The sequence below is a fragment of the Phyllopteryx taeniolatus genome, chromosome 13, assembly GCF_024500385.1.
Source record: "Phyllopteryx taeniolatus isolate TA_2022b chromosome 13, UOR_Ptae_1.2, whole genome shotgun sequence".
In the NCBI taxonomy this organism is placed as follows: domain Eukaryota; kingdom Metazoa; phylum Chordata; class Actinopteri; order Syngnathiformes; family Syngnathidae; genus Phyllopteryx; species Phyllopteryx taeniolatus.
This window is the reverse complement of record NC_084514.1, coordinates 9,774,942-9,842,684: the sequence shown is the minus strand read 5'-3', so window position 1 is coordinate 9,842,684 and position 67,743 is coordinate 9,774,942. Positions and strand designations below refer to the sequence as shown.

The 67,743-nt window shown below is 41.8% G+C and overlaps 9 protein-coding genes and 1 long non-coding RNA gene across 23 annotated transcripts in view; 3 read left to right on the top strand and 7 right to left on the bottom strand.

Moving 5' to 3' along the window:
- LOC133488043 (endophilin-B1-like) overlaps positions 1-3,535 on the bottom strand; it is an 8,624-nt gene extending 5,089 nt beyond the window's left edge. For 2 of the 5 annotated variants that reach the window (XM_061795451.1, XM_061795452.1), the window contains exons 1-5: positions 3,106-3,534; positions 2,432-2,573; positions 1,909-2,037; positions 1,703-1,836; positions 1,263-1,355 (exon numbers count right to left, since the gene is read on the bottom strand). In XM_061795451.1, the coding sequence (XP_061651435.1) occupies positions 1,263-1,355; positions 1,703-1,836; positions 1,909-2,037; positions 2,432-2,573; positions 3,106-3,162 (555 nt within the window). In that variant the 5' untranslated portion in view covers positions 3,163-3,534. Of the gene's footprint in view, positions 1-1,262; positions 1,356-1,702; positions 1,837-1,908; positions 2,038-2,137; positions 2,355-2,420; positions 2,574-3,079 lie in introns of all 5 variants that reach the window. The other 3 variants (XM_061795455.1, XM_061795454.1, XM_061795453.1) reach the window with 3 other exon arrangements.
- A 2,116-nt stretch (positions 3,536-5,651) lies between these two features.
- On the bottom strand, positions 5,652-12,212 carry LOC133488188 (SH2 domain-containing adapter protein F-like). 4 transcript variants are annotated; one of them, XM_061795767.1, is made up of 8 exons: positions 11,775-12,212; positions 10,721-10,973; positions 10,302-10,403; positions 10,068-10,257; positions 8,435-8,695; positions 7,578-7,752; positions 6,788-6,907; positions 5,652-6,239 (listed from the first exon to the last, which is right to left on the bottom strand). In XM_061795767.1, the coding sequence occupies exons 2-8, from the start codon at positions 10,967-10,969 to the stop codon at positions 6,053-6,055; spliced, it is 1,284 nt and encodes a 427-aa protein (XP_061651751.1). In that variant the 5' UTR covers positions 10,970-10,973; positions 11,775-12,212; the 3' UTR covers positions 5,652-6,052. The 4 variants fall into 4 exon arrangements, with proteins under 4 accessions (XP_061651751.1, XP_061651753.1, XP_061651754.1 ...); XM_061795769.1 differs by having other exon boundaries at positions 10,775-10,973; XM_061795770.1 differs by having other exon boundaries at positions 10,068-10,233; positions 10,775-10,973; positions 11,775-12,211.
- A 447-nt stretch (positions 12,213-12,659) lies between these two features.
- yju2 (YJU2 splicing factor homolog) lies at positions 12,660-19,723 on the bottom strand. Of its 2 annotated transcripts, none has more exons than XM_061795585.1 (8): positions 19,586-19,723; positions 15,986-16,086; positions 15,540-15,684; positions 15,320-15,454; positions 14,698-14,879; positions 14,069-14,228; positions 13,717-13,867; positions 12,660-12,873 (listed from the first exon to the last, which is right to left on the bottom strand). In XM_061795585.1, exons 1-8 carry the CDS (start codon positions 19,586-19,588, stop codon positions 12,743-12,745), a joined length of 1,008 nt encoding a protein of 335 aa, XP_061651569.1. In that variant the 5' UTR covers positions 19,589-19,723; the 3' UTR covers positions 12,660-12,742. The 2 variants fall into 2 exon arrangements, with proteins under 2 accessions (XP_061651569.1, XP_061651568.1); XM_061795584.1 differs by lacking the exon at positions 19,586-19,723 and adding an exon at positions 18,185-18,342.
- Positions 19,724-19,744: 21 nt separating this feature from the next.
- LOC133488107 (cocaine- and amphetamine-regulated transcript protein-like) lies at positions 19,745-21,212 on the top strand. Its single transcript, XM_061795586.1, has 3 exons — positions 19,745-19,879; positions 19,966-20,046; positions 20,279-21,212. The coding sequence occupies exons 1-3, from the start codon at positions 19,745-19,747 to the stop codon at positions 20,384-20,386; spliced, it is 324 nt and encodes a 107-aa protein (XP_061651570.1). The 3' UTR covers positions 20,387-21,212.
- A 353-nt stretch (positions 21,213-21,565) lies between these two features.
- Positions 21,566-28,887, top strand: LOC133488105 (microtubule-associated protein 1B-like). 2 transcript variants are annotated; one of them, XM_061795582.1, is made up of 6 exons: positions 21,566-21,690; positions 22,896-23,038; positions 24,037-24,633; positions 25,434-27,463; positions 27,549-27,896; positions 28,221-28,887. In XM_061795582.1, exons 3-6 carry the CDS (start codon positions 24,216-24,218, stop codon positions 28,374-28,376), a joined length of 2,952 nt encoding a protein of 983 aa, XP_061651566.1. In that variant the 5' UTR covers positions 21,566-21,690; positions 22,896-23,038; positions 24,037-24,215; the 3' UTR covers positions 28,377-28,887. The 2 variants fall into 2 exon arrangements, with proteins under 2 accessions (XP_061651566.1, XP_061651567.1); XM_061795583.1 differs by lacking the exon at positions 22,896-23,038 and having other exon boundaries at positions 21,568-21,690.
- On the bottom strand, positions 23,082-24,205 carry LOC133488108 (uncharacterized). The gene is made up of 3 exons (XR_009791559.1): positions 24,071-24,205; positions 23,899-23,966; positions 23,082-23,690 (listed from the first exon to the last, which is right to left on the bottom strand). It is a non-coding gene; the product is annotated as an uncharacterized LOC133488108 (long non-coding RNA).
- A 2,463-nt stretch (positions 28,888-31,350) lies between the features above and the next one.
- On the top strand, positions 31,351-33,950 carry gadd45bb (growth arrest and DNA-damage-inducible, beta b). Its single transcript, XM_061795705.1, has 4 exons — positions 31,351-31,446; positions 31,986-32,087; positions 33,126-33,327; positions 33,452-33,950. Exons 2-4 carry the CDS (start codon positions 31,987-31,989, stop codon positions 33,554-33,556), a joined length of 408 nt encoding a protein of 135 aa, XP_061651689.1. The 5' UTR covers positions 31,351-31,446; position 31,986; the 3' UTR covers positions 33,557-33,950.
- Positions 33,951-36,390: 2,440 nt separating this feature from the next.
- On the bottom strand, positions 36,391-43,092 carry gng7 (guanine nucleotide binding protein (G protein), gamma 7). 4 transcript variants are annotated; one of them, XM_061795708.1, is made up of 5 exons: positions 42,975-43,085; positions 42,674-42,810; positions 41,362-41,483; positions 39,178-39,293; positions 36,391-38,533 (listed from the first exon to the last, which is right to left on the bottom strand). In XM_061795708.1, exons 4-5 carry the CDS (start codon positions 39,256-39,258, stop codon positions 38,408-38,410), a joined length of 207 nt encoding a protein of 68 aa, XP_061651692.1. In that variant the 5' UTR covers positions 39,259-39,293; positions 41,362-41,483; positions 42,674-42,810; positions 42,975-43,085; the 3' UTR covers positions 36,391-38,407. The 4 variants fall into 4 exon arrangements, with proteins under 4 accessions (XP_061651692.1, XP_061651691.1, XP_061651693.1 ...); XM_061795707.1 differs by having other exon boundaries at positions 42,674-42,813; positions 42,975-43,084; XM_061795709.1 differs by lacking the exon at positions 42,674-42,810 and having other exon boundaries at positions 42,975-43,092.
- Positions 43,093-45,695: 2,603 nt separating this feature from the next.
- On the bottom strand, positions 45,696-61,943 carry diras1b (DIRAS family, GTP-binding RAS-like 1b). The gene is made up of 3 exons (XM_061795071.1): positions 59,471-61,943; positions 51,055-51,403; positions 45,696-50,443 (listed from the first exon to the last, which is right to left on the bottom strand). Exons 2-3 carry the CDS (start codon positions 51,361-51,363, stop codon positions 50,156-50,158), a joined length of 597 nt encoding a protein of 198 aa, XP_061651055.1. The 5' UTR covers positions 51,364-51,403; positions 59,471-61,943; the 3' UTR covers positions 45,696-50,155.
- Positions 61,944-62,076: 133 nt separating this feature from the next.
- LOC133487860 (receptor expression-enhancing protein 6-like) lies at positions 62,077-67,470 on the bottom strand. 2 transcript variants are annotated; one of them, XM_061795073.1, is made up of 6 exons: positions 67,331-67,470; positions 67,093-67,216; positions 65,265-65,358; positions 64,222-64,360; positions 63,671-63,861; positions 62,077-62,506 (listed from the first exon to the last, which is right to left on the bottom strand). In XM_061795073.1, the coding sequence occupies exons 2-6, from the start codon at positions 67,205-67,207 to the stop codon at positions 62,500-62,502; spliced, it is 546 nt and encodes a 181-aa protein (XP_061651057.1). In that variant the 5' UTR covers positions 67,208-67,216; positions 67,331-67,470; the 3' UTR covers positions 62,077-62,499. The 2 variants fall into 2 exon arrangements, with proteins under 2 accessions (XP_061651057.1, XP_061651056.1); XM_061795072.1 differs by having other exon boundaries at positions 63,693-63,861; positions 67,331-67,469.
- Positions 67,471-67,743: the final 273 nt, after the last annotated feature.

Sequence of the window (67,743 nt, the reverse complement as noted above, 5' to 3'; positions counted from 1 at the left end):
TCGTAAGGTGTTTTGTATTACATGAGAGAAATGCAGCAATGCAACTCACAAGCAATGAACCAAACAGCGAGAGGAAATGGTGAGAGAAATGGAGTTACACAGTGGCTGTACGCGTATAGAAGCTAACACGTTTTTTTTGGGGCAGACTCTGTACACTTTGAACTGGAGGTGTCAAGTTATTACATCTACCTATCAGAACACAGGCTGGAATTTCACAAGAAAATAATCTATCACACTAAAGCGCCAGTAGAGGGAGGCAAAGCAACACAATCGCAAGCCAACTCACAAAGGACGTGACCATAGTGAAAGACTCGCTTTGATTCCAATCCGAAAATTCAGATTTGGTGATTGATTTTTCAGGCCCAATCGAATCCCAATTCGAATCGACGACTCGTGCACAGCCGCTTTCCTCCTCTATGTGCATTTTGCTGCTTCTCCCATGTGGCTGATCTGTATGAATGACGTGGTTGTGTGTGTGTGTATTAGTATTTTATTTTTATTTTGTATTGTTTTTACAGCTTTAATGTTTTAAGCTAGCAAGTATTTTTTTTTTTACTGCAAAAAAATAGCACACACTCAAAAATCACACAATATGCCAAATTGTGAGTGATATGAATATTAAAAAACTCAATGCAGTGAATCCGCAATAGGTGAATGGCGATATAGCGAGGGAACACCGTAGTACAAAAACTAGATAGATAGATAAATAAAAAGAGCACCAGAGGAGAGCTGGGATCCTTTGCAGCGTTATTATGAATCCCACTGGAGTTCTAGGCAGGACGTGCCCCGCTACAATATGATTGGCCGCATCATTGTAAAGGCATGATGCAGATGGCGTGTCCTGCCTACAAATCAAGTGGGATTCATAACGCGCAGCTGCAACCATGACCTTGGCTAACTTGTTACTTTGCTCTGGGGTCTGGAACGTACACGCGCTGCTTCGCCTCATTTGGAAAAGAGGAAGAGAAAAAAACAAAAAAAAAATTAAAAAAAAAAAGAGTTCCACGTGTTCTGAACAGAACAGAACACGTGGACCGAACCGAAAGAGTCAAACCAAACCATTTGGACAGTTTTCGAAAACCGTTCCACGCTTACTTGGAACTCTGGCGTTTTGAAAATGGTGCATTTTTGTGTTGCTGACGTGACCAATTAATGGATTGCGGTGTAGTGTGTTGTCTATTTAGTACCTTTTGCATCTTTTGACAACAGAATGGTGAACAATGGTGTCGTAGTAAAGTGTCCTGTTTGGTGTCAAAACTCACCCTGGACTCTCGTTCGGCCTCGTGAGCTCTCCTCAGTCTGCTCTTAGCTATGTCCAAGTCCAGACGCTTGTTCAGCAACATCCTGCGCTCCTCCTAAACACAACTCATGGATTACGACCACACTTGTGATCCAAAGCGGGGTCCACACATACTGATTATCAGGACGAATTTCAGCATTTTCCCTCGCTTGCGATCAAAGTCTGCAAAGTCACTTTACTGTCCACATAAAGTGTTTTCATATCAAACAGCCAACCACTCCTTTTGAAGCCAATATCTCCTGCCACTCCCTTGAAGATACACGCCCATGGTGAATGTCTCCCTCTTGTGAGTCACCACTCGTGTGGGATCACTCTTATTTAAAAATGGATTCAAGATGTTAAAAGTGGGTATGTGTGGAACCCGCTTTAAAATAAACCCAAATGATGCCGCCCGAGTCTTACCTGCATAGTTCTATATTCACACTCGCCGAAGCGCCGCAAAGGGTTGAGGAAATGGATGTTGGCGCTTTGGGAAAACTTCCTCTGGGCCTCGCCGAGCTGCTTCTGAGCCTCGCCGCACCTCAGCAGTGACGTTCCTGAACACAACAATACATTCCTATCACGATGATGACAAAAGTGAATTATTAGGATGGTGACGGTGCTCTCACCATACGGGCTGCTGGTTCCCATCTCCAGCCCGGCCTGAATCATCTGGTCTCCCAGGAGCTCTTGAGCACGAGGTCGAGCCGGAGGTGGCCAGTCCAAACGCTCGTACAGTCGCTCCTCCAGCCGCGCCGCTGCTCGGTACGAAACAAAAAGTAGAGACGTCCCTCGCTATATCGCAGTTCACACCTGACAACATTTCGGGAGTCACTGAAGCAAATACGTTTCTCGTGCCTTCTTCAAGCGTTGCGAGACCCCGAGGCCTTCTTCCATAGACTTCGGAAAGGGCTCCTTGGTCACCTGATCTCACACCATGCGATTTTTTTTCCCCCTCACGGGGTGACATCATGTCGAAGGTCTATGGAACAAGGCCTTGAAGAATGCAAGTACAGAATGTGAGTACCCTGTGACCAGTCCAGCCTAAAATCAGCCGGGATAGACTCCAGCTGACCTGAGACCGAGAAAGAACAAGCGGAAGAGAAAATGGATGGATGGATGAATAGTCAGCGTTATAGACCTTCCATTCACCTGTGCTGGGCTGCAATATGGCCTCCGTCTCTGAGACGATAAGGTCCGTCCAGGTTTTGGTGGCGTCCACCTGGGTCAGGAGCTCCTCCAGGTCGGGGTCCAAGTTGGTCTTGTCCACCTGGCCAAGACTCTCCCCCGTGTACTGAAACGCAAAGGACCCCACACCAGCTACGTTAATATGCCATTACTAGCATACGCTTGCCATTTTGCATAATCCTTACATACTGTTGACATCCAATTTTACCCATTTTGACATTTGACAGCAAGAGAAATATTCTAAATGTCAATTCTTTCACCTTGAAATTTGATGACTTTTCATAAAGTCACCCAAAATACAGCAAAATAAAAATATTTAAAAATGTCATTCGTTTGTGTACACTGAGGCTGTTCCGGTTCGAATCTGTTCCATGTCTAGTATCTCATAAAACGGAAAAAACGCTTCCCAAGTTCCCACAGAAACAGGAACCTGTAGGTCTTGGAAGGAACTCGAAATAGAGTAAAACAGCGTATGAATGTATGATAGATGTTTTTATACAAAAAAAAAAAAAAGGTGTTTTCGACAATTATGACGATATTCTTGGTCGAGAACATACTATGTATGCATGGACAATGAACATCATTATATTGGGTTAAAATGAACAAACTGACATTAGCAACATTTTTTTAATTTTGACCTGGACAGCCCGGTTGATAAACTGGCCAGCGTCCACGGCCAACCGCGTCAAATCCATGTCGACGTCGTCAAGGTCGAGAGCAGTGTGGTACTCGGTGTTCCGAGCGGAGCCCAAGTGTCCTCTGTCCCCGGGAACCCAGCTAGGTGAGCCGGGAGAGAGACCGCCGCCCTCCCGCTGACCCCGCCATGTTTGTTTGGGTCAAGATTATCTAGTGTCCAAACGACAAAGATGACGTCGTCGTGTTGTTTTTGTCCATTAAACCTTCAGTTTCCTTTCGGTTAGGTCGCCATAGAAATGGTGACAAATAAACACATTTATGAAGGGAAATGTTTCATAATTAAATTTAAAGCGTTTTGTCCGTTTGATAGACGTTTCTAAGAGCAAAGAGATGATTGTTAAAATCGATGCGTGCAGTTTCCGGTATGGACTGCCAAAATAAAATAAACGTTTTCCTTGAACCACTTTAAGAGGATATGGAAAACTGACAGAAAAACAGACTTACCGCAAACTGTAAAGGCTGCCTTCATTGTTTAATAAGTCCTCTGTTTTTGTTTTATTATTATTATTATTATTCAATCGATATATCACACACACACTGAATCATATGGATAGGTTTTAAAAACTTTGTTGTGAAGCTAGGGGCAGCAAAGTGAACAAGAGGTATAGAACATCTGTCTCACAGTTCTGAGGCTTTGGAATTTTTTTGTTTGGAATGTATTATTATATTATACAATAACAGATGTAAACTTGAACATAAACTATAAAACACACGATTTTCAAATCAGAAACATCATAAGCAACTTGGCTCCAACATATTTGTCTCATACACATATTACAACTGGATATATATAACTTTGTAACTTAGGTGCCAAATATAAATGTCAATGTCGTTACAACAAGTTGTTGCCACTTATGCAAATAGTTGAGGCTGATTTTTTGTTGTTGTAAATTATTCTCTCTGTAATTCTGTGTGTCCCGTATTATGGGAAATAAAATAGTATACAATTGCTTTGAAGTGAGGTGTGTAAAGTTTTTAATTTATTTTTTAAACTTTGACATGAAAGATTCCATTCTACTCTATCAGAGAGTTTCAGAGAACTGTCCGCACACCATTGGCTTCAAGATGATCAACCAATCAAAAGAAGCAATCAGTCTTTTATTCATTGTCCTTAGTCGTGGTGAGATGGATTTAATTTTGTTCCTGTTTCATTAAATGTGACTTTCTCTTATAAAGTAAATGTAATTGTGTTAGATTACACCACTCCCTGGGTTAAGGTTAGTAGCTGTGGTCATGTTTGCGTAAGGACCGTTTGTTCCAGGTAATGGGGGGGATAAACAGCCTAACAACAGGAGCAACAGCAAGACGGGCGCGCACTGTACCGCGATGGTCAGCTCCAACGAGGGTCGCTGGTCGCAAAAGTGGCAACCCTGAGTCCGCCGTGAGTTGCATTCTTTCAAGAAAACATGAGCGATTAGACAAAGCATTGATCTTTAATGGGATTCAAATGAAAGAATTGCGCATCATTATACATTATTATAACAACACACAAATTGTGTTCGCTTGTTGTTGTTTCATTCTGAATTATGTGTGCTAGGGGAGCTGGTTGAACGTCTCAATGTGGGCCACAGCATCGCTGGCAGTGGGCGAGTCAATTGGAACCCAAAACGGTACTAGGCCACACACCCCACAAATAAGGCTGTTACCATGACAATGTTTGTGCTTTTTTTGTTGCAGTTTTGACATGGAGCTGTACATAAGCGACGTCGATCTTGTCGCACTGCACCCGAACCCTTGTTTTAATTGGTGCGGATTTGCGAATGCGTTTGTGTTGAACTCCCGCCTGTCTCGTTTATGAGGCTACTGGCCGGAGCACAGGCAGGGCTCCTCCCCCTTTGCCCCTGGACTATACTTTGAGGTTAGTACAATCACTACTTCACTCTTCACTCAAAATACACATTTCTTAAATCCTCCCTCCCCATTGAAATGATGGAAATGTCATTAATCAGCCTGCCTCCCAAAAAACGAATATTTTGTGCAATGTTTTTTTTTTTCTAAAACAAATAACTGAATGAACCAAAATGTCCTTCAATTATTATCGTTTACCATTTATCATTACTCTTTGTAAATACCTGGAGTCACTATCTTTAAAAACCAAAGACCAAGTCCAAAACCTTGGTGTGCTGATAAGATTCCGACCTAAATGTATCTATAGTAGATATCAAATTGAGCTCATGAGGGCTAGCAATAAGGTGGATACATTTAAAAAAATAAATAAATAAATAAAAAAATTTTTTACTCACAATACAAAAGGTTTATAATTACAAAATATATACAATAAACAGAAAATAAAGGCAGGGTAAGTTATCCTAAAAAAAAGTACTTCGGAAAATCTACACTTTTTTTCCCCCCAAAAAATAAGAACAAAAGCTTCTAATGCTGGCATTGGTTTTGCTCTTTTAATTGTTTGATTATTTTTTCTACACATGCAAGGAGGTCACATTGACCCGTGAATATTCATGGTGCACCAACAAAAAGTAAACAAAGGTCTAAAACAGAACTTTATTTTCAAATCTTATAAAACAGAACAAAGCTATATTTGAATGGCTAATGCACAATTTTAATATACTTCAACTGTCTCTAAAGCGGTCCTGGATTTGAGGAGACACTGGAGGCCTCGAAACACTCACCTGTGCCTTAAAGTCATCCACTGTATGGGTCACTAACACATAAAAATGCAGGGGGTGGGAAAGAATTTTCTACCATCTACATGTATATGCAAAAACAGTTCAAGATGATCCTTTAAAATGTCTTACTTCAGCGCTCATCTGTTGGCCTTCGAGGACATGTTCTTCAGGCACCGGGCTGAATTTGAGCTGCAATGTCCAGAAATGTAGAGCACGTAGTGTTTTCCGTTGGGCGGGCCCCGCACCCCCCCGCCCCCTCCCGTCAGAGCGTCTGCACGATGACGGGATACAGCAGGGACATGTGCTCGGCCCCGCGGATTGGCAGCTTGTGCGTGGTGTAGTAGTGGATGACCTCCGGAATGGTGGCGAAGGGCGGGCTGTTCTCGCCCAGCACGAAGCAGCTGTCGGCCGAGCGTGTGAACTTCATATGCATGAAGCCCTTGCAGCTCCTGGGAGACATAACCGACAAAACGGGTCAATTTGACAGGGTTGTTAACAACACTTTTGTGTGATGTGTCTGTTTTAAAAGACATTTATTTTTGCTTCACAGGTTCTTTAAGAGTTTAAGCTTATGTTGTGAAAATTCGCTGCCCCCAGTTGTCTTTCCTAGACGTGATTTTATTTTTTTATGGTGTAAATTACAGGCTACAAAAATAACTATTAGGAAGTTGTCTAATAAGATCTTGGTAATGGTAACTTGCAATTCATTGCTTCTTCTCCATTGGTGTTGTCTTTTCTTTAGCTTCTGTACTCTCAAGCGTCTTCGCCTAAAGTCGCTAAAAGTCGTTAGCGCAGTTGCCTTAAAGGATTATGGAACACCCTTTCGTAAAGGTAGGTCAGGAAAAAGCTATACTAAAGGTGGATTAAATGTTGCACCGAGTCACCTTTCCTAAACATTTTTAATATTCGAACAACCTTTCATTCGAGGGCTTCCGGGTCATCTCGCTCAGATGGAAATTTCCGAAGCAAAAAACAGAATCAGAATTTGTGAGTGTACCTTAGCGAGAGAGAAAAGTCGTTGCGGCAGCTCTGGCTGTTCCTCACCAGGTAGGAGCTTTCCTTGCACAGGGTCAGCAGAGTCTCGGCCTCAGATCGGCTCAGCGCCCCGTGGTACCACCTGCACGTAGACGTAGCGAGCGTTTCTTAAAAGCAAAACCAGTACCAAATTGATATTGAACCTCTTGTTATATTGCTGGCCAAACTCACGCGTTTGAAAAAATATAAAACAGAACGTAAAACAAAAAAATGATGGCCTTATTTTTGTCCAATTGGAAAAGTAATTGAAAAAAAAATATTTGCACCCAGGAGGTCACATTGGAACATTAACATTGCTGGCAATAAACGAGTACAACAGGAGGTTTATTTTTTTTTTGTGGTAATTAAATAATAAATAAAATGTATTAACAAAAATATACAAAAAATAAAACCAGCAGTAGATTTATCCTAAAAAGAAAATTTACTTTAATTTTGAGCAGGAATACAACAGAGGAGTTAGTCATCAAAAAATAAAAACGCCAATTCAAAAATAAATCCAAAAATGCATGACAAAAGCGATTTAAAAAAGCCAGCAGATTGATTAAAAAATACATTTACAAAAAAAAATAAAAAATGTATAGCCAGCAGAATATTTATCCTATTATTTTATTTAAATATCATTTTTTTACAGGTCAATATGACCCGCAATAAAAAAAAAAAAAAAAAAAGTACAAAATCTACGAGTCAATTAGAGTTGTGGCCCAACAGGAGGGTTATATACGTGATAGAAAGGTGTTGATGTGACGCCTCACACTTGTCTTTCTAGCGGCACGTAGGGGTCGACTCTCTCTCCCAGGAGGGGGAGGGCGTCACAAACCAGGCGCAGGGTATTGGAGTCCGCCACAGCCGGCGCGTTCGAGGCCTTGGCGAGCTTGCTCTGCTCCGTCTGGACACGCGAGCGCTCCCTCCCGGCGCCCTCGAACTGAACTACGGCCCAAAAGCAGTTAAGTGGCAAGAGGTTATCTATCACGTTTAAATCGGGGATACTTAAACCTTCTTAATCAGAGCCCAACTTGTCATGTACAAAGTTGCCCGGGGCCCATTCAAATACTTCATTGGTTCATTTCTTGAAACTGAGATTACATTCTCAAAACAACCTGAACAAATCTCCTAACCACCTCGCAATTGTTCACAACAGAATTTTTTTTTCTTCTCCATTCTTTTCATCAAATTTCTAATGTTGTACATTGTCTCTGTACATCGGTGTCAATACATTATTTTCTTCCACTGAGTTGCACTTCGTGATTGCACTTTGTAATAGCATATTTATTGACTTAGCCCTTAGGGTAAATTATTTTTTTTTTAATTCTTATCTATCATTTATTCTTATTTAAAGTTTAATTTTGTTTCGAAAACTGTTTACATGTTTGTTAAAAAGATAGTGTGCTGTAAATAGGTTTTCCCTAACATGAGGGAAAATTGTGATTAATAATTGCGATTACAATATTAACCCCCCAACATATTTTGATTTTCATTTTGACCATAATCGCGCGGCCTATTCCTAGCCATATATTCTTTATCCTCTGCAAAGAATGACATATTACTGCCGCACTGAGGAGCTGAGACTATCTCCATGTATGTCCTGTAACTTTAAGGTTTGGAAACATACCAGCAAGCGCTTTGGAGATGTCGTCCTTCTTCCACTCCCACGGCTGGTCGTACTCGTCGGCCGGCCTCTCGTCGTTCTGGGGCAGCCGGCTCCCCCGGTCGTCCGCGGGGGAAAGCGCACCGTCCATCTTGCGGGTCTGTTGAAGCTGCTGCTGCGTCGGCGCCGTCGGCGCCACGCGGGCCTGCTGTCGGGTCCTCTCCTCGTACGGGTTGTCGTACAACTGGCTGCCACTGGCGCTCGTGCACTTGTTATGCTGCATTTCTGCAGCGGCAAGGAGATCGCAATGTTTGTCACTGCTTCCGTATTCCGTCATCTTCATTGAAAACATGTCTCAACTACTGTACAAAACGTTAGCGATCGTATTGTAACGTGTGTGTGTGTGTATCTGTGTGCTAGCATTAGAGAGGAAGACTTTATTTATAAAAATGCTAACTTTTCGTTAGGTTTTTAAGACATATTTGCTATTTAGAAATCTGATTGGAGGTCCGCTTCACTTGTGCAAATAAATTTTTATAGTTCATATTTTTGCTAGAGGGGGGGCCTTTATTTGTACAAATGCATGCATAATAAAAACAATATTAGAGATGAGGCCTTAATAAGTACTAATACATTTTGATTTCTTTTTTTAAAGAAAGACTATGGAGAACATTTTTTATATTATTATTATGTGTATTATGTACACTTTACAGTCTTGGTACGGCCACAGAGGGCTCAGAACTTCTTCTTATGGCGCATAAACATCACTGGCTTACTCCAGGTAACATTGTTTTGGCCGCCACATCCCACAATGAAATGCAAAAGCTGCACTGCATTGTGGGAGGTGGTGGCCATTTAGGGATAGCAGTAACCTCAGTGAATATACAGTAAACTGTACCCGAAAAGGCGCAGGCACTGCACAGTGATCTGCAAGCGAACCCACAGTTACTTCATGATCAGAGATTGGGTTTTCACCTATTTCTATATTCCACAGTATTTATTTTGGACTAAACAACGATCAAAATAAGGTACATACAACACCGATCTGCGGCTGGAAGAGATTAATTGTATTTTAATGGGAAACATAACCTTGGTTTACAAACGTTTCGGGTTACAAACTTTGACTACTATGATGAAGTTCATAACCCGTAGTTCCATTGTATTTACATTATTATTTTTTTTAAATAGAGGAAGACGATTTGTAGAAACACATTTTATATTTTAAAACAAAGTGATTTATACAATGTATTTTTTTATAGAGAAAGCTGGTATTTGTGAAAAAAATAACATTTATAATAGGTCTTTATTTGTTCAAATAAATGTCTATAATTTTTTTCAATATTTACCAGAATAGATAATTGTAGAATGCAATTTTTATATCTAGCATTTTTTAGAGAGGTTTAATAAAATCTAACAACACAACATGTACAATAATACATATTCACATTAGTGCTTGCATTACTGTTTTTTTATCGAGCACATTTTGTGATATTGTTCTGATGCCACGAAATCATATTTGTAGTAAAGGGTCCAAATGAATAAAAGTATAAACTACTCTTAAACTATATGAAGCTAATGAGCTTACACTGTGCGGTATTTTGACCTCCTTTGCCAAGAACATCCATGAACTGAGAGTGATAAATCGCGACTAATTAACCTGAAATGATCTGCTGAGCCTCGAACGGCTCCATGTAGCTGCAGCAGTCCGACTGGGCTGATTTGGGCTCCCAGTTGGCCCGCGTCCTCGGGGCTGCCGGGCGGGCGTCGAACGGGTCCGAGTAGTCTGTGTCGGCGTCCGGCGCTACAGGGGCGGAGGGCACCACCTGGGACAAATGAATGGACAGACACTAGATGGATAACAGGTGCAATGTTGGAAAGGAGGTGGTCTTACAGGCTCCTCTTGATCTGTTACGGGACTCGGGGGAATGTTACAATGGCCAAACTCCTGAGAGTCCACTTTAATCAGTCTGTGTTTGGGGGACAGCACCTTCACCTGCAAACAACACATCATACACATTTTGATGCAATTTATCTATCTTGGCAATCATACTGTTATATTTGTACGATATTATTTAAAGACACACACACACACGCAGGATCGAGACCAGGCAAAATGGAAAATATTGAAAATCTGAGAATATCGATGCTTATTATAATTGCCATGGAGAAAAATGAAATTATTTTCTTTCTCCCAAAAAAAAAGAAAAACATAAGCAGGGGATCGTGTCAAAAAATTTAAATAAATGTGAGAGTGGGGGGGAAAAAAAAATACCATGACTGAGTAGGGATAGAGAAGACTGCACGCCGTACCTCTGCACCATTAGACAAGCTGAGACCGAAGGCAGGGAAGGGAAGCAGGCTTACATCCACGCTACCGTAGCCGGCACCACCGCCATTTTGGTGCTCCTTGTCCGCGCACTGGTACGGATCCTCGAAGTCCAGCTCCTTCTGGGCTCTGTAAGCCCGCAGGATCTCACTCTCGCTGTAGTCTGGCCTCGGGGGGTGGGGGGGGTCACGCCGGTTGCCAAAGTTTAGGTAGTCCTTTAGCCACTTTGCCATGGATCTGGGAATAACAATGCATGATTTATTAATGTGGTTTGCATGCGTTTTGGTTCGAGAAGCGAATGATGAGAAAATTGTTTAAACATCTTTTGTAGGGCCAGGCGATATATATATATATATATATATATTATTAATTCAGATTTAGTTGCCATGACAATTACTTTCTTAATAATTCTTTGGGGAATATTCTGTCGTTCTAAACACATGCCCACAACATGGCTGTGAAAAGAAAAAGATCTGTCTGGTAATGCTGGTCTGATGTAAATCAATCAATCTTAAAAAATATATACATATATATATTGAGGTGAAAGTTGATGCATTTATGTTTTAAAGCTTGTTTAAATAAAGAGGGGGGAACCAAAAGCAAATCCTTGATTTGAATAATTTTCTTCGCCCAGCACAAAGGTGTCTACGCTCACACATAGGACATTTTACAACGATATCCTTTGATTTTCACTCATAATGAAGTCTAACAGTCTTAATATTTACTCCCTGAAAGAAAATGAGTTTGGTCCAAAAACACGTCCGAAAACTTGTGGTAACGACTCAGAAGAGAAAGCAAAATGAGCTAGCTTAAGTTAGCAAACATTTCTGCTTTTTACCATTAAACCACGTTAAATGTATCGACTGACGGATTCGGTGGAGGTAGGGTTTTATAAAAAAAAAAATGTAAAAAAAATTTAAAAAAAGGACGTGATTAAGGACTGATAATATAGTTCCCAAACTCGAAGTCGAGCGAGGAATTTAACAAGTTGTCAACTCTTAGCTTAGCTTTAGCGGAGCTTAGTATGGAAAAGCTCACCCTCTTTCGTCACATTGACGGCTGCTCTCCGATTATTTTAAACGTCCCACCTCTTCTTCTTTTTTTAAAATGACCATTCGGGCGCTTTTAAGTCAGAAATACCAAGGTTGGGTTCAGGGAGTCAGCTCTGCTGCTGGCTGGAGGCTTAGCCTGCTGGCTAACGTTAGCCTGGCAACAGACCGACAACCTACCACAGTAGCACTATAGATACACCAACGCACTGTAGCAGCCCGGCTATTCGACGTGCCTACGTGGCGGCCATGTTGGGTAGGTCGACAGTGAGAGTTTCATTTAATTCATGAAACTCTCACTGTGGCATGTCGGTCACGTTCACACTGTATTAGTAAGCAACTTGGTAACTTATCAAAGTAGATGGCACTTGCTACCACAGACTGGAAGAACATCTCCAAAATCTCGCTGCACACATTGAAGGATCTGAGCTTCCTTGGGAAATAATCTGCTAATTCCCTTCTTGTAAATCGCATGCATGTAGAGCAGGGCTCCCCATTGGCCCAGCACTATGTGGGGGCGGGATGAGGATTGGCTCGCTCCATGATAGAGCCGCCCCTAAAACGAGCTAATTTCACCATGATTAGAATGTTTGTAATTCTTGACCCTTGAGGTATTTTGACAAAAGCATGCCACAGACCCATTATTAAGAAATCTGGAATTTGTTTGAAATTATGAAAAAAAAAAAAAAAAAAAAATGCTGTGTCCTTCAAAATGACATTGTCACAATTTAAAGCACAGTGAGCTGCACTTGTCTCCACTTATTGTATTTATTAACTCCCATTTTAATTCCAAAAAAGAAAATGTCCTGTATGCACTAAGAAACATTCAATAATAAATATTGAGAGTACGGTCATAGAATTCACAAAAATTCGGTTACATTCAAACAGAATTTATTAAAACACAAATATATTTACTGAATGGCATGGTTTCATACATGTACATGTGAAAATTGATCCTCATTCGCTGTCATTGCTCTCACTGTCTGAATAAGCACCCAGCAGACTGAGCGAGGAAGACCCGTTTGGGGTGGCTGCACAAGGAGTTGACAAGCTAGCCGTGCTGCTGGCACACGGCGATGACTTTGTGTCTGTACGGGGGGGGAGAGAGAAAAACAATCGTATTTTGTTTCATGACAAAATAATTTGTTCACATGAACACATTTTTATGGAAAAATGTAGCAGTATTGTGACAATACAGTGGAGCCTTGAGATAAGAGTTTAATTTGTTCTGTGCTCGTAACATCACAACTCCTGAGCACTAATATTAGTCATTCTTCGCAGAGGATAAACAGGGTACACGAATATACTGTATTGTTATATTATCTGTCTAAATGCATTGGTCCACTGTTTGGGTTAAAATATTTATTGCTTAAAAAGGTTTTAACACCGCCATAGATCTGCTCAATGTGATGGGCGAAACTTCCTATTTGAAATGTACTTTTTTGAGAAAGGAAAAAAGAAAAAAAATTGCTTATTTGTCAACGTGAAATCTGCAGATGAGAATATCTTGCATATAGGAGGTTTTCCATTTCGGCCATCGATTATAGAAATTTATGGTTGAATAGAGCCAGTTTCTTAAAAAAAAAAAAAACAAAGAGTATATTTTTAATAGCAAAATAAAGCCGTTTTGCGACAAAACATTTTTATGACATAATGGCTGTTTTCTGACAAGATATAGCAATTCTTGTGGAAAAATGCACCTGTTTTGTGACAAAAAAAAAAAAAGATTGTTTTAGGGTCAAATAATATTTTTGTGGCAAAATAGTCCATTTTTAGCAAACTATATCATTTTGTAACTACAAGTAATGGTTTTATGACAAAATGACATTGGTTAGCCTCTAGGTTTTATGGCAGTTTTGTGACAATATGTGGATTTTCATGGTCAATAAAGCAGTTTTGTGATATATTATCCATAAAGTCTGGACTGTTACCCATTAGCGAGCTAGCGGTGGCAGTCTTCAATTGACTCGTCACCGCCGATTTCTTGCGCACGACGAGTGATCCAAGAGCGCCAGCGGCACCCAGCGTGCCCACACTTTTCTCCCAGCTCTCCACCTTGGCCTTCTTCACTGTGATGGCCCCCTGCGATGCAACAAGCACAAGAATTTTTGTGACAGTGGCCAAAAATAGCAGCTTCTACAGGGATGTGTGAAGGAGCTATCCCCTTATCCAATATAGCTATATATGCCATCAAATGAAGAGCTTTTTCTTAAAATGACAAAATTCATGACAAAATTTTTAATTCAATTTTTGCCATGGACGCACGTGAGTGGTCGTACGTACGTTTGTTTCTGTGGGTTTGTCAGCTGTGAGGATGTCTGTCGGCTTGTCCGTGTTGGAGGTTTCCTGTGACTGGACGTCTCTGCTGCTGCTGTTGCTCTCCTCTTCATTCTCAGAGTCCGAGTCTCGCAGTCTCTTCACCAGCGCTCGCTCCAGCATGTCTCTGCGCAACACATTTGGTTCACAATGAGCAACTAAAGAACTTCTGAAGTTTAGTATAACCTGAGGTATATTTTTCCTTAATTTGACGCACTTTTACAGCCTAGGGCTGGGCGATTACAATTTTATCGAATAATTTGAGTTTATTTGTCAGATCGATTTCTTTAGCAGCTTCCGTAGTTCAAAGAGTGTCCTCACTGATGTGCACTGCTTACACTAACAACATGGCTGTGAACAGAAAGGAGCTTGTTTACTTAGTGCTTCGTGCAAACTTAGTGCTACTAAGCCAAGTGGAGCGCCAGTTAGTTCGGGAACTAGCTGGTGGCTAGAGTCTCTCGTGGCGTGGAAAGCCCTGCAACGACCAGGTGGCACAAATTTGAGTCACCGGAGGCTTTAAGCGGATGTATTTTTTAGTGTGCGTAGCCTTTTTTTTGGGGGGGGGGAGATATCTACTTTATGTAATGTCCAATTACTTGGTCTCCCGCTCGTCCTCTTCTATCTCGCGCTCCCTCTCTCTCTTCTCCAGCTCCCTGTACTGGCCGAGCATCCCCTCAAAGTCCACCTGGGCCTGCCTCTGGTTCAGCTCCTTCAGTTCCTGGAGGTTCTCCAGCACCTCCATCTCCATCTTGGAATCCCGCGTGCGGTTCTCTAGCACCTGTTAGACGGGGCCAGCAAGCGATGCTATGTTAGCTGCTTGTGCCATCTGGCGACTGGCTCGCTGCCGTGCGCTTGCCACTTGCGTCAAAAGGTAGTGCTGCGTGTGTCGGCAAAGTATTGCATTTTATAAGGCAGAATGTAGTTGTTTTATGACAGAATATTGCATTTTTATGGAAAAAGAACTAATGATGCACAATAACTATCAGGACCGATAATTATCCGCCGATATTGGGGGGAAAAAAAAAAAAACATCACACTGATCGGTCCAATATCGAAAAAAACTGTACCGATATCAAGAGCCGCCGCATTCAGTAGCATTAATGTCTGACACTTGCATGACCGTTGAGCTTTTAAAATCTTAACTTCAAACGGTGCCCGTGCAGTTAGTTAATAAATTAATACATTTAGAATAATGATTGTGGTTTCACATCCGCTGACCTTCATAGGGTTGTTGAGCTCCTCATCCTCTCGCTCCTGCTGGATTCGCTTCTCCTCCTCTTCGATGAGTTTCTCCGCCTGGAAGTTTCGGGTGGCGCCGTGCTCCATGGCATAGTCCGTGTTCTCCGGGTCGGTCTGGAATCATGCGTGAACCATTCTCAACGTCACACAGCGCCGTTTTTTTTTTTTTTTAAATGGCCACGTTCTTGCTTAAACCCACCTTGAAGGTAATCTCCGCTAGGCAGCGAGTGCATTTGATGTAAAAGCGGAAGATGGGGAGACCCATGTATAGTTGATTCTGGACGGTCTCTTTACGTGCATTGAACTTCTTTCCCTTGTAGATGTACTCGCCACATGTTTTACACCTGTACACAATCAAACAATGACTTATAACCATAAGGCAATAAGCATTTCACTCAATCGTTTCACAAACTAGTGATGGCATTTATAGTACAGATGCATCGGTGCTTGTCGGGAACACCAAGAAGTACAGTAAGTCACCATTCGCAAACTAAATAAAGTGGTGTGGGATCATAGTTTGGGGTGAATGTAGGGTTTCAACTATCAGCCATTAGGCAATTATAAAATTCTTGGGGGGGGGGGGGGGGGGGGGGGCATCCATATGATCCATTACTTGCGAATAGTTGTTGATTGTGGTACACTTACCTCATGTTGAATGGTGCCATCAATCTGACCACATACTGTCGATCTTTGGGCAGTTTAAGTTTAGGGATTTTGGCCGGATCAAAGTCCGGAGGGTAGTATTTCTGTAAAAAAAAAAAAAAAAAAAGACAAAAAAATAAAATGTCTCAATCAAATTTGCAACAACATTTTATTCAAATTAATAGATTATTTAATATCTTGGCTCTAGGAGCCTCCCTTTCAAATGTTTGTTTGTTGGTGTACATTAGATCGGTTTATCCACCAGTGACTGGTTGTGCAAAGTGGTCACCCAACGCTGCACATTCCCGATTTTAAGTGGCGTAGAACTGATGTTTTCCGTGTTTCACGGCGTTTGCGTATTTCACCTTCCCACTAACCCGAGACAACACTACTGATGCCCTAGTTTTAATCACGACTTGGAAAATTTCTCGAAAGAGCAAGTACACACGTTATAATACTCGGACAACGTGTCACAAATTTCCAGTTGACAAACTTCCCTCAAAAACGTCTAGGTGAGTAAGGCTATTTTTCCAAATCCATAAGTGCAACTTTAATATACATTTGTCTATGCTTCTGCCAAATTTTGAATTATAATCATCATAATATGTAACATGATCGACAGGCACACACATTTTTGGAAGCTTCCGCTGGCCAGGTCTCTTATGATGTTACTGATATTCTCCTGTCCTTCGCTTCCAAGGCTAATTTCATTAATTTAATCAACTACAAATTCCTATAAACTGTGCTACATTTCTTCCTCACTATATATTTAACAATCTACAGAGTGTTTGTGCATTCTCAACTCTTACTTTGTTTTTTTGCATGCTTGACTGCCAAATTAAACCACACATCACGTGAATGCCATCGGCAAACTCTGTTTGACTTTTGAACATTGTTTTGTAAACCTGGATTAGATTTCATCAGTTTGATGGCTTTCTTTCAACTGTTCAATAGCAAAATATAAGTACAAATATACAGCATGTACAGTCCATATACTACGGAGCCCCCTTGGTGCCAAGGTATGAGAAAAATAAAATTCATTGATAATCTGTTCCCTCAGTTTAGTAAACTGTTCCCTCAGTTTAGTAATCCGTACCCTCAATTTAGTAATCCGTACCCTCAGTTTAGTAAACTGTACCCTCAGTTTAGTAATCCGTACCCTCAATTTAGTAATCCGTACCCTCAGTTTAGTAATCCGTACCCTCAATTTAGTACTGTGTTTAGGAAACACGCAGGCTAATTGTAGCCAGTCCTGCTAGTACTGCTATATAATGATCAACCCCCTCGAACTACAGCAATATTGCCTTTCAGTTGAAAAAATGGGATGTAGGATATATCACGACATGACAATTTATACACAGAATTCACACGAGTAAGAATATAACATACAAATAGAATTTACTTCACTTGACAGATATACGTAGGTATACGGAGCCCCAGACATTTACTAAACTGAGGGAACGGATTGCTAAACTGAGGGTACAGTTTACTAAACTGAGGGTACAGTTTACTAAATTGAGGGAACAGATTATCAATTAATTTTATTTTTCTCATACCTTGGCACCAGGGGGGCTCCGTAATATACAAACTTCATTACAAAACAACAAAAACATGTACAGCAACCATGATCATTAAATAGCCTTATTTGCTGTATTTTACTACATTTATATTACATTTGTATTACGTTATAAGAGGTCTTTCGATTATTCTGTGTTGAAATTTTCATCTTAATATTCATTGTAGTTTTCAAATTGTGAAGTCATCTTGAGATTTACCTATATTGGTTCACGTAGTGACTGAAATTAATTAACTAGAATCGTCTGTTTCTGTGTTTAGCGAGCTTTACAATGATGCCAGCCATTTAAAAGTAGGATAGAAATTAAGAATGTTAGGTAGGTTAGGAACGCTTATTCTTCAACAACAAATCACTGGTTTGAAAGAATCATAACTTTTTCAATATTTGTCACAGGAGAATGATACTTGTATTACTGGAAGAGCCTTTAAAGGAGCTTTCAGATCATGCTGATCTCACGTGAATCAATTCATCTTTGGAATTTTACACAAATACAGCACCGACATCCAAATACATTAACTGCGGCCGCATGAGCTAACGCGAGCCTAGCTTGTTACTGATCCCCTGTTCATCACAATCGCACACTATATAAACGAATTATTAGTTATATGTTTGTTCTTTATACTTACATTTAAAACTTTTCTTTCTGACATTCTTGCAGTTGCTAGACAGCTAAACGTGAGAGGTAGAAGAACTAGTTAGAGATGTACGCTGTACAGTAGTTAGCAGGCCGACAGTACACTTCCGGTTCTTCTTCTTCGTTTTGTTTTTGTGAGTGGAAGGCGGGATGGAAGCTTCTGTGCTCTTTGCTGCCCTCCACAGACCATTCTTCTCATTGCAAGTTTTTAAATTCAGTTTACGCTATGAATTTTTACTGTTCATTCCTTATAATACACAAATTAATGTAATTGATGTAAGCCAAATGCAGTATCTAATTATTTTACTCTGAACTATAAAAAAAATTGGGTAACTCAGTAAAGATGATAAGGGGCGGGGAGGGGGGGGGGGAGAAAGCCTCCCACATTCTGGGCAACGTTGTAAAAACAATTTCCATCAAATACAAAGTGTATGAGGCTTTCTTTTTTCTAACATTTTCCCCTGTCATTCAAAGTTTTGTCCCTCCCACATATTTCTATATTTATTACATAATACTTCATGTTGTTGTTGTTTTTATCCCGTATGGATAGTAACATTAGTCTTACAAAGATTGATGCTATATGTTTTTGTTCACATTGCTACTGTTCTGTTAGACTGTATTCTTGATAACTATTTGTTTTACACATTTCTGTCCTATTTTGTTACTGAAATGAAAATAATAATTAAAAAAAAAAACGTTTGTGTTATTAAAACTGTGGGGGATGCATAAATTGTCTCCTATTAATATATAACATTTTGTTGTTGTTGTTGTTTCTGGGGGTGGTCAATACAAAGCACACTGCATTACGATCATACGGATCATTTTGTTTTAATGTGGCATTTCTTGTGGCTAATTGCCGTGCGTGTGTGTGTGTGTGTGTGTTTGTGTGTGTGTGTGTGTGCGTGTGCGTGTGCTCTACTGCTTTTAGGTTATTCCAACAAGAGGAAATGGGATGGTGATTACAGATTGGTGTCATCCAGGGTTAACCCGCATGGCCCGCTTTCTGCTTTAAAGGTTCTATTGAACATTAGTGGCACGCAAAGATTGAATGCAATTCTAACAGTAGCGTAGTCAAAATCTTTTTTGAGTTCTATTTAATTACGTCCGGTGAATATTCTCATTCACCCAGGTCACTTCATTGTCAGCGCGTTGAATCGATCGCTGGGCTGCCCTGGTTGTTTTCGAAAGACAACCTGAGACCAACCCTAAGACAACCAGAGCAGTCTCATTGTAAATTGTAAGATTATAGAGTGCTATGTAAAAAAACAACAACACTTTTTTTGGGGGGGGGTGGAGGAGGCGGCTGTGTAAAATGGTATGCAGTTCCATTCATTTGACTGGAGAAAACATTGAAATGCTGCTTTATCAAACATGTCTAACGGAGGCTATTTACCATCCATCGTCTCTTGGGCGAACGGCCGGTGATGGGGTTCACCAAAGGTCATCACCTCCATCAATATTTCAGCGGGCTGCTGATGTCAGAGGCCCCGATAAAGCGAGGGGGACAGGGGCGTGCACCTCCAGAATTGAGCGTCACTTGACTGCCGCCGCCATGGTTTGCACCCGGGCCTTCTTCCACCTCCTCCTCGCCACCGCTGTCTTCCTGTACGCGTCCGCTACCGACGAGGCCTCCGTGGAGACGCGCTCGCTAGATTTCACGTTGAAAAGCCAACAGGAGAAAGCGCTGGTGAGAGCACGTGCGGATGAGTTTGTGCGTATGTGTGTTTGAAATAACGCCTCGTTCCATAATGTGTTTTGATGGCTTCAATGCAGATTGATGCTTTACAAGAAGTCTTGGAGAAGCTGAGGAGCAAAGAAATACCCTCTGAGAAAAAACTGGGCTGGCTGCCCTCTGTAAGTCTCAAATTTATGGTGTTGTACTTGATTTTGCACCTTTATTATGTTATCTTATATATATTATTTTTTACAAAGTTGTATTTAGTCCATTTATAAAATACTTTTTTGGGGGTCATTTTTTTTTACTTAAAAAAAAACAAAACAGTATGTGTGATGTTCAAGGCTAGTATAGTAATGAATTTATTTTATTGTACGTTGTTGTATTTTATGAATGCAATAATGTTTTCAGTGTGACGCGGGGGAGCCATGCGCCGTGCGTAAAGGATCCCGTATCGGCACACTGTGCAGCTGTCCCCGGGGGACTTCCTGTAACTTTTACGTCCTCAAGTGCTTGTGAGAGGAAACAAATGCATTGGTGTGCATACTGTATACCGCAAGTGTTTGTTGTTTTTGTGACAAGGCGGAATGTTGATGGATTGAAATGATGTGTGTCATTAAACTGTAGGAGTGTCTTGTTTTTTTTTTTTTTTTGTACAACTCAATAGTGTATTGTTTTGAAAATGTGTCAATACTTTTCCTCGGGGGCAACTTGTGTTATTTTAGCAATGTGATCCAATCAAATCTAAGATAAATGCACGTTTTGTCTTAAGTTGTTGTCATAAAAGTGAAGGGAAAAAAAACCCAATTGCATTTACATCCTTGACATTGAAGTATGCAAGTGACCTCGCGGCATAATATTTGATAAAAAAAGAAAAAAAACTATTTGTAATATTCTATCAACACCCAAATGATAATGGAAAGCACATTTTCATTTGCGATATAGAAAACAAATAAATACATAGCAATAATGAGCAATATATTAGTAAAAGGCGGCACGGTGGCCGACTGGTTAGAGCGTCAGCCTCACAGTTCTGAGGACCCGGGTTCAATCCCCGGCCCCGCCTGTGTGGAGTTTGCATGTTCTCCCCGTGCCTGCGTGGGTTTTCTCCGGGCACTCCCTTTTCCTCCCACATCCCAAAAACATGCATTAATTGGAGACTCTAAATTGCCCATAGGCATGACTGTGAGTGCGAGTGGTTGTTTGTTCCTATGTGCCCTGCGATTGGCTGGCAACCAGTTCAGGGTGTACCCCGCCTCCTGCCCGATGACAGCTGGGATAGGCTCCAGCACGCCCGCGACCCTAGTGAGGAGAAGCGGCTCAGAAAATGGATGGATGGATATTAGTAAAAAATGTAGACATAATTTTAAAACATTTACATTTAGAATAAATTATTTAAAAAAATAAATACAGCATGTGAATTGGTTTATGGTATGTTGCTTCATCTTAATATATACAAAAATAAGAATTGTTTTCAAATATTAAAAAAAATAGAATTAGAATTATATTTAAATTACAGCAATATAAAATTATTTTTAAAATACTTATTTTTTATACTATGTTTCATATTCATCTGTTTCTGCTTTTACATACATAATTTGTACGTCATTTCTTTGCATTATTTTCTATATACATAATAATCAAATGAGAAAGTATAAAAGCTGGGTTGACGTCACGGGCGGCATCCAACATGGCGTCCAACAGCCGGCTGGAGGAGGAGGAGGAACAGGAGGAAGGCTGAGGGAGAGGAGGAGGAGGAAGAGTGAGCAAGAGGCCGAACGCACGCACGCTCGCTGCTCGTCCTCGTCGGGCGCAAAACATAGGTACGTCTTTCATATTTCTGTATTATTCATTTTCCTAATCATAATAACAGAGGGAGGCTAAAAAAACAACAACAAAAACCAGGCTTGACTGCGACACGGGAGGATGTATGCCAGTCAGTCATATGGCCAGCATCCGACATTAAAATCATATTTTTATCATGAGAACTCACAGCAGTTATATGCATAGAAATCATATATGAAGATTACAAAACTAAATAATTAATTAACCGATGTGTGTGTGTGTGTGTGTGTGTGTGTGTGTGTGTGTGCGCGTGCGATGATAATTACTCACCGTGTACATCATGTTCAATGTGCACGACGCAGGCGGCTGTATAAATAGGACCATAATATTAGCGACACACAATCTAAGAATGCAGCGGTGCCCTGAGATACGAGGAACATTTCTTCCGTGACCACGCTCGGAACTCAAAGCACTCTTCTCTTTTTTTTTTTTTTTTTTTTAAACATGAAAAAATAGCACTCTGTAATATTATACTTTTAAGAGAAAACAAAGCCTAGTGACAATTAAATTGAATGAGAAAAATAATTTTAAAAAAAATTGGCCCTCAATTGTGTTGCCCATTCTGGTGTGCACGCTTTGGCCACCTGGGGGCAGTATAAGACAGACATATTGATATACAGTACTGGGTGGAGGCACTGCTCCTCTTTTGGCTTCTCAGTACGGCAGTAATATTAGTCATCGTTCGCAGCGGATAAAGAATATATGCCTGAGTGAGGATTGTTTTATGGTTTGTCTACATGTCTTGCAGCACTCTTTGTGTTCGGATATCCGTTGCCTGAACGGTAACAACACCGCCACATACGTCCACATGCTAATTGTTAGCCCGCGTGTACTTGTGTTTTTATTTTATACATAAATCAACGCATCAATTGACTCAATTTCACATACTGTAATTATTTTGTACTATTTTTTTATTTCATGTCTACATTCAGATTTACAAAATTGTTATTCAGCTACGTTTAAAAAAAATATATATTTTTTTTTTACATGATTTAAATACGAGCCGTGCATATTGTGAACGTAAAACGAAATGTTCGCATTGCTTTGAAGCGACTGGTGAAAGGGAGCGTGGGTCTCTGCTGTCAAAAGCATTTTTTTCCAGCGACGCATCAACTTTTAATGAGTTCGAGGCCAACGTTTCAGCTTAAGTGCACACACAGTGAAGTGTCTTTGGTGATTGCAGGTATTCTCTCCCGGCATGCCAACTAGAAGCACGTCGACCTGCAGGGAATTTCTCTCCCATCACGCAATGCAGCGACCCGAGCCCTGCCGCGAATAACGAAAATCTGCAAATAATGGACTCAGTGCAAGCACCACTTTATACTTGTAAGATTACAAATATATTTTAGTAAAATTGTACTTTATTCATTTAACTCATTCACTGCCAGCCTTCCCAGTTAACATGGATATTTGACTTCTAAAGCCGTCAATGGCAGTGAATGTGTTAAAATTCTTGCTTTTAATCTGTTTACAGCTTGATTTCCATATGGTGACCTTTTTACCTGTAAAAATTCCAACTTTTTTTCCAACATCCATATATACATACTGGACGCCGTACTGGAACAGTGCAGCCAAGAGAAATGCTACGAAATGAAAAAAAATTCATTGCTGGGAATAAATTAAAATAATTTAATGGACCAAAAAATGTGATTTCGGTCGTAAATGTACATCATTGCTTCAGATAGTGTCGAGGCCGGCGGAGAACGCCTCGAGGGCCCTGACGCCTCACGACTGGCTGTCGCTATGGTAACCCGCCAGCTTAGGAAGGAAGGAAGGAAAGTGAAGGACAGCAACATTGTGGCAGCAAAACAATAGCGAGCCCCACACCCACCCACAAGCTTTGGCTGACTTTTACATCAGGACAAAAGTATTGGGTCACCAGACAGGAAGTACAAAAATTGGAAGAATTAGGCAATTGGTTCCACCCTACGTGTACGTCTGTGGAAAACTTTTTGTCCATTCATCATGCGTCTGTGACCTAAAAAAAAACAAAAAAAACCCTCAAAAACACTCGTATCTCAAATCATCTTTCCCAACTGAAATGAATGGAACTGCCATTAATCCGTTAAAGCCTTGCCCAAAATATATATGTATTTTTTTTAATGAAAACAACAGCACTGCACAGTATTATATTTTATATAACATACAGTAATGACATTATTAAATAGAATTAAAAAGCATCAAACCGTTTTTGTCACACTTTCTCCCTCCATGCACATCGTGTTGCTCATTCTTGTGTGCGCACCTTGGCCACCTGGGGGCAGTGTTAGACAGACATTCAGATAGTATGGATGAAGCTGACTTTAAGGATCCTTATCTTTCAGTTTCCAGATGAAGACCATTGCCCGTCTTCCTCACCTTCCTCCTCACATCCTCCGTCCAAGCTCAGTCTGACGGTGTGCAGCAACAACAGCGCCCCCTGGAGGAAGGCCCTCCGGTCCATCAGGGTCTGAGAGTCCCTTTGCGTGGACCCCACCCGTAAAAGAAGGAGGTGGTGAATGCGATGTCGGCCCCGGGGGATTTCACTTCCCTCAGCCCAGCGTCTCCGTTCGCGCTCCTGCCTCCGCCCCCCACGGTGGGCTTCCTCAAGTTGTCTCGTCCGTGCTGCTACGCCTTCCCCGCGGGCCGCGGCGACTGCGCCTTCTTCGCCGTCAACGGCTTCACGGTGCTGCTGGACGGCGGCTCGGATCCGCGGGCTTGCTTCTGGAAGCTGGTGCGCCACCTGGACCGCGTGGACGCCCTGCTGCTGACCCACGCCGGCGCAGACAACCTGGGCGGCATCAACGGTTTCCTGGAGAGGAAGGTGGCCGAGACGGAGTTAGACACGCTAAGGGAGGACGGGTCCGAGAGGCTCATCTCCCCGGAGCTCGGGGTGGTCTTCTTTAACCCCCCTGGCAGGCTTCAGGTGGAACGGCAGCCTTGTGAGTCCAAATTTTCCAAATATGAGGGGAAACTCTGAATTACCGTAAATCCCCGCATATTTGCGGTTCGGCATTAGCAAATTTGCCTATTGGCAGAAGCAGCAAAAATATTACTTTGGCACCATCTTGTGGCATGCTGGTGCCAAGGAACTATGTTGAAGTGAATTGAAGTGCTTCATTTATACTAAAGTAGTCCTTTGCCACCATCTTGTGGCGTCTATAGGCTATTACAATAGAGTGTAAACCTGCTTGGCTTGGTCCCTATCACTGTACCAGATTTAGTTCTCCTTTCTTGAAATAATAAATACTCTGACTTTATTCTCGTAATTTTTGTTTTCCCGCATAATTTACATTTAAATAACATAATTCTGTTTCCCCTCATAACATTACAACTTTATTCTCGTAGTGTTACGGTTTCATTGTCATAAAAAATTTAGGACTACAAAGCTCAACAAAACTTCATTCTCAGAAAAAAAATATAACTTTATAGACATAAAATGGCTTTTTTTCTCATAAAAGTATGACTTTTGTTTTATAAACAAAGATTTCTTTCTTGTAATATTCTGACTTTTTTCTTGAAAATTGTAGGATTTTTTGTCTAAAAATGGTTGTTTTCTACATACTATTAAAACAAATTTCTTACCTTATTTTTTTTCACATATTCCGACTTTATCCTCAAAGATTTACAACTTTATTCTTGTATTATTATGACTTCATTTTCATAATATTATTACAACATTTTTGCTTGTTTTTATTGTTGAATTAAAATCAAGTAATATTGGCCTTCCGTGTCCCGTCAGGTGTGGACAATGTAGTGAGGGATACAGACCAGGCTGCTCTAACTGTACGCTTGTTAAAGAAGTTAAACATCCAACCCCAGCCAATGTTTCGACCGTCGATGGTCCCCCCCGAGCCAATCACCTTGTTCCAAAAGATGGGCGTGGGACAGCTGGACTTTTACATCCTCAGCCCAGCCAAAAACAGCCAGGAGTACCAGACGTTCATGCGAGAATTGCCCGACGCCGCGTCCCCACAAGGACCCTCCCTCGCCGCGCTGGCCTCGGCGTCCGCGCTCCTCGTGTGGCACCCGGCGTGCCCCCGGGAAAAGGTGGTCCGGGTTCTGTTCCCCGGCGTCACTCCGCAGGCCAAGCTGCTGCAGGGCCTGGAGAAGCTCAAGAGCCTGGCCTTCCTCCGGAAACCCACAGTGACCACCGGGGACCTAGAGAGGATGGAGGTAGGCGGGACCAAAAGAGCCGAGAGCCAGGACAGCGTTCGCGCTCAAGGGAAGGAGGTGCCCACCAAATCGGGGAAAGAGGCAAAGGACAAGGGTAAACTATTAGTCATAGACAAGAATGGCTCCAAGAAAGCTAGCCTGAAGGATGCTAAAAAGAACGGAAAGCCGGGTTGCAAGGAGGAAGATGTCCTATTGAGGAAGAAGGAGAGCCCCGTGTCCAGACCAAAGAACGACAACAGAATTAAGCTCAAAAAAGACACCAAAAAGGACTCCAAAACATGGCCCAAAAAGACAAAGAAGACACCCGGTAAGGACGGCAAGAACGTAGACTTGCAACTTAGCAACGCCACAAGGCCGGACAATGAGGCCACACTCAAGCCGGAGGAGAAAGAGCCCCCCTGTGCCTCCAAAACATCTACCCCCGAGGATATGACTGCTGATTTCCTCCAACTTCAGGAGGAGATGGAAAAAGAAGAGGCAGATGCAGCAGATGATGGAAAAAAGACAGGTGCCGACCCAGAGAAGGGGGCCACGGAAAGGCCGGGAGAAGGTGCAGACTCTGCAGACCAGCTCGGAGTTACTAGGAAACCAGCAAAAGCGGTAGGCTTCCCGTCCCCGTTGAAGCAGACGCCCAAGAACGAGGCGAGCGTTGAGTCGGACTTGACCCCAACTGAGTACACCCTCCTGGACGGGGCTTTGAGAAGCAGTCCACCCTCGCGATCGTCCCCGGATAACCAGGCCACGTCGGAGGAGAGGACCTCCCCGGATTCCAGGCCCAACAGCGCAGGCCACACTCCTTACTGTCTGTCTCCGGATGACGTGTGGCGCAACAGAGACGCCCTCAGCAGGCTGCAGTCGCGGGAACCGGCAGAAGTCGCCCAACTCGATGTTTCATCCGGGCCGGCCCAAACCGACCCCAGAGAGAAACACCTGACTTTCCTCTCTCTGGGCACCTCGAAGGACAGGGCCTCTGACATGTCCCCCTCCGTGGCCAACACCACCACCTCAACGCACTCCTTGCCGGCAGAGGTGAGCTCGCCTCAATCCACCGAAGTGGATGAGTCGCTGTCCATGTCGTTGGAGCACGGGCCCGCCTCGGGGAGTCAGCGGGAGGCGGACGACGACGGCCGTCATCCCAACGGAGGCCATTTGGCCGGGTTGTCCAAGAAGCCCTTCAGGTCTGTGGCGTCAGAAACGGGGCGGCCTCCGGTGCCCGGCACCCTGCACTTTGAGACGCCGACTCACGACGTGGACCTATGTCTGGTTTCCCCTTGCGAGTTCAAGCATTTCAAGCCGCCAGACTTCGGCAACCACAAGGCCGCGACACCCAGCGACTCAAACGCCCCCGTCTTCACGGAGGAGTGCCCGTCCACCACGGCCGACGGAGTCCTGGACTCCGACGAGGACGGGTCCTGCGGCATTCCGACACACCTCCACGGCAGTCAGGCTCTACCCCGGGACCCGCTTCCCACCCGACTCAGGGATAGCCCGCCGCTGCCTCCGCATCCCGACACGACCATGCCCGTACCGCAGTCGGACGCTGGTGCTCATGGAAAGAAAGTAAAAACGAGCGGTGTGCGAGGGAAAATATCTGGGGTGTGTTTGTTGTTTTACCAAAGATCCTAGAAGGTCCGTACAGTAAACGGCCCTCCACATACTGAATTCCTGAATTTGTTTTCAGGTGACGGCTGCGTCCCCGAAGCTGAGCCCGGGGAAAATCCGGACGGGAAGCGCAGTCGCGAAAGCTAAAAAGGACGCGTCGTCGTCACGTCTGTCCAATACTCACCCGGCAAAATCGGCACCGAGCGAGTCCCGTTGTCCCTCCTCCTCCGAGGACGCCAGCGTCTTCGTGGACCTGGCCTACGTCCCCTCCGGAGCGTCGTCGTCCACCGTGGGCGTGGATTTCTTCAAGAGCGTCCGCTCGTCCTGCTACGTTGTCAGCGGCGACTGCCCCGAGAGGGAGAAGCTCATGCGGCAGACGCTGGACGCGCTGCTCCGCGCCAAGACGGGCTGGGAGCACGCCACGCAGGTGACCACGCCCCCGTGTCGTCCCTCAAAACCGTCCTTCACACCACCGGTTCTACAATTAATTCATTTATATTATTATTGTTTTCTGTTTTTTTTTTAAATAAACAATTGTACATAAAACACAAACATATTACTAAACCATTTACATTTGTATTTAACTTGATTAAATAATTGGTTGATTATGTATATTTCAGTGAACTATTCCATACAATAATTGGCACTTTTTGTTTTTATGAAACAATGGATGATTGATCATCAATAAAGAAATGATATGCGCGTGTATTATGACGGCGACTCTTTGTAATCTTCGCACGTCAACGCGCAGGTGACGCTGATCCCCACCTTCGAGTCGCCGTCCATGCAGGACTGGTACCAGCAGACGGCGGAGCGCCAGAAGGAGCTGGGCGTCCTGGTCCTGGGCTCCAACAGCACCGTGGCCATGCAGGACGACACCTTCCCGGCCTGCAAGATCCAGTTCTGAATGGACAACAGCCGCCACACGGAAAGACGCGCAAAAAGCTCTCGTCTTTGTGATGCCGCACTCACACGACGCACGTACGAGCGTTGCATGATGTTCTCGAGCCGCCAAAACACAAAAGGAACATGTATCAACACGAAAATCCATCCTTGATGGCATCAAATGGTCACCGTGGAAGTGGTTTGTAATGAGCTGACGTGCGTTGGAACCGGGGCCCGACCAATTGATCAGCTGCACACTTTAAATCGATTTTTGTACTTTTTTTTTTTTTTTGGAACACATTAACGCATCGCAACCCACGACAAAGATAATGACATTCAAACAAACAATGATACCAAGTTTTTGGTACGTTTTAGCGTTTGCATGACTGCGGACAAAAAAAGATGGGGTTGCTGTTTGAGTTGAACGTCCTCTCTGTACATCATATATTTCAAATGCAACGGTTGGACATCTGAGAAAGGCATCTCTGGTGTTTTGTTTTTGTTTTTTAGTCTCTATTTCACAGCAAATAAAATAATGGCGTCGAAGAAATGTGACTTGATGTTCAAGGGCATCATGTATGTGCATGTTTTGCCAGTAACTTGACTCATGATGTTGCTTATAAACTGCGTACATTTGTGGCCTAAATCTGTAGATAAATGAATCAGTTCACGCTTCTTCGCAGGTTAGTGTACTTGAAAATGGCACTCTGTTGTAAAATTAAACAAATATTAAAGAACAAAAGTATTGTAAAAGAGTCAAATGTTCTGGTTGTAATTTATATCTTTGTTGTCAGCATTAATGGACCAAAAATAAAAGTTATTCTATCCATTATATTTAATCTAAAATTAGTCGGCCGATTAATCGGTTATCAGTTTTTTTTTGTTTGTTTTTTGCCGAGGATCAGAATCGGCGTCTTCCTAAAAAAAATCCATATCAGTTGAGCCCTAGTTATAACTAATATTAATGTAAAATTTGACTTGCAGGGCTTTCCAAAGAGGGGGGCGGGGGACTGTCCTTGGGAGTTCAAGGGAATTTACAGTGGATAGAAAAAGTCTACACACCCCACTTCCTGACCACACTCACCATTGCTCTGGACGGTTGACCCCAAGCATTTCAAGTCCTCCACCCTTGCTATCTCTTCTCCCTGTAGCCTCACTCTTCCCCCACCACCCCTCTCATTCATGCACGTATATTCTGTCCTACTTCGGCTAATCTTCATTCTTCTGCTTTACAGTGCATGCCTCCGTCTTTCTCACTGTTCCTCCCTGCTTTCACTGCAGATCACAATGTCATCTGCAAACATCACGGTCCACGGGGATTCCAGTCTAACCTCATCTGTCAGCCTATCCATCACCGCTGCAAACGGGAAGGGGCTCAGGGCTGATCCCTGATGCAGTCCCACCTCCACCTTAAATTCGTCTGTCACACCGACAGCACACCTCACCGCTGTTCTGCTGCCCTCGTACATCCATCCATCCATTATCTGAGCCGCTTCTCCTCACTAGGGTCGCGGGCATGCTGGAGCCTATCACAGCTGTCATCGAGCAGGAGGCGGGGTACACCCTGAACTGGTTGCCAGCCAATCGCAGGGCACATAGAAACAAACAACCATTCGCACTCACAGTCATGCCTACGGGCAATTTAGAGTCTCCAATTAATGCATGTTTTTGGGATGTGGGAGGAAACCGGAGTGCCCGGAGAAAACCCACGCAGGCACGGGGAGAACATGCAAACTCCACACAGGCGGGGCCGGGGATTGAACCCCGTACCTCAGAACTGTGAGGCTGACGCTCTAACCAGTCGACCAACGTGCCGCGCCCTCGTACATGTCCTGTATTATTCTAACATACTTCTCTGCCACGCCAGACTTCCACATGCAGTACCACAGTTCTTCTCTGGCATAGCCACAAATCACATTATACATATGGAATGAAAATGACTTTTCAGTTCTTTCAAAACTTTAAAAGGTCTTACAACGCTGTTGTGCGTAGCAAAATACAACAGCGCATACAATATTATTTTTTTTTTTTCAAATCAAAATCATTGGGAGGTGTGTATAAAATTTTTTATTAAATTGTGATGGTTTATGACTTTAAAATTTTGTCGGCTGTCATGTGTATGAACTATTCAGGAAAATAAGTGGAACATATCATTTACATAAAAATTTGAAATACAGTGCAACAACAATTATTTATATAATTGTATTGTATTTTAAGAAATGTAAGATCTTCTTTAATTTCTTCTTCCAAAAAATAAATTGTTTTAGCGTTAAAAACATTTATTTAATTTTGCATTTTGTTTTGGCTTTCAATGAGACAAAGTGACCTTTCCTTTTTTGCATCTAAGTTTCTTAATCATATATAATTTATAAAGCAGTACTAGTTCATTAGTATGAAGTAAGTTATACACTTTTTCTATAATGAATGTTTTTTTTTAAAATGTTTCGTCTATTGAAATAATGTATCTTATTACTAAAAAAGTAGTTATTATTCAGTTCGGTATTGTAAATAATAGTATTTTTTTTCATCATCACAATCCAAAAATACTTAATGAGATTTATTTCCTTTTAAAATGATAACAAATAATAGAATTATTTCATGCTTTATTCTAGTCGACTCAATATAGTTTTGAGATTTTTTTTGTTTTTTTTTTACCCCTTGAGCAAAATTGTTGTTTTTGCACGTTAGTTTGTTCCACGAGAGGTCACAGTGGCGCGATTCTCAAAGCCTGCTTTTATAATCCCTTACGAAAACCAAGTTGACGTTATAAAACGTCTCAAGGAGTCAGCTGTTGCACAATCGTTGAAAGGCAGAATGTTTTTTTTTTGTTTTGTTTTTTTTCTTACGTCGGGTGACATAAGGGTGGCAAAACAAGGGGGGGGGGGGGGGGGGGGAGATGAAAAGAAGCAAATCAAGAGAGAGACGGCTCAGCCAATCACAACACAGCTGTGGTTTCGGTCCCGTCCCCCCTCTCCTCCCGTGGAAAAAAAAAAAAAAAGTAGCCACATTACAGCCAACTAACACGAAGTGCACTCGTTCTGCACATTTCGTTCTCCAGAGGGGAGCTTGACTTCCAGCGTCAGGGACAACAGGTGAGCTCCCGAGCCGACTTTCACTCGCTCTCATCGGGTTCAAGTGTTGCGGAGGAGTCGGTGGTGGAGGTGCAAGTGGAGACAGTGACACGTGCTTTTATCTCTTATTTTATTTTTTTTTAATTTGAAAAGCCCAAAAATGATACTTTACTCAATTCTGAAATTTTATTGACTATTTATACCCGCTTGGTATTATTTAAAGTTTGTAATAGCGCGATATTGCTGGTAAATTATTTACTTCGTGATTTCTAAGCTGGTTGGCTGGGAGAAGTCACATGACCCCAAAGCAAGTGTGGCCAACCGGCGGTTCGTGGGCCACAGGCGGCCATTTTGCTGCACAGCAGTAGTGCAAAGAGCTAACGTGTTTTTGGTCCCCTTCTTAAGATGCAATTGCTTGCTACAACAAATGGCGAACACGTGTTTCTTTTGCCGCACGATAGAAACAGATGTTTTCGCCCCCCCTTTCCCCTGCATCCTAAAATGACATTTTCTGCACAAAGCCAAAAAATGCTAACAGGTATTAATGTTTCCTTTTTCAGGATGCAGTCGGTAGGTGTGGCCCTGGAGGAGCTGCTGGTTACGGCACAGAAACAAGAGTGCCTGACGGTCGGCATCTACGAGTCAGCTCAACTTCTCAACAAGTGAGTCGAGCCGGCCTACTTGCGTGACGTTATGCACAACAAAATGGAAAAAATCTATTTCCATGGTTAGTTAGGCTGGAGAATTTTGGACATTCTCCAAATTGGAAGCTTTCAATGGGAATTAACTGGGGAATTGAGGATAGTTTCATGGAGAGGCATCGTATTCTAAATATTATAAACATTTTTATAGTCCTAAGCATACGTCCATGCAATATAGACAGCTCTCCTTGCCCGCATGCGAGGGCATTACAGTAACTTGTAAATTTAACAACAGCAGCATTGCTAATTGCGACAATATATACAAATAGTATAAAGTTTTTCAAATAATAATGAGGAGGAACCAATGGTTTTCAACAATGTATTTTAGCAAACTTTCCGTTGTGTTATGACAGCGGTGTCCAAACTATGGCCCGCCCGGGCCATTTGCGGCCTGCCATCCATTTTTAGCGGCACACGGCATGTACTTAAAATAGCATTTGACTCGTTCTGTGTCGTTTTATCTAAAAGAAAAGAAAAAAGGGGGCAGTGTGACAATCGTAGATTTCAAAACAGTGTTGGGGTTACGACACCCATGTCGACATTATGCCTACAAGAATAATATTAAAATGTACTGTACTGGATTAAAAAAAAAAGTTTAAACGACTTTAACATACATTATGCACAGTTGAAACATTTAATTCAGTGATTTTTTTTTTTTTTTAGCGTAGCAGAAGAGGGAACCCGCATACCACTAGTACAGGATAAAGGACATAGCGAAAATCCGCGGGTAATTTAATGGACATTATGATTGCAGTGGGGGATTTTTAAAAATTTGTAAAAAAAAAAATTTAAACACAAAAAAAGCTTGAATAAGTGGGGTTAAACCACCAATGAGTGTTTTTTTCAAGTTGGTTCCTCCCCAAAAAAATAAGAAAAAAGAAAATGAAAAAAGTACAAATTGGGAAAAAGACCATTTCCAAAATTGCAAAAACATCGGCGGATAGGTGAATCTGCAGGTGCCGAAGCATGAGTATGTGACCTCACCTTCCTCTTCCTCAGGGACCCGGACAGCGTGGTCCTGTGCGTGCTGGCCGCCGACGGCGACGAGGCGGATGTGGCTCTTCAGATCCACTTCACGCTGCTGAAGTCGTTCTGCTGCGACAGCGGCATCACCATCCTGCGCGTATCCGGCGTGCCGCGACTCCGCCGGCTGCTCGGCGGCACCGACCGGAACGGAGACATTCACTGCATGCTAGTCACGGTACGAACACACGGCCTTTTGTTTTGTTTTTTTTGCTTGCGATAAAAATGATATCTTTCCTCCTGACATGTAATATTTGGTACAAACTGCTGTTTTTCTTTTCTTTTTGTCCTCTCTCTTACAGAACCCCCAGGCCGACCACTGCCGACTGCAGGAAGTTGGCATCTACTGCCAGGAGAGCCTGCGCGTGGACCAGTGGGTACCTGAGCTGGCCCTGCAGGAGCGTTGAAACCAAACACAAACAAAAGTGGATGTTTGCTCCCAGTTGAACTTTCAACAGCTGTGAAAAGGGCAACTGCATCCTCCTCCCACGTAAACGAATAAAATGAGGCTGGAACTCAGGACACATGACAAAGCTGGACTCCGGGAAATCGGTTTATGGAGGAGCCCGGCGCAGGGCAGCGCAGCCCAGCGTGTATTTCGAAGAATGAGACAGCAACGTGGCAAAGGTGAAAGAAACTATGCATGGCATTCCCATGGTTTGCATTGACGCACGCAAAAACTTGAATTGTTTTTCTATTTATGTCTGTGCTTTAACATCCATGAGTGTTCAGTCGAAATGTACTGTATGTGTTGGCTGCCTGTGGTTATTTAACTTCATTAAATTATTTTTTTTCATGTCAGCTTGACGGTTTCAAATTCAGCAGGAAATAGTTAAAAAAAACAAAAACAAAAAAAGTCCCTTTGCACCTGCATACATATAAACCACACTTAACACATTCCATGTAGGAACATTTTATTTTCCCATTAAAATGCTATATTGTCTCAAGTGGATAAAAATGGCTGTATTTACATTAAAAATGCTATGTGTCACAGAAATGCAAAATTTGGCCAGTAAACTGCTATAGTTTGTCACAAATGGCTTTATTATACCCCCCAAATGCTGTACAGTATTTTGTCATAAAAATGCTAGGTTTTGCCACCTGCTATAATTTTCAATTAAAACGCCATACTTTGACAAATGGTTTTATTTTACTATGAATAGACTATATTTGACCACATTTTATAATGCTAAAATTTCCACAAAACAATACTTTTTTTTTTCACAGATAATGCTATATTGTCCCAAATTGCATTTTCCAATAAAATGATATATTTTGCTGCTATAGCTTGCTGGTAAGGGCAAACATTTTCACAAAACGGGGGGAAAAAAATTCCCTTAAAAATGCTATATGGCGACAGAAAGCCACGCTGTTGTAACACGTGCAGAATGTGGTTTGGAATTGTCTTGCTGAAATAAGCAGGGGCGTCCATGAAAAAGACGTCGCTTGGATGGCAGCATATGTTTCTCCAAAACCTGTATGTACCTTTCAGTATTAATGGTGCCTTCACAGATGTGTAAGTTACCCATGCCATTGGCACTAACACAGCCCCATACCATCACAGATGCTGGCTTTTGAACTTTGCGTCCATAACAGTCCGGATGGTTCTTTTCCACTTTGGCCCGGAAGATACGACGTCCACAATTTCCCCCAAAAATTTGAAATGTGGACTTGTCCGACCACTGAACACGTTTCCACTTTGCATCAGTCCATCTTAGATGAGCTCGGGCCCAGAGAAGCCGGTGGCGTTTCTGGGCCTGTTGTTGATAAATGGCGTTTGCTTTGCATAGTAGAGTTTCAAGTTGCACTTACGGATGTAGCGCAGAACTGTATTAACTGACATTGGTTTTCTGAAGTGTTCCTGAGCCCACGTGGTGATATCCCTTACACATTGATGTCAGTTTTTGATGCAGTGCCGCCTGAGGGCTCGAAGGTCACGGGCATTCAATGTTGGTTTTCGGCCTTGCCGCTTACATGCAGCGATTTCTCCAGATGCTCCGAACCATTTGATGATATTATGGACTGTAGATGATGAAATCCCTAAATTCCTTGCAATTGTACGTTGAGATCATCTTTGCTTGTGAATGACTGAGCAATTCAGGGAAGCGCCTTTTCTACCCAATCATGGCACCCACCTGTTCCCAATGAGCCTGTTCACCTGTGAGATGTTCCAAACACTTGTTTGATGAGCATTTCTCAACTTTCTCAGTCTTTTTTTGCCACTTGTCCCAGCTTTTTTGGAACGGGTTGCAGCCATAAAATTCTAAGTTCATGATTATTTGCTCAAAACAATAAAGTTTGAACATTAAATATCTTGTCGTCGTAGTGTACTCAATTAAATATAGGTTGAACATGATTTGCAAATCATTGTATTCTGTTTTTATTTATGTTTAACACAACGTCCCAACTTCATTGGAATTGGGGTTGTAAATTGGGCAGAGACTGAAACTCCCAAACAGGCAAAGCGAGCCCATGCGGATCCGCCCCATCGACTACATCCATTCACAGCTTAGCTTGTGTGTTTTTTTCATGACGCCTAAAAGATGCATTGTGCTTAATGACTCAGACCACCGCGAAAACAAATCCTAATATTTTGCCGCCAAAGTGCCACATTTTACAATTACAATGCGACATTTATCATTGATTTACAGCATTTTCCCCAATTTGAATATATTCTAACCTATACTAGTCAATAGACTGCTACATTTTACCATTAAAATGGTATATTTTCCATTACAATGCCACATTTTCCAATAAAATGCTATATTTGCCCACTAAAATGCTTCATTTACCATTACCATACTACAGTTTTCATTAAAATTCTAAATTTTTTCCAATAAACCGCTATATCTTACCACTAAAATGCTACATTCTCTATTACAATGCTATATGCATTGTAAAATTCCTGCTATATTTTGGCACAAAAAAATGAAAAATAATAATCTGTGGCAAGATTTGAAATTTGATGAAAACAAATAGACCTCTGATGACAAAATTTACTATAGCATTTGGGGGGGAAAATGGAAGAATATGGTAGAATAATGCTGTTTCATAGCAGAATATGTATAGCCATTTTGTGACACAATATGCCATTTTTGTAGAAAAATATAACACTGTGGAACAATAGACCTTTAAAATATATCCATTCATTGTCGAGCTCTGTGATTGGAGGAAAAACAACACTAAAACCAAAACCAAAGCCGAAAAGAGCCCTAAAAATAATTGACAAAAGAAAAGCACGTCTGTAATATCTTTTTATTAACGTTATCTACTTGTCAATATCTTTTTTTCTTTGACAACAAATATCCACAAAATATTAACAGTGTGCGAGAAAAAAAAAAAAAAATAAGACTTATGTATGTATGGCACGTAAGAGAAACTTTTACCGAAAAAATAGAATTTTCTCACAATCATCAATCAAGGCAATAGAAATAAACAAAACGAATTTCAAGGCGGTGATCCTGGCGGATTTCATCATGTTTTGATATGAAAAGTAAGAAAAATGTTGTTTTTTCCGCACAGACGACACGACGAGAAGGCGGACTGACAATGGACCAATCAGAACGCTCGGCAGGTAAGATGGCCGCCACTGCTGTCGCATCGAATGGTTTGAATAAAAAAATACGGGGCGACGTCATACCTTCATTGCATCGCTACCTTTCACACATTACAACGACCAGGGAAAAAGCCGTTGCTGACCGCTAGTGTGAAATGGGGTTCACACTACGTACCTCCAAAGCCGGAAAAAAAAGCTGACTCAACTCTACGCCTCTTCTGTCGCTACCTTTCACACAGGACAGCGACTCAGGGAGGGGGGGGTGAAGGTACGGAAAAAGAGGTTTGATGGACAGTGTGAAAGGGACTTCTGATGCTACCCTATGAACTTTGAAAATTGCCGGGTTGACTTTTTACTCTTATTCCGTCATTGCCTTTCTCACAAGACAGCAATCAGGCAAAAAGCCGGCTTTGACAGGTACTGCGAAAGGGGCTTCTGTTACAACCTCCAAAGCCGGAAAATTACCGGGTTGACTTCATATACCCATGCCGTCGCTACCTTTCTCACAAAACAATGACATCGGAAAAAGCAATGAAGAAGCCGGTTTTGACTGATCGTGTGAAAGGGGCTTCTGGTACTACCTTTAAAGCTGGAAAATTGCCGGGTCGACTTTGTACCCCTGTTCCATCGCTACGTTTCTCACAGGACAGTGACCAGGGAAAATGCTGGCTTTGTTGGATAGTGTTAGAGGGGCTCTTAAGACCTCTTAAGCAGGAAAATGACCAGGTCGCCTGAAAGGTTTTAAGGGTTGACTTTATACCCCTGCTCACTTGCTGCCTTTATCACAGCACAAAGACCCGGTCGCTACCTTTTCACACTGGAAAGAGACCAGGTAAAAAGCTGACTTTGATGGGTACTGTAAATGACGCTTCTGATAACAACTCTTAAGATGGAAAATTACTCGGTCGCCTTCATACCCTCATTCCGTCGCTACCTTTCACATATACCCTTACGGCTAGTTCACACCCCCAGCATCTGTTATTGCTGTAACCCTTTTCCACACTTTTTGACGCATCAGATCCATAAAAGTCCATCCGACATCATGAACTGCTCAAGATGCCAAAGTCTACCTCTGATATGCCGTCAAATTTGCAGCTCAACTTCAACCGCTCCATTGCGTCGCTACCTTTGTCCCATAACCGAAGAAGCTGTGAAAAAGCCAGTGACGGGTAGTGTGGAAGGGGCTTCTTATACGACCTCACTAAGCTAGAAAATGATCAGGTCAACTTTGTACCCACATTCTGTTGCTACTTTTTACACCGGACAGCATTACAGAAACGAATCAGAAAATGCCAGCTTGTACCGTGGACTCTGAAAACAAATCATCGACATTGCACATAAAGTCAAAACATTTTGAGACACTTCCTCCCCCCCCCCAATTATTACTTCCTGTATGCTCCACCCGCCTCCACATCCCCCCGGCTTGACTGTCAAAATAAATGCTGCACATCGCTTCCCTTTCAAGTTAAGATAGTTGACCAGCATTTGTGTGACTATTGGACCGAAGCACCTCGGCTCATACTGATCTCAATCACTGTAATTTGAAAGACGGGCACCAGAACAGGAAACCCATCCCCCCCCCACCTCCATCCTTACTCCGACTGCAGATTATGGCGCTTTTCCAGAGAGGCTATTTCAGGGGTGTGTGTGTGTGTGTGTGTGTGTGTGTGTGTGCGCGTGCGTCCGTGTATGTGGAGTGCAGCTATAGGATGATGCAGGGCTTCTTGTCCTTAAAAGGGTTTTCAGAGGTGGGAACGCCGACCAGCAGCGGGTCGCTACGAGCGTGCTGCTCGCAGTAACCCATCAGCTCGGTGGCCGCTTTGGACACCTGACAGGTGGGGAGGGTGGGCGGCGGTGGGGATGGAGGGATGGGTTGTGTGATGGGTGGGAGACGAGAACAGATGGCGGAAGAGAAATATAGGAAAGAGGCAGCATTAGGGTATCTTGTCAATAATATAGCAAAAACAGCGATAGCTGTGATAATCAATATATTGGGCAAAAAACAACAACAACCAAAAACAGCACTCTTGCCACTATCCCGATGAGTGGCCGTCCTGTAAACACGAGTGCAGCGTGCTCAATAAGGTGAAGAAAAATAAAAAATAATGCTGTGGCTCAGTTGAAGATCAGATCACATTTTACGATGAATTTATGCAGAAATCGCCTTAATTCCAGAGGCTTCACATAGTTTTTCTTTCAACTGCATTTGGGATCGCGATCACACATTCCAGTAACAAATACGATATCCCAATATTTTGCCCATGATATCGATAAAAACGCAACACAGTGATTCTGCAATAGAGTGAGCTACATCTCCGATATCTACGTGACCACTGATAACATTTTGTCATTCTAACTCCCAATCAATTAGGGGTGGGAATCACTCAGTATCTTGCGATATACAGCATTGGTTCACTGTATTTAGGGGGGAAAAAAACGACAATATTTTCTCTGATCTTATCTATGCGCTACCTTAATCCGCTCAATCCCCGCCTCGATCCTCAGCTGCTCCACCAGTTTCCGGGCCTGGGCGATATTATTAGTGGTGGACATTCTTATCCATCTGAATGCACAAACACTGCAGAAAGCTTCATAAAAGAAAGAGAAAGAACAACACAAAACTGTCATATACACTCACGGGCCACACAAATAGGTACACCTGCACCGTCTAATGACACCCAATACAACAGGTGCTTCAAAAATTCCGCCTCATGAAAGCTCGTGTCATTGGATGGCGCAGGTGTACTTTGTGTTGTGGCCCTTCTTTGCGACTAGGCCACTGTTGTTGAGTTTTAGCGCCTCTGTGAGGTGAATAAAGTTAGCACCTCAAAAATCAAATATGTAAAAAAGTGAGAATGTACGTTTTGAAAGCATATTCTTTAATTGGACACTTGTCACTGGGCAGAGTTCAGAGGGCTGGATCTTAACTGCCCCAGAGAAGGTGGACGTCAAGTTCGCTACAGCCAGAGCTCACTACCTATAATTATTTAAGTAATTTTATTTTGTTAAAAGGTATGTCTATCTTAGTGTAGTTAATTTTTATTTGTTAATTAATTGTAAAACTAATATAGTCTATTTTTATTAATTAAATATAAAGCGATCCCTTCATATTTACTATTTGGCATTCGTGAATTTGCCCATTCTCAGATTTTTTTTTTTGTAATTTATCATTGATGCCATCTGGTGGCATCTCGGTGCCAAGGAAACAATTTGAAGTGAATTGAGGAGCTTCATTTAGACAAAAGTGCTGCATACCCTTGGTTCACTGCATTACTATTTTAGTGTATTTATTTGTATTTGTATTAATTAACTATATTACTATTTGCATTTAATTATATTTTATTAATTATTTTTGTATTAGATTTTTTTTTTTCTGGTTACCCATTTGCATGGTCACCTGTTGCTTGGCAGAGTTCAGACAGCAGATGGGGGTGAACCAAGTGCTAATTGCTACAATTTTTAAAGTATAATTTTTGCTATCTTTTTTATGTGTTTTTGTGTATATTTACTTTTTAATTTAAGCATACTGGATGCTTGAATTTCCCGTGGCATTACTTAAGTTCAAATTGAGGCAAGAAATGTATTTATACGCTTCATTTGCGCAATTGAATCACTGCTCTGTATTCAATATAAACCTGCCTCGATGCATGCTGCGAGTCAATGGTGGTTACCATTGACCAGGCAGGCGGCTGAGGCGGAGTTGAATGAAGACGGGGTAGAAGATCAGCTAGAAGGAGACACGATACGGCTGGTCAGCAGGTGGGCTCACATTGACGTCTTCCTGCTGACAGCGAAGAGGCCTGACCCAATTTAGAGACCCAAACGTCGTACACTTGTATAATTTATTGTGGAGGCGTATTGCTGCCATGCACACCAGAAAAGGTTCAGTTTCATGTTATAACGTGTTAGGTTTCACGCTTTAACGTGATAAGTTATCGCGTTAAAACGTGATACGTATGACTTCCGGTTCAGGTCACTGGTGGAGCCCTCTGAAGGTATGTGTGTCTTCTTTCTAAAAACTTGGCCTTATTTTTTTTTTTTACGTGAAAAGGGCTGTAGCGTGAAACTTGTCACGTTTTAAAGTTAAATTTATCACATTAAAACTTGATCAAACTGACTTTTGCATTCGGTTAAACCAAAACGAAGCAATTACTTCCGGTTTAGGTCACTGGTGAAGCCCGATGAAGGTACGTGTATTTTTTTTTGTCTTATTAATCAAATGTTACTGGCTACGTAACTACGCTGCTCTTCTATAAATACTTTAAATAATAATTATCAGCCCAAGTGTTTGAAAAGAGGACACACACATAGCTTCGCGGGGCTCCACCCATAAATCAGAACACTAGATACGGCAGCGCGCTGTGGCCGCCCGGCTACACGACGTGCCTCCGTGGCGGCCATGATGGGAAGGTCGACGTTCCCATAGAAAGCAACGCATGGACACTGAAATTAGGATGTAACTTGCTCCTTTCTCGACCGAATTTCATGAGGGTTACTGTTTTGTTAACGCCAAAGCGTATGTTATCAATACAAAACAATTTTTAAAAAAAACACACAAAAAACAAATAAACTTGACTTGAATAACTTGACTTGACTTGAATTAACCGTATCAGAATCAGAATCCTCTTTATTTGCAATCATGATCAAAATACACACCTTTCCTCCAGCTGTCACCGCTGTGTCGTCTCTCTCTCGTCTGTCACCCTTTCGACTCACGGGAGGAGAGTCCAGCTTTAATTACTTCACCCTCACAGTGTGGGCCATCTTTTTTTCAGTGTCTGTGTGCGTGTGCATGAGACAGAGGGAGAGAGAGAGGGAGAGAAAACAAACAATTGTGAAAATTGTATTATCATCATCCCAATCTTAATTTGTGACTATAGCGAGCATCCATAACTTGGTATGAATGTACACACACCGGCCGCCACGTTTGCTGCAGACTGAAACATCAGTGGGATATATAGGCTAAATACGCATGCAACTTCAGCGTTATATATATACATACACACAGTGTATTATAATAATAGTTTATTTTAAATGATATGACATTATACATCCACCCATTTTCTGTACTGCTTTATCCTCACTAGGGTCAATGTTTATTATAATAATTTGTAAAAATAAATAAAATAACCACTATTATTATGTACTATAATGTAATGTACATTTGAAAAAAAAGTACAATATATTATAAAAAATATTATTAAAGTTAAACAAATTATGTAATAGTGTTTTTTAGGAACGTGATCTGAAACATTTTCCATTATTTAAAACTACATTATAGTAAAAATATATTACAAAAACAGTTTTTTAAAATTTTATTATTATAATACAATATATTGTAAAAAAATATATATATAATATATAGATTGCACTTAAGAAAAAAACAATGAAAATAAAAATTATTGTGTTATAATAGACAATATTTTTGTTACTTTATTAAATACATTTGGAATCATAAATATTTACTATTTTAAATACAGAGCTTATTTATTCATTTATTTATTTGCACGGCAGGAGGAGGAGGGCCTTGTTATCGTTTTGGCCCTGTGTCATAATTAGTTTCATTTTTTTTTTCATCCACTTTCATCAACTTTCTCTTGCGCTAGCACGAATTGCGGTGGGGTGGGGGGGCGACACACGCCCGCGTGCACGCACACACACACACACACACACACAGCTATATGCATCATTGGTGTATCGAACCAAACGGGCCTGAATTCGGAACCGACGTGCACGGTGCACACGCAAGCAGGCTCGTAAGGAGGAACAAAATGTTGGAGGGCTGGAACAGCGTGTCCCCATTCGGATGTGCGCACACACCCACACACACACGCACACACACACAGACAGACACACACACACGAAGGCAACAGGCCGTAATGGGTGGCACAGGAGAAGATGATGGGGGGGTTGCAGATATATAAAAGCCACATGCCTTCACGTTCCGCTATTATGCAAATGAGCCTACTTGAGAGTGCAGTCCTGTTCTGTAAGCGACACACAAAAAAAAAAAGCCAAAAGTCCACCACCGGTAGCAGCGGTCTCTCCTCGCCGGCGAAGGGCTTGGGAAATCCGGCTTCGTGACACTGATGGAGTCCGCCTCCGCTGCTAGGTACCGGAGGGGAGGGGAGGGGGGGGGGGCGAGGGCGAGGGCGAGGGCACTACAGTCAGTGTGCGTGTGCATATTTGTGGCGGGAAATACAGGCATTACAAATAATAATCATAATAATACAAATAATCAAATGACGGATTCATGTTGCCCAACTCACCTCGAAATGCGCTATTGGGGATTTAAAGGGCCAGCTCGCTGTTTTGTCAGCAGCCTCTCCTGTCGTCACCACCGAGCCAAACGCCGCCTCCTCTTCCTCCTCCTCCTCCTCTTCCTCCTCCTCCTCCTCCTCCTCCTCCTCCTCCTTGTATTTGTCCACAGCACCCCATCCTACGAACCAAACCATAAAATCATTTCCCCAATGCACGTGGGAATATGTAAGAGACATTTTATGCATACAAGGACACGTGCAATTTTATTTTTGTTTTCCATTTTTTTTTTTTTTTTTTTTGGGGGCATGGCAAGTTATGCCATGGTCCCATGCAGCAATTTTTAAAAATACAATCTTTGATGTTCTTTCATTGGGTTTGCAAGATAATTTGCATTGAAAATGCCCAGGATGTCCTTTTTCCTTTTTCCTACTTTATCTTTTTCGCCTTCCAATTGAAACGGACCGATTGCTCATTCATATTTAGCAGGTAAATAAGCTTTCAATTGAAATACAGAAAACAGCTTCGCTCTGATTGGCCGTCGGCGATACGTCGGCGGCCGAGCGTTCACAATATACGCTGAAACCCGGGAATGCACTTCCGGCAGCGTGTGAAAGCTTACATTTACAAAGTGGGGCCGAACATAACGCAATTCTGATTCCGAAATGCTCCGGAATTTCTCCGAAGATAAATTATTCCTCAACTCCTCTAAATTTGGCAGGTGATGCAAAGTTTAAGCTTTGCGTATTTTTGGTGCTTCATAGCGTCAGTGGCGTCGCTAGGCCTATTTTAGGGGGCCTAAAGCCCCCGCCTAAAATGTTCCCAAGTAACCCCCCCCCCCAAAAAAAAATGAATTGGTTGTATGTGTTTAGGCCCAAGTTTAATTGTCTTAGCCGCCCTAAAACCAATGTTCGATGTTGCTGCACAATTTTGTCGGTGATTGTCAGCATTCTATTATCCTACTGGGCTATTCTGTCACAAGGGGGCGCTATCATCCCACTTGTGCTTGACACCCTTTGCAGGCGGGAGTGGGGGAAGACGGGTGGGCCGCTCTCTCGGTTTCCCGCACGAACAAGAGTGTTGCATGAGCTTCCGATTGGATGCCGAGAAGACATCAACGCGAGCTACCGCTACTTACATCTCCAAGCGGTGGTCGTCCGGCAGCCATGTTGACAGAGAGTGGAGGGAAGACGGGTGGAGGAGGGGGGGTGGTTGGCCTTGACCTCAGCGGGGTCACACAACGCGCAAAAACCGTGGTCGACGTCACACCATCTCCATGGCAACCACGCGACGGTGGGCGAGTGTGCGGGTCTGTCAATTCTGACGCCGATGACGATTCCCTGGTGACGTCATCAAAGTGGGGGGGCGTGCTTGTTTCTGGATGTGAGGGGAGAACGACTTGATTTTGTTTTGCATTGTGGGTTGCAGTTGCAGCGAGCGCGTTCGCCTTTGCAGGTCAATGAAGGAGCGTCAGCGTTTACGTTTTCGTGACTACAAAATGGTTTTGAATTTCAAATATTCAAATTCAAATAGATTGTATTAAACGGGTAGCTATAGGAGCGAAAAAAGAATCTATCATGTATAATTATTCATTAAATGTAATTCCATAAAACAAAACTCTTAATAGAGAAAAAAAAAGTCTAACACTGACAAAATAAAGCCCTTAATAAATATTTAATTACATTTAAAACAAATCTCTAATGTATATTTTGAAATTACTTTTTGAAATCAAAATTTTAATATATATATTTATATCTAGGTTATAAATTACATGTAAACATATCTAATAATCCTTTTTTTCTTCACTAAATATTATCTTACATAAAAGAAAATCTCCAATGACATGATAATTGTTCATTCAAAATGAACAGTTTAAAATCTCTTAATATGTCATAAACGTTTTTTTAAATTAATAATTAATTAATGACAAAAAATCTGATCGACACCATGAGCTAACATTTTAAAAATATAATTTAAAATGTACATCGCAATTAAAAATTTACATTGAAAAACAGTAACAATTACAGTAACAGGGAATGACTGGGGCAGGGGCGTCTCTAGGTTTTGACGTTTGGGGTGACCTGGCCCCCCCCCCAAAAAAAAAAAAAAAAAAAAAAGAATTGTATTGTTGTAGTATTTTTGTATTTATGCTGTTTATTGGACCGGAGGCACTATTTGAGGAAATATGGTTGAATGATGACATGATGCACAACAATAACAACGCAAAAAAGACAGGCAACACGCCTCAAGTTCATAATTTTATTAGGAAAATCATTTTGCAGTTCTGATTATTGTCATCATCTATATTTATACATATATATTTATATATATATATATATATATATATGTGTTATTTTCAGTTATTCAGAGGATGCATCGGCACAGTATATCTTAATAGGAAGACTATTGCTAGAATAAATATCTATACAACAGAATTAAATTTTGTTTAAAAAAAAAGGCTAGAATATACAAAAAAAACAAAAAAAACATGAAGTGCTCAAAGAAATCATCCGCAAAACCAAAGCAGCTTATTTTATTAATTTCTTTCCTGTAGCGCTGCAAGTTTAGAAAAAGACAAAAAGATGATTCACAGTTTGTGTCCTTGTTCTCATGCTGGCAGGAACACCACAAATGGGGGAGCATGCGGGAACCAAGAGCCCGGAGGAGCGTCACGCAAGTCGGACGGCGAAACAAAAGCAAAACCCCTCAAAAGCGCGCTCCCCCCCGCCACGGATCCCCCCAAAAGCACAATCGACGAGTCGCGGTTTCCCCCCTGCTGCAGCTCGTCGCCGTGGCAACGTGTGACGCCAGGGGGACCAAAAAAAAAACCAAGGAAAATCGTACCGTTTCCCATTCCCCCCCCCCCCCCCCTTCTCCGGGCTCCGTACGAATTTCCCGGTTGCGCCTTTTTAAGTCTCTGCCTTCCTCGGAACGCTATTTATTTACAGCTATCTACAAGGACCTGTGAGAAGTGCAACCCACTTGTAAATTTCTTTTCAAAAAATACAAGTAAAACGAGGGATCTCTGTGAGGAACATTGGAATGAATGGGTTTATTGACGCGGCTGTGTTTATGTTTATAGTACGTTTGTGTCGGTGACTCACGCCGACGACGGCATCGAATGTGGAACAACAGCGCGCACACACGCAGCAGAGAAATAAATATAGGAAGGCGTCATTTGTAGCTCGGGACTTCCTGTTCCTGCCGATTGGTCCCCAACAAGAAGCGCAGAAAAAAGGACAGGAAGAGACAGCAGGGAGAGGAAGTCGGACGAGTTTATTGGCGTGGAATCGTGGATTACGGAAAGAAAAACGTATTTTTAAAAATATGTACTTGATTTGAAGATGCAGGCCGGTTGCACGCGGTTAAAATCAGTTCAACACTTTTAAATTATGTGCAACTGAAAATGAAGTACAGTTTCCCCTCGCTGTATCGCGGTTCACCTATTGCGGATTTAGCACATTGTGTATACTGTAATTTGTTTGTGGTGAAATAAATGCTTCCTAGCCAAAAACATTAAAGCATTAAAAAAAAAAAACGAAAACGTTTTGCAATTATTCATACGCCCTCTAGCTAGCTGGTACGGTGTGGCGCGACGTCAGGTGTGTACGCGCGTATCACTCACAGCGGCACAGTTAAATAGTCAAACACGATAAGGATAATTTAAACATTAAAAGAACGTCACTATCTGAATATTGGTATATTATATCATGAGTGTCGCCTCAGTGCACCGGTGGGAGGTTTGCTAATGCGCATATTAAAGCTACACACACCCCAAAACGGGAAGCAAACTAGCAGTTAGTTTGCTAGTTTCGCTTCGACATTGTGATTCAGTGTCATATTGTTATATATTGTTTTGTAAACATTTATTGATACAATTAAAAAAAAAAATCTTATTTGTTTTCCCTACTAATTACAGTGCCTTACTTTTCGTTGAATATCCCACCGCTAAACACGCTTGTCGTTGATGTGACCAATTTTTTTTTATTTAAATTTTTTTTTTTAATGAGTGAATATTTTAAAAGAAAAGGGGGGGGGGGGGGGGGGTTGGGAGGTAGTACATCTGAGAATGCCTGTTATCTAACAAGTAAAAAGTACATCTATGACAGGGTTTCCCAAACTGAGCGTTGTGGGCCCAAAATGGGTCACAGGTTCATTTTGATCAGTCAGGTGGTTTTATTATGTTACGGAAATGACGGGATAAGTTTGGGGACTCCTGCTCTGTTACGGTATCACAATGCAGACTTTTATAATAATGCAGACTTTAAAAGAGGACCTCACGTTGTGGTGCAAAAATATACAACACGTCAAAGGAAAGAAATGATCATTTCTTTAAGTGAAATGACAATTGGATGCAACAAATACAGTTATATATACGCATATATGCAAGCAGTGTATATATATTACAGTACATTGTGACATTTCCCTTCCCACCGGTGATGACGTTTTCACCAGTGGGTTACATTTTTTTCTCCTTTCCTGTTGATTCTGCTGCACACGTAAAGAGCTCTCAAAAGAGCTGTGCTTTTTTTTTTTAATGTTTTGTGTGTGTGTGTGTGTGTCAGTTTAGTGTCCTTATACAGACACATGGGCTGTTTTATTTTCTCACTGACATGAAATCAAACAAAAATGTTACTGTTTTAGGTCAATTGTCTTTAAAAAAAAACAAACAAAAAAAACAATTTAATTATTCAGGGCATTTTAAAAAATCTAAACAATTTTGGTCATCTAATAGACCTACAACTGGAAAAGTTTAGGCAGACAGTAAGGAAAAAAAAAAACAGCGTATGTGTCTTTTATATAGTGCATGTCAACTTCTGGTTTCAACTACGTGTATACATATTTATATATTATACACACACACACACACACACACATTGGTGATCAGCAGAACCGCAAACTCATTGTGCCGGTGACTGGAGAGCGAGCGGCGATGAAGGGGGACGTGATTGTTCCTCGGGACTGGTGACTAAAGAGTGGTGGGAAAAAAAAAAAAAAAAAAAAAAAACAGAAAAAAAAAGCTAAAAAAAAAAAAGGTAGAAAAAGGTAAAAAAGTATTGTGCTTTTTGTGTGCGATAAAGGTTGGCCTGTAGAATGTGTGCGTATGATGTGTGTTCATGCCGTAAAGTGCAATGTGTGTGTGTGTGTTGAGTGGACTATGATTGCATCGGTGGGTCATTTGAGTGCATGTGAGGTAATATAATCATAACAACAGCCCCTTTTACACTGCCTTCTATTGGCCGGTATGGACACGGAAATGGGAGTCCAAAGTCGACTCAGCAATTTTCTGTGTAAAATGCCGGGTCGTCTGTTGTGGGAATTTTAGCAGGATCTCTGTAAGAAAGAGGCAAGAGCCGTAAAAGAGGTGGGACGGCGCCTGTGTGTAAGCGTAGTCCTCAATGCCCGGGAAAAAGGGGTGTGAAGTTTAACACCCGACACCTCACTTCTCTTATGTCGAAAGCAATTGCAGATTTTCGAGAAATAATTATCTGACGGTGGGATGGCGTATCGTCGTGTGAAAGGCAGCACACAAGGTTCCGGCAATATCCCGCTTTTGCTGGGTTCTGTATAAACGTTTTGGGGGGATTTGTTTTCCCCTTCAGATGTAGTATCTGAGCCGTAAGAGAAGCATGGATGCCGTTAGAGTGTAAGGGTTCCGGGACAGGGAAGTTTAACACACGACACTCACTTATCCCGCCCTATTGTGTCGAAAGAAACTGTCCCTGTCCGACAACTACTTGATACCTCATACCAGACGCTGGCGCTGATGTCATCTAATGATCTAAAAGAAGATGCTGTTGCAGTAATATCCCACGTTTTGCCAGGTTCTGTGTAAAAGGCAAAGAGGACAAATGCTGGATTTCTGATGCGGCAATTTTGCGAGATCTCAGTATGAAAAAGACTCAAACAGTAACAACGCCCTTGTGTAAAGATGTTACACAATGCAGGGACAGGGGTGTGAAGTTGAACACTTACGTTTTGTTGGAAGCCCTGCTGTATCTCTGTGTGAAAGCACACACAGTTGCGACAATTTCCTATACCACTTTCGCTGGGTTCTGTGTAAAATGCTCGATCAGGTCTTCTGTTACGTATAATTTTACGTGTGATGTGAAATTTTAGCACTCACTCCTCTCATCCTGTTGTGTCGAAAGCAACGGTCGCTATCTGACAACTATTTTATACATTACAACAGATGCGCTGTGAAAGCATACGCTGCTGGGGCAGTATCCTTTTTTTTTTTTTTTTTTTTTTTAAATCCTATTTGGTGGGTTTCTGGGTACAAAGTAAAAGCAGACAAATGCCGAGTCTTCTGTTATGGCTCAGATGTTGCACATTTGTGGGATCTCTGTGTGAAATTAAATTACAACTATTTTATATTTCACACCAGACGCTCGCATTGATGTCATCTCACGACCTGAGGATGGGATGCCGTGTCGCGGTGTGAAAGTGGCCATTTTGCAGGGTGTCTGTGTAAACTAGACTAATGATATGTGGATGAGTGCGAGAGGAGGAAGTGACAAAAAAATTACAGATTCAGGTTGCACCAGCAAAATAAATATACATCCATCTTTTTTTGTCATACTTATGTGTGCTTGTTTTTCTTTTGTGTGTGTGTGTGTGTGTGTGTGTGTACGTGTTTTGACTTAAAGCATCCCAAAAAAAAAACCCTGGACATTCTTGACCTTCAAAACTCCCAAATTCCCTTTTGAGTCTCACCAGTTTGGCAATAATCATTCCCCTGAATCGTTCGTCTCGAGGAAAAAGCAAGCAAGGTGAGACGAGGCCGCTGGAGCGCTCCGGTTTCCCGATGTTCCGTAAATCCATCCCGCTTTCAGGAGAGTCTTAAAAGGATCGTTGCGTCGTGCGGCGTGTGCGTTTACCACTTTGGGTGATAAATGACTAGAGAACATTGTCGTAGTTTTGGGTTGTCTGTGAGTTGTTGTATGGGGAATGGGAATCTGGTTGTAAATGGCATTTATTTACATCCTTCTTGTGTGGCGTTCATTCTCTCCCACCTCACAGGAAAACCGAGTTCTTTTACATCTAGCTTGTCTACGCGATGGGTTTATGTGTTGGGCGGATTGGACGATCCCTTCGGACGCTCTGACCAGCGGTACGAAACTACCGCCGAGTCGTGATTGGGAGGAGGATGCGAATGACGGGAGATTCCTGTTTGAGTCGTGGTCGCGGTTTACATGACGCTGCACTTGCCCTTCAGTCTCTCGGCGCGCGACTGCTTCCCCGAGCGCTTGCCGTCGATGTTGAGGCTCATGTTGCGCTTCTTGTCCAGGTTGAGGAGCTCCTGGAAGAGCTCGGTGACGTTGTGGTTGGTCTTGGCCGACGTCTCCATAAAGGCGCACTTCCACTGGCTGGCCTGCGCCTCGCCGTCCTTGGTGTCCACCTCTCGCTGGGTCTCGTCGCTTTTGTTGCCGACCAGCATGATGGGGATGGCCTCCACGTTGCCCTTGATGGCCAGCACCTGAGGACCAGCACAGTTGGATCAGCGGCGGATCTGCTCCAGAATCAACACATCTCAACCCTCAGCGAGCGTCTACACTGCATTCAATTCGAGACCTTTTTTTTTCAGGTTTTAAAGAACTGCAAATTTGTCATGTGCTGAATTTCCAGCATTAACAGAAAAACACCGTAACAGGTCAAGTTGCATTTTGACACAGGATCCCTTTTTTGATAGCAGCTTCACAATTCTTACACCCATTGAAATTTTTGTTTGTTTTCATTGTTTCTGCTTGGAAGCTTCTGTTTGGATGGGAACTGATAAATCTTTTGCTTGAGGATGCGCCAACGGTTCTCAACAGGGTTGAAGTCAGAGGCGGATTGGAGTTTCTCTCCTTTAACGGCAGCCAATGAAGCGCAGGGATTCCTCGTAGCTTTTATTTCTACATTGATCATTTACAATCCAGCAGGATTTTTGTTTGTTTATAAAAATGTAACAAACATGGTGGTGTTTTTAGGATGTGTGGAGAAGATGAATCAAATATTTGTGAGTCAATTGAGTTAAGGGCTCGGTCACGGAATGAAGATTCGAATGAGTCGGCTCCACGAGATCGGAGAAACTTTCGCTATACGCACCTGTTGGTAGATGGGCTTGAGCTCCTCCAGCGACTGCTTGCTGGTGATGGAGTAGACCAGGATGAAGGCGTGTCCCTTGGAGATGGACAGGCGCTGCATGGCGGGGAACTGGTGGCTCCCGGTGGTGTCGGTGATCTGCAGCGTGCACACGCTCTTGTCGCAGCTGATCACCTGGCGGTACGTGTCCTCCACGGTGGGGATGTAGGTGTCGCGGAAGGTGCCCTTGACGAAGCGCAGCACCAGGGAGCTCTTCCCGACGCCGCCCGCCCCGAACACCACCACGCGGTAGTCGTTGCTCTGCTCCGGCATTCTGGCTCCGCCGCCTTTCGGGCTTCAGACACACTCACACCTGAGGACAGTCGCGGTGTTTTTGTTTTTGTTTTTTTGTTTTAAATCTGTGGTTCACATCTGTTCTTCCAACAAACTACCTAACTAACTAACACATCGAAAACAACCACTTCACTAAACAACCAACTAACAAACAAACCACCCAAACGAACTACCAACTCATTCAACTGACCGACCAATCAAACAAATCAACCAATACACAAGCTGACCATCCAACTAAGCAACTAACTAACCTCCACACATGCATCTTAACTCCCAAATGGTCTTTTCGGCTCAGTCGGCGGCGCCTTGGAAATGATGCGTCTGGAACATCCCCCTCCTCCCCCTCCTCCTCCTTTTCCCTCCTGCAGTGTTGTTGCTGCTTCATCAATAAGCGAAGGCCTGTGTGCTTCCCAACGGTGGACGGGGGGCTCGTCTGACTGTCTATCTGGATACCATCCTGCCCACATTTTTTTTTTTTTTACCCGCTTTCTTTTCCTCCCAGGAGTCAGCTCCGTGACGACGCCACCTCCAATCATCACCACTCCCCCCCCGCTCCCCCTCCACCGTTTTCATGCAGCTAAAATTAGACCTCCACACACACAGGTGACACACACGGCAGCCCAACTGTTTTTTGTTTTTTTTTCCCCCTCCCTTAGCAATCCACCCACTCCCATCCCATCCCACTTGAAAAGTGGAGCTCCTTTTAGTTAATTAATGCGACAAATGCATCTTGTGCGGCTGGTCTCCCATTTGGCACCATAACAAAAAAAAAAAACATCATTCTGCTCATCCATCCATCCTTCCTTCCGCCTCCTTATTTCCCAGCCGCCGAGGAAATGTCACCTTCTGCCGTGGCTACATATGCACATAATTTGCCCGGCGAGAGCCACTCGACACGGCGCGCATTAGCATCAACCACGAAAGACAATGGCCGCCCAGCAGATCAAGAGCGTGATTAAAACCACGCGCCGTGCGGAGCTATCCCGCTTTTAATCGGGGATATTGGAATGCGGCGGATGGAGACAGTATGCGAGCACGCCTATTTGAGGCGCCGCTGGCCAAACCGGATCAACAGATTCAGTCTCTCACACACACACACACAGACTCAAACAAACCTGAATGTGTGTGGCTGCAGCCTCTTTCCCAGCATGCCGTGGGAGGAATGTGCAATTTTTTTGCCCCCCTCATCGTGACTCACTACAGCCAGCGTTTTCGTTTTCGCCACCGTCACGCCGCCGCAATGCCGCGCTCACAAACACCAACACGACGCGCATGCACGGGCCGAGCAACAAAGCAACTAACGAGCAGACAAATGACTAAATAACAGGCCAACTAACCAAAACACACTACCCTATGAACAAATTCACCTATCAACTCCAAAGCTGACTAAACTATGTAACTAACAAGCTGTTGGAAAAATGTCTCTTTACTAAAATATATACAGTGTATAAATGAGATCCCTTATGAATGAACATTTTGACTGTTCAGCAATTGAACATCATCACGCCCGCTCGCTTTGGTGTTCTTGGACAGGCGACCTCTGCAAAAGGCATCGTGCAATATTTGCGACGTAAAACGGGACGCCATGTCTTGGGCAATGATCGACTCCTGTGAGCGCCTTCCACCGGGCTCCTTCCTTGTCATACGCAAAAAAGCAAAATGTAAAGCATTCCGCTCATGTTATCTGTATCTTAGTGGAAGTCTTAAGTTGCCATAGCAGATAGCTAGGTTGGCAACACTGACTTGACTGCTCCTCATGTTTGTTAGTGCAAGCAGTGCACATCAGCTTGAAACTACAGACGACACAAAACATAGCCCCAAATTCATGCTAGCGTCAATTTCTACTTTTTAACACTAACTCAAATCCTGACTTATTTAATGATAAATGATTTTTTCAAAATACATGTTAAATATTTAATATAGTTAATTTGAGTAAAAATAGGAACAAATGTATTAATTCTCATTATTTTTGTCATTATAATTCATCTTTTTTACAAATAAAAAACATTACATGTATTATTAGTTAATATTTTTATGCTACTACGCTATTTCCAGAAAATCAATAAATGAATTCTTTAATCAGGTAAATGGATTTTTTTTTAAATTAATAAATACATTTTAGCTCGTAACCAATTTTAAGGCAGAAATGGGCAAAATGAATGCAAAAAAATATCATAGGACTCTTCTGTAAATGCTCGGTGGGCCAGGTTAAAAAAATCAGCGGGCTGTAAGTGGCCCGCAGCCCGTACTTTGCGCAAACCATTGTGCGCGTGTGTGAATGTGCGTGTCTTACGCGAGATCCTAACACTGTGGTCTGGGCTTAGCCGCTAATCGCCGAGCTTAACCTCCACTGTCTGCATTGACCCAATTCCCAAGACTTCAAGTTTCCGCGCACCCTCCTGCAAGAAAGCGCTCGCAGGGCCCGACGCGCCCGGATGGCGATCCGCGAAAACAAACGGAACATGAAGCATCGCTATGTGACATTATGAACCTCACATTTTTGAATCGTTTGGATTTTTCATTTTTTCCATCTGAAGTGCCTGCTCACACATTATGTGTGAAATTAAACAACCAAGTCTTATCTTTTGTGATCTGCCTCTTTCTGAAAATGTGTTAGTGAGCGAGCCCGTCTGCACTTCTGCCCCTTTGCTACGTAACAGTGGGGCGAATTTACATTATAACCACCCCCGCAATCAGTAACTCCACCCATGACTTGGGAGCCAGGCTGGGCCAAGATCCAGAGCCAGCTCCTGGACTACACTATCTGAACATTTATTCATTTATTATATTATTTTTAACCCAATTGTTTTTGTTTTTCTACTCACAATTTTGCTTGTTTGTTTTCAAACTTCTTTTGGTTTTTTTTTACCCAAATTTGTTGTTACCCAATTTTTCAACCCAAATTTTTTTTTTGTCCTACAATTTTTTTTACCCCAACTATATGTTCCACCACCCCAACCTTTTTCAAACCATTTTTTTACCCAAATATTTGTAATTAACAACCCACATTTTTTTACCCAATTTTTTTTTTAACCATTTTCGTGCCCAAAATTATTTTGAACCCAAATAAGTTCACTTTTCTTGCAACTTGTTTTTTGTAGTTGCCATTTTTTGTTTGTAGTACACACATTTTTTTTAACCAAACTATATTCTTTAACCCAACTTTTTTAACCCAAATTTATTAACTACTTTTACCTCAACTTTTGATTATTTTTATGCAACTTTTCGTAGCTTCTGCAGACTAATTCACACCTCTGTTGAGTTATGGATTTCGCTGCATGCGCCACATACACAGGTCTGCACAGCAATTACTCGCGAATGTTTGCTTTTGGTGTCGGGGCTTGGTCCCTAACCTGTGCAAATAAGTTGAATAATTCTGTAAAAACTATCATTATGATCACAAAGCTCCTTATGTTTAGTATGTGTGTGACAGAGGCTGCCATCTTTGTCGAACTCTTGGTGTCTTCATCTTCCTCAGACGGTAAACATGAAGAGTCAGCATTTGACGTGACTGCATGTAAGTGTGCGGTGTAATTAGTGTGTAGCGTATGTATTAGCGCCGCGTATAAGCCTGACCCGGGCAAGCCGGAGCATCTCTCGCTAAGAAGCTGCTAATACCGCAGCTCACCATGATAAACAGCCGCATTGGATCACCCCCGTCGCTAATACGGTGCAACTATCCGTGTTTCACAGGTTTTTCTTTTTCCCCTCACTGCCTTGCATCCACAAAGAATTCCGTTTCACTTTTTACACATTTTATGTTACAGCAGGGGTGGGCAAAGTATGGCCTGTGGGCCACATGCATCCCACCAATCACCTAGATCAGGGGTGTTAAAGTCCTTTTTGTCACGTTCCACATCGTAGTTATGACTTGCCTCGGAGGGCCGTTTTGACTGTGAACCCATATGAAGGAATTATCACCTCATATAATTAGATATACACAACAAAGTGTGAAATCAGAAGCCTCTAAAAACATGTTTTTAACTTCTACATTTCTTTTCAAAGCGGGATTGGAAACAAAAAATGCTTGCAATAGCGCAACATTATTACATTGGAACACTATTAGCAATTTTGATTTGCTTTTGCGGGCCAAATAAAATGAGTTGGTGGGCCGGATCTGGCCCCCGGGCCACCAGTTTGACACCAGCGAGCTACATTATCAAGAGTCCTAAAATATTTAGTTTAGTTTAGTGTAAAGTTGGTACATTTTAATGTATTTAATTAATTTATCTAATTAAATTGGTTAATTGACTTAATTCAATTCATCATAAATAACTTAAACTACATATAATAAATGTACTTTTGTTAGTTGCCTTATAATAAAAAAAAACACAGAGTAAAATCATTTTACATAGACATTTAACTTTAATTTATATTGCTGTGTAATAAAATTGTAAAAAAAGTTAGTAAAATAAAAAATTTGACATTATAAAATAAATATTGCTAAATTTACATGCAATTTTGTAGAATAATTTTATTAACTAATGACATAAACATTGTACGTACTGTTTATGTCATTGTATATTTTTTGTTAATTACAATCAATTAATTGTTAATAATGCAATTTAAAAATGAGCATGACTCATTTGATTATTGAATTCAATTATTTTACCTACACATTTGAGCTTCTTTTTTTTTTTGGTGGCTCGTGTGTTTAAAAGTAAATACATTTGCAAAAATCACCCCAAAATATCCATCCATCCATTTTCTGAGCCGCTTCTCGTCACGAGGGTCGCGGGCGTGCTGGAGCCCATCCCAGCTATATTCGGGCGGGAGGCGGGGTACACCCTGAACCGGTCGCCAGCCAATCGCAGGGCACAGAGAAACAAACACCCATTCGCACTCACATTCACACCTACGGGCAATTTAGAGTCTTCAATTAACCTCGCATGCATGTTTTTGGGATGTGGGAGGAAACCGGAACACCCGGAGAAAACCCACGCAGGCACGGGGAGAACATGCAAACTCCACACAGGCGGGGCTGGGATTTGAACCCCGGTCCTCAGAACTGTGAAGATGATGTGCTAACCACTCCCCTACCGTGCCGCCACCCCAAAATATATATTAATGAATTAAATAATTATATTATATTAGCAATATTTTCCAAATGAACTATTTATTTTTAGGATGTAGCCACGTGACGCAGCCGCCCACAGTGGCAGATGGGATGCGAAGCCAACCGCTTGGATCCACGCAGCCGCGTTCTCTCTTCTCGCTAATTCCGTTCAAGCCGCGGCCCAATACTACGCAGATGGCAAACAAAGATGGGGAATCCTGCTCTGGATGGCGCGTGATCCAACCGGGATGAAGGCCATGTCGTGGGTGCAAAAAAAAAAAAAAATAATAATAATAATAATAATAATAATAATTCTCAAAGACATCAACAGGAACACGACACTCTCCCTGGTGTGTTCGACAATAGTAGCATCCGGACAGACAGACAGAGGAAAAAAAATATATATGTAAATATTTTACCATACTGGAAAGAAAGTATAAACATTTTCATTGCAAGCTTAACATTGAGCTAAAACTTCACCAAAGGTCAAACTAGCAACTTTACATCACAATGAATTGGGACGCCATTCACATAAATGTTGTCTCGCAGTATCACAAAAACTAACCTTCATCGGTGGGTAGGTAAAGGAATCGTTTTAGAGCATTCGGTTCCATTCATTGCTCCTTGACTTGCCGTCAAATTTTACTTTCATTTTCAAAATTCACCGGTGTCATGTGAAGTTACTTTTCGTGCTAAAATGCTGAATTCTGGTGCGTACCCTTCAAAATAAAAGGCTACAGGCTGAAATCAGGAAGTCCAGGTAAACCATTTGATGTGATAAAACAGTATTAAATAATTACTTTTAAAAATGCTATATTTCACTTTTAGCTTAAACATTAATTAATGAATATTAAATCAATTGGGTTAGTTCCACACACATTGCCTTTGAGTGCATAGGTTTGCTATTGATAGTGGTTATAAAGAACCCCGAGTCAAATGTTCATTTTAGTCTATGCTGCGGGCTGCTAGGAAAATGGATGTTCATAATTTGGACACACTTGTTTTTAAACCATGCAAACGTCTTTGACCCAGCCCTCTAAAAGAATCGAGAATTGTCGGGAACAGGAATGGAAATAAGGAACTGGAATCGGGACCAGAATCGGTCAAATTTCAAACGATGCCCAACCCTAGTCCACCAAAGAGGAAGCTTCCTGTGGTCAGTCAGAGGAGACCAAGAGAGACTTAACGTGTGTGGCGACAAACAGGTGAGGAGGACAAAGACAAGTGTCAAGCACGTTGGTGGGCGTTTCTTGGTGTGGGGCTGCAGATATAGTTCGTTCTGCTTGTGAAATTATTGCATTGGCTCCCCGTGTGTTTCACCATCAATTGTGTCTTAACAGTCTTGGGCCATCACATCTATCTGATATGCTTTTATCATATCAAACCCTCGCGGGTCCTGAAGTCCTATTCCAAAAATTTGAACAAAAGCCTACGGTGAGGCTGCATTCAGGGGCATCAGGAATGCAGAATGGTTGATGCTTTTAAAACTGCCAGCCTTAGCTGCCAGTTAACATGGATATTTGACTTCGAAAGCCGTCAATGGCAGCGAATGTGTTAAAATGAGGCTCAAGACTTAACTGTTTGGTTTTAGCTTTTAACTGATTTTGTATTATTTACTGTATTTATTTACAGTATGCATATTTCCTGCTACTTTAATTGGGGTTTTATCTCTGCGAAGCACTTTGGGTTGGATTTCTTTATGCATGAAATGTGCTATATAGATAAAATTTTCTGGATTGAGAGAACCACAAATGCAAACACAAAGCAGAGCAGGATCTCTTCCCTTGGAAAACTAAGGTGATGGATTGTGGGGCATCCTGAAATGGAAGCTGGAGGAGCACAAGGTCTCGAACGTGCCATTTCTAAAGTTTTAGGACTCCAGCGAACTACAGTGAGAGCCATTACCCTCAAAAGGAGAAAACGTGGAACAGTTGTGAACCTTTCCAGGAGTGACCGGCCAACAAAAATTACCCCAAGAGCATAGCGAGGATTCATCCGGGTCACAAAGGAACCACCCTAGCCCCCACCACTATTAGCTTCAGGGAAAGTTACAGGGCAACAAGAATTCGCTGTCGGCGATTAGCTTCAGGAATGCCCGACAGATGGTTGCCAGTCCGCGAAATATATGTACTTCTATGAACCAGCCGTGGCGGGAAAAATGTTGGGAACCACTGATCTCAAGAACTGTAGGCCTCCCTTTCATCAGTTAAATTCAGAGACTCAAACATTGGAAAGAGACTGGGCAAAAATGGCGTCCATGGCAGAGTTGCAAAGCGAAAACGGCTGCTGACCAAAAATAACATAAAAGCTCGTCTTACTTTTACATAAATAATATCTGAATGATGCCCAAGACCTTTGGGAGAGTATTCTATGGATTGACAATATCTATCGATCTCTCTCTCTCTCTCTCTATATATATATATATATAAATATATAGCGAAAATCATTTTTATAACTCTGAAAAGGGTGGCAACAAATTTACAAAAATCAATATGGAAAGTATTCACGCCGGTTTAGTTTTTGTGAAAACCGTTTTTTTTAAACTCTTAAAAGACTGGCCAAAAATTAACCAAAAAATTGATAATGATGTGAAACGCGGCATTTCATTAAATGCAATACCTCTTGCTATTAAAAAAAAAAACCAAAAAAAACGCAGGCTTACCCAGATAGGAGGATTAATAACCACCCCTACCATCACCACCACCAACATAGTCACCATCACCGGAGCGGCTTCATGCGTCACGATGACAAAGGAAGGAAGGAAGGAAGACCGCAAAAAAGCAGGATGGAAGGAAGGATGCAAAGGGCGCCATTACAGCGCTCATTCATAAATACCGGGGAGCGCCATCTCACAGCGACAACCTTATTTTTGCATAGTTAACCCCCCCCCCACCGCCCCGCCATCCTTCTCCAACGCCTTCCCTCAAAGAAATTCAAGATTATCCCCCCCGCATGCATACCGCTCAAACATGGCTCCACATGACACATGTAACACAACTGTGTGTGTGCGTGTGACAGAGATGGTCGTACCTGCGTGCACGTCTCCTCCTCGTCGTCGTCGTCACAAGCAGCAAAGATAGCAACAACAAAAAAAACAAAACAGAAAAACCTTGAGTCAGATGGTTAAAGAAAAAAAAAAGATAAAAAGAAAATAGACAGAGAGAGATTGTCTTTTTTTTTTTTTTTAAAGCATCGTGAACTCGCTTTCACGTCGAGCTCATCGTCGTCCGGGTTTCCGCCACGGTAGACTCGGCCCCTCCCTCTCTCGCTCTCTCACTCCATCTCATCCTCCTCCTCCTTTCCGTCTCTCTCTTTTTGCCCCTCCTCCTTTCCCTTGCTTTCCGCTCCCTTCCTTTGCTGTGCTTTTAGCCCTGATAAATACCTCAATAAAGTACTTTACTGTATGTATGGCTACCAAAAATTCAATAATGGTTCTTATCTCATGTCATCTTTCCCAACTGAATTCATTGCAAACGTCATTAATTTTTTCCGGCGCCGCAAAAAAACAAAATGTTCGTGTATTTTTTAATAATAAAAATAGCACTCTACAATATTGTCGGTAGCCCGTCTATGGTGCTTTGCATTGTGTGTTAGCATTAATTCCCCATATCTCGTTGGCAACTTGATGGCCAATCGCCGGTTGCGGAGACGTTTCCCTGAAGTCTCCTGGAGACCAGGCGGGCCGCCAGCGAGTCGAAATACTCACTATTTAGAAAAACCTTAACGTCACTTAATGCCACAAAACTGTAATCACTCGTCACCAAAATGTATCTGGACATCTCTACTTATGGTCACTTAAATATCTGACAATATCAAAACGATTGCCACAATATTTCGGATTTTATGGCCATTTTAAAGCATGCACAAATGAGGTAAAAATGTTTTATTTTATTTTTTTTTACAAAAATCAGAATACTTCCAATAGTTAATGAAAACTGTCTGAAAAAGCTGGAAGAATTAATAATTTTAAAACAATTTTCAAGTTTGTAAAGCATAAGAAAAATATATACAAAAATCGGTGAAAAAAAGTTTTATAGTAACAAACAGCAATAAGAAAAAGATAGAATGTTTTGGATTTTTTTTTTTTTTTTTTTTTTTGCTAAGGGGGCAAAGCCAAAAGACGAGTTGAAACTGGAAAGGGTAACTGTCCCTATTCATGCTGTCCAATGCATACTAATCTTTGTGGACCATGACACGTGAGCTGGACAGTTTTTCGAATGGTTGCCAGTCCTTTTACCACTTCCGGTTTGTTTAGCGCTGAATCAGCACCGCAGACAGCGACCTCAGAAAGTGTCTCAGCACCGTGGAGAGCGGGAGGAAGGACCCCCATTATTGCATGTGGAACAGGAACACAAGCCAAAGTTGTGCGCTGGTGGTTTGCTCTGTAGCTTGTCAACACAAAATTACATTATTGTCATTGGATATTAGATTGAATAAAGCGCCACTATTGGTCCTATTTGAAAAACCACAACCGATTTTTAGGGATGACTCACCATAGTAGACAGCCAATGCTTTGCCACCCCCTATCGCTAGTCAGCGGAACTACACGAAATAAACCTTTTTACAAGAAAATGACCAAAATATTTAATTTTTAACGTCCCGTATTCCCCAAATCGCCCTAAAATTTTAGTTAAAATAGATTTCCTTTATGTTCAATGTAACGCCTTCTTAAATTGTTTCCTCGATGAACTCTTTGAGAAGGAGACATTCAAATACACTTCAAATCATTTTTACAAGTCACCAGCAAAAAAATATATAAAAATAACGTGAAAGAAATGCTTCTATAAGCTATAAAAAAAAAATAGGGGCAAACATTTTTAAAAGTCTTCTTTGGTTCAAAAATAGTCTGGAAATAATAAAAAAAATACTGAATTAAGAAACATCTACACACACACAGACATATATATGTATATATACATACATATACAGCAAGGGGATATAGTACAGGAGCCTATGCCCATTTAGTGTTAAAGAGTAAACACAGGCACATGCTTGTGTCTGCGTGCGTGACCTGGGTCCACCATTTCCGGCACATTCTCTGCAGTGCGCCTGACACATAAAAAGTGCATCCCATTGAAGGCCTCTCGAGCGTGAACACAGCAAAACACAAATTAACGTCCGGGCAGTTGGGCCGACTCAAGGGCCATAAACGTGCTCTCAAGGCATAGAGAGGGGGATGCTTCTAAGGGCTAGTTTTTAAAAATGGTAGGGGGGGGACAAAAAAAAAAGTATGAAAAAAAAAAAAAAAGGTAAAAATTAAATTTTAAGGGAAAAAAAGCTATTGAATGCAACAAATATTTCAAAAATACCGATATGGTCTCGTGAAAATGATATGAGTGGAACTAGCCAAGGTGAAAGGAAACAGCAAAAGTCATTCATTTAGAGTAAATTTTCATGAAATTGAATTTTGTGTGCGAAAGACAACCAAGGTTTGTTGGTTTCATTCTTTCAAAACAGCCATTTTGTGCACAGATGAAATGTATACCCGTTTTGAATTTGAAATAAACCCGATTTTATTTTTTTCCAGTTGCAAAGGGGTCTGTGATTGCACATATGAACCTTGAGGAACAGCTAATGTTAGCCTCCGTGTACATTTTTGTCACCAGGGGCAAACAAAATGCAAAAAAGTGAGAAAGTTGTGAGATTCGATCACAGTTCCAGTTTATTGCGTCTTCACGATCAGATGACATTATGGGGAAAACATTTTTAAAAAGCTCCTTAATTATGCGAGCCATGCTTTTAAGATGAACGCAAATTGTGCCATCATTTGTATCATAGCTTTTGGTTTCCAGACTGAAATGGCTCAGTCATGCAGAACATCTTCCGGGAGTGCTCAAGCCCAGTTGATTGTTTACCACATTGTCACATTCTGTGCTGATTGTACCCACGGTAGTATTGTTTTAAGGCTTTTTTTTCCCCTTTGACAAACAAAAACACACACTCTCTCTCTCTCTCTCACACACACACACACACACTCACACACACTCACACACACACACACACACACACACACACACAGTTCCCATGTTCCTCACTGGTCCTTGTGGTTGAGAGCCCGATTAACAGCTGAAGACAAAAGAGAGGGGGAAAAAAAGTATTTTACATATAGATATAATTTTTTAAAAGACAAAAAAAAAAAAAAAAGTGGTAACTCAAACCAGTAAATGAGTCAAGAAGTAGGCGCAGTGTGCTGCATTGCATGCAACCAGATAGAAAAAAGATGTACATTTATTGAAATTGTCGTTTTTTAAATTTTATTTAAAATGTGAAATTTATTGTAAGTCATTCAATAAGAGTTTGTTTAAATTTAACAGCAACCCCGCCCACCGAAATAAAAATGAAGATTAGCGTTTTCGTCATCGCGTGTGAGCCAAGTGTAATGACTTAAAACAGAAAGGTAATACTAATGACTCCACATGGCCTTGGAGCTGCCGCACTGCAACCTTCGAGGTGCCACTGCGTATGGACGACATGTACTTCTGCATGGCAAAAACAAAACTGGTAAACAAACCAAGCTATGTCATTTGACCAAAACAGGGTAAATGGATTGAATGACGATTTTAGCTCTCTCTACCGCCGTGTTTGAATGTGTGTAGTGTCAGTTGAAAAGATGACGTTACGTGATGAAAACTGCTTGGATGGGAGAATTTCCATTTCAACATGGTGGTGGAAATTCAGACGTAGTTGACGTCATCACAGAGGGACTGGCTAATTATTGACTTCTGTTGCTCGGATTAATGGCACAGACAGTTTAAAAAAAAAAAAAAAAAAAAAGATAACACACTTATCGAGCTGACATTAGCAACCAGACTAGCCATTATGTATTGCGTGGAGCAAGGTCAAAGACCACACTCCCCACCCATTACAAGCCAAACTGGTAAGAGCGTATCTTGCGATCGTCTCTGAACAACTATGTACGACATACACTGACCAACGCTGGATTTCTTATTTTTTGACATAAATTGAAAATAATCCTACACCTGTTGGGGTATGTGCAGGGGCGCAACCCCAAACGTTTTTTTCCCCGTCCTTTTCCTGTTCAGGTTAGCGGTAGTCAATCACTTTATAGGTGGAAGTACCCTGGTGCAAACACTGTAGAGGTCCATTAAGAAGCATGAATGAGCTTGTGAGATGATGCTTGCCGAGGTACGCATGCAGGAGAGAAGGCTGCTGCTGCTGCTGCATGCACCGGCATGCCGTATATATACAGTAAAATGTGGTGGTACTTGCATGTAGACTGTTGGTATCTCACCCTCCTGCGTGACGCTCTCCGACACGCTCTTGGCCTTGGCGCTCAGGTCGCTCACCACGCCGTCCATAGTGGCCTGGTGTTTCAGGAAGAAGGGCCGGATGACGCGCTTGTACAGGATGTCGGAGCCGTTCCACGTCACAGGAGCCATGCACCAGATGAGGAAGACGCACTGCGGGGAGACGCCGTTCATCGGGAAGCGTCAGTTCAACAGTCAAGATGGCGTATTCGCACTCCTGTAAAGCCTCTGCAGTATGCGTTATGATAACCACAAAGGAACTACGAGAGGAAGGTTAAAAGTTACGAAGAAAAAAGTTATTTTATTTCAGTCGTACTCTACACCTGTATGACAGTTAATGTTAACAAGCGCTACAAAACATTTGGAGGATGCATGGTTTTACTTGAATGTAGACTTATTTAGTACTATTATACAGCAGTTAACCTGTTTTGACCGTTGGGAAGGTTGAAATGATAATCCCATTGCATGCATTGCCCACAAGAGGCTGCTGAACACACACGCAGACAGATGTACCTTCCCTGCGTAGTAAAAGGGGAACCAGAAGAGGAAGATGTCGGAGAAGGCCTCGAAGATGCTGAAGAGTCCGTACACCACCCAGTAGGTGAGCCACTGCGTGTCGTCCTCCTTCACTGTGCTCTCGATGGCTTTAATACTTCAAAAGAGAACAACTTCAAGTCATCCCCTACACAAATCACTGGCAGCACAAAGGCCAGTAGTTGGACAAATGCATTTTCATCAGGTTCACACAAAAATAGTGATCATTCTAAATGTACTTGACAATATTTATTATAAACAGCGTATTTTCGCAAATAGCGGCTGAAGGTGTTTATCGACTCAAGCATCTATTATTAGAGGTAATGCCTGTATATGGTAATTACGTATTTTTATCAGCATCTCCACAAATAACGATAAATCCCAAAATGATACAGGACAATATTTGTAATACCGTATTTTCCCAAATAGAGGCTGGGGAGGTACTTTTACTGATCTACTGCAGAGTACGAGACGTCCATTTCCAGGGCTAAGGTCTGTTATTGTACAGACGCATTTTTAGCACACAATATATAAAGTCAAAGCACATATTAATCAGTTTCTCCACAATTAATGTATACTGATGAGTCAAATCATTTGGACAATTAATGGGGCACGGAGTCTATTACGGTGGCTATTTCACAAAAATGTGTATATTTGGAAAAAACAGGCTACACAGAAGAGAAATACACATTTTACGAAGGCGGAAAAAAACCACTGCACAAAACAATTAGAAAAAAAATACAAACGTGTTAGAGGGAAAAAGACCAAAGTTTGAAAAATAACTAATATTAGAAAAGAATACTGAAATATGTTAACAAATTACTAAAATATTAGATAAAAATACAAAATATCACAACAACAAAACAATTGAAAATTAACTTCGAGGAACTATCAGTATCCCAGGTGGCAACTAAAACTGTTGAAAACGGACAATTAATTGAGGTTGGGATTAATTGGGTGTGTGCAATCTTATAAAATGGCTATTTGAGGGAATGCGATGTCACCGCGAAGCTGATACGTACGAGAAATAGGCCGGATAGACGAAGCCAATGAGGTTGCAGAGCAACGAGGCGCCGTACCCGAAGAGGAGATAAACTCCGATGAAACCCAACGCACCTGCAAAGGGGAAAAGCACAGCAGACAAGTTTTGCACAGGAAGTGAGGGGGCGGGGAATGTTAGTCGGAAATTTGAATGACACGCCGACGTGTCACCAGCAGGATGTTAGCAGCGGGATTAGGAGGAGCGCAAACAGTGTCCTCAAACTTTTTTAGCGGCGCTAACCTGAAACATGAATCGCATTGCCTGCAAAATGTAAATATTTGACTTGCAGATATTACACAAAACGGGGATGCTGAAGGGGATGGAACACAAAGTGGTGGCGCAGAACGGTACCATGTGATGTCGTTGCATCTCATTTGGGTTAGGAATAATAGCCAGCTGCCTCCACCTGAAGCCTGAACAGGAAGAACCGGTTCAAGACCCCAAGGAGACGGATCCTGACAGCGCACGTGATGTTCCGTAGCGAAAACATTTGCATATGCAAAACCAAAGCAACAGGAAATGATGTGAAAATGTATTAAGGCGAAAACCACGTACAAATGGATTTGAAAAAAAATATTAGATGAAAAATCAATTGAAAACAATAGATGAAAGAAATGGACAACTATTAGAAAAGCATTGAAAAGATCAGAAAATAAATTACAATTAAAAAATATTTGAATACAAAAAGGATACAAAAATTTGAAATTATTAAAATTTATTCCCAAAATAAATAAATAAAAACGGTTGACAAAAAAAAGATCAAAACACTTTAAAAAATATATTAAAACAATTGGATAAATGTATATATTAGAAAAATACATTAAGTATTAGAATAAAAATACAAACATAGATGGAAAAATATTTCAAAAAAAAAAAAATACTAGCACATGATACAAATTACCTAAAATAAAATATGACAAATGGTAGGAAAAATTATAAATTGTACAAAAAAACATTACAAAAAACAAACATTGAAAAATAAAATTGACAAAAAGAAAAACAAATATTACACGACAAATACAAATAAATGAGCAATTTTTGAGCATATCAAATTAGCAATGGAACATATTTTGGAGTGCTGTTGCGTTCATATGAGAGTTAAATGGTATATAATAGCAATATAGACACTTTATAGTCTACAAAATTCCTTTGTCCACACCAGTTATGCAGCAAATTTGGTCTCCAACAGCGCCTCTGATGTCACACCAAGACATGGCGGCGTATTGATTTTGGTGATGAAAAAAAAAAAAGGGCGTTCCAAAGGTAATTAATTAAAAATTGCTCCAAGACGGATTGACCATTTTTGACCATTTTCTTGAGCAAAAAATAGATAGAGAACTTATTGGCCATCTAGTCACCACTGTACTGTATTTTGTGTGCAGGTCACAATGGCTATGAACGGATATTGTATATAACTGACTGTAAAAAAAAACATTTTTTTTCTTTTGTACTTACTTCTTTTGTACATTTCAGTCTGTATATTTGGAGTTCAATCAGTACTTCTACTTTTTTTTTTACATTTAATAAGTATCTGCACTTCTACTTATGTGCAGATTTGTGCGTACAATACTTTTCGCACCCGTGTATTTAAGTAGAGGAAGGAGAAGCGAAAAGTCGCAGAAAACTCCAGAACGTCCAAATGTGCGTTCAGTGACGTCATCGCGGCTAGCTCATGAACCGCAACTTGCTAGCTTGATGTCGATGAAGTCGCCTTTATATTAAACGTCACCGTCAGACGTGTTTGTTTTCTTTGTCTTTCATGACTATAAAGCGGGCAGGTCGGGTGCCAGCGAGCGTTACGGACGTACCCAAGACGATATATTCTCTCTTGGTTCCCGTTATTTGCTCCAGCGTCGCCAGCCGCTCGGTGACGAAGTTCTTCTCATGGAGGAGAGTTACAAAACGCTCCTTGAACGGACTCATTCTCGGGGGCTGGAAAGCGACGAAAAACAAGCAACAAGCGGGGGGAGGGTGACAAATGACACAAAAAACGGTTACTGCTGTGTGGGGGCTCGGTGTCAAGCAGCCGGTTGTTGTTTTACTGACCTTGAAAGGAAAATAAGCCTCTCCAAAAGAGACTTTTTAGCACTGTAATGTAGCAGCGGTGCGGTCGGTTGGGGCGACCAATAAAGGGGCTTGTGACTCAGGGGGAGGAGCTTGAGTGAGGCTCTCTGACCAATTGGAGACGAGAGTAACGTTCTGTCACGTGGACAGGTGAAGACCAAAAAATAAAAAATAAAAAATTGGGGTTTGTAGTCATCATAAAAAACGCACAGTAACACAATAAGGACATCAAAATCATCATCTTATGATAATAGTATGAACATTAAACAACAGTTCTTTTAAGATGATGATGATAATTTGTATTATCTGCGGAAGGCAGACTGTGATCAGAGCGAGCAGGTGTGCCTAATCGTGTGGCCAGAGAGTGTAATGCAAAAGGCGTCCACTGTGGTTCG

Bases quoted from the DNA above. Each gene is read 5' to 3' on its own strand.
- diras1b (XM_061795071.1), bottom strand. From the start codon at position 51,363: ATGCCGGAGCAGAGCAACGACTACCGCGTGGTGGTGTTCGGGGCGGGC. The intron at 50,444-51,054 runs GTGCGTATAGCG...GCTGGTCCTCAG, and splicing joins TCAAGCCCATCTACCAACAG to GTGCTGGCCATCAAGGGCAA.
- yju2 (XM_061795584.1), bottom strand. From the start codon at position 18,208: ATGTCAGAAAGAAAAGTTTTAAAT. The intron at 16,087-18,184 runs GTAAGTATAAAG...TTTTTTTTACAG, and splicing joins CAGAAAGAAAAGTTTTAAAT to AAATACTACCCTCCGGACTT. The intron at 14,880-15,319 runs GTCAGCGGATGT...CCCGTCTAACAG, and splicing joins AGCTCAACAACCCTATGAAG to GTGCTAGAGAACCGCACGCG.
- LOC133488105 (XM_061795582.1), top strand. From the start codon at position 24,216: ATGTCGGCCCCGGGGGATTTCACTTCCCTCAGCCCAGCGTCTCCGTTC. The intron at 24,634-25,433 runs GTGAGTCCAAAT...GTGTCCCGTCAG, and splicing joins TCAGGTGGAACGGCAGCCTT to GTGTGGACAATGTAGTGAGG. The intron at 27,464-27,548 runs GTGTGTTTGTTG...ATTTGTTTTCAG, and splicing joins TGCGAGGGAAAATATCTGGG to GTGACGGCTGCGTCCCCGAA.
- LOC133488188 (XM_061795767.1), bottom strand. From the start codon at position 10,969: ATGGCAAAGTGGCTAAAGGACTACCTAAACTTTGGCAACCGGCGTGAC. The intron at 10,258-10,301 runs GTAAGACCACCT...TTATCCATCTAG, and splicing joins TAACAGATCAAGAGGAGCCT to TGTCTGTCCATTCATTTGTC. The intron at 6,908-7,577 runs GTGAGGCGTCAC...GTCTACGTGCAG, and splicing joins GTGCCGCTAGAAAGACAAGT to GTGGTACCACGGGGCGCTGA.
- LOC133488107 (XM_061795586.1), top strand. From the start codon at position 19,745: ATGGTTTGCACCCGGGCCTTCTTCCACCTCCTCCTCGCCACCGCTGTC. The intron at 19,880-19,965 runs GTGAGAGCACGT...GCTTCAATGCAG, and splicing joins GCCAACAGGAGAAAGCGCTG to ATTGATGCTTTACAAGAAGT. The intron at 20,047-20,278 runs GTAAGTCTCAAA...TAATGTTTTCAG, and splicing joins AACTGGGCTGGCTGCCCTCT to TGTGACGCGGGGGAGCCATG.
- gng7 (XM_061795706.1), bottom strand. From the start codon at position 39,333: ATGACAGTTTTGTGTTGTTCTTTCTCTTTCTTTTATGAAGCTTTCTGC. The intron at 38,534-39,177 runs GTAGCGCATAGA...CCCACCTGTCAG, and splicing joins CGGGGATTGAGCGGATTAAG to GTGTCCAAAGCGGCCACCGA.
- LOC133487860 (XM_061795072.1), bottom strand. From the start codon at position 67,207: ATGAGTCCGTTCAAGGAGCGTTTTGTAACTCTCCTCCATGAGAAGAAC. The intron at 64,361-65,264 runs GTACGTATCAGC...TCTCTTTTGAAG, and splicing joins GTCTATCCGGCCTATTTCTC to TATTAAAGCCATCGAGAGCA. The intron at 62,507-63,692 runs GTGAGATACCAA...TTTTGTCTTCAG, and splicing joins GGAGAGCGTCACGCAGGAGG to CTGTTAATCGGGCTCTCAAC.
- gadd45bb (XM_061795705.1), top strand. From the start codon at position 31,987: ATGCAGTCGGTAGGTGTGGCCCTGGAGGAGCTGCTGGTTACGGCACAG. The intron at 32,088-33,125 runs GTGAGTCGAGCC...CCTCTTCCTCAG, and splicing joins TCAGCTCAACTTCTCAACAA to GGACCCGGACAGCGTGGTCC. The intron at 33,328-33,451 runs GTACGAACACAC...TCTCTCTTACAG, and splicing joins TTCACTGCATGCTAGTCACG to AACCCCCAGGCCGACCACTG.